Here is a 70,990-nt window from a genome sequence, read left to right on the forward strand (position 1 = left end):
GAGCAAGGTGCCTGTAAAAGGGCTTTACAAATCTTAAGGATTTGAAGTTAGGGCCAACAGACTTGGAGAGAATAAACTGTTTCCCTAGCCCCAACTCTTACTGCTTACTTAAAGGAAATGAAAAACTTATCGGGAGGATCTCACAGCCCGGGAGTTACAAAACCTAGAAAACCACCTGGAAGAAATACAAATGAGAGCACGTGACACATAAAGCAAATTCCCCACATTTGCCAGTGAAAGGGAACAGGACACAGGCAGGGGAGTAGCTACTAACCTGCTGGACTGTTAACGTCTTTAGGACGTAACTAAGAAAGACCTCCCTTGCTTCAATTTATCTCCTGCTCCCATCTTGAGTCATAATGAGAAATGGGCCCCAGCTGGTCCGCTGAGCCTCTGCTTGATCACCTCCTAATTAATAATGATTTAGTTTCTCAGAATCCGGACAGTTAGGAGATACTATTAGGAGGACTATTAGGAATGTGTTAGATACAGTTAGGAGGACTATTAGGAATGTGGGAGGAAATGATTATAATCGGGCGAGAGGGATGAAAATACCGAGCTAGAGCCTGATTCTGGCCCCAAAACAAGCAGAGCCAGCCGGGCTGTGGGTTTGGGGCAGGTCGGTGCTTGTAATGCAGATGCACGAACGGAAAGGGATTGTCCCTCGGATACGAAGCCATCCTGCTGCCCTTTGTGGARCAGAGAGCCGCCGGTCCCCATGTCCCCTGCTGGCCGGGCTGCCCCGGGACATGCGTGATCGCCGCGGGGGCTCTCCGAGTTCGCCAAAACCGGCCCGTTGCAAAGACGGAATAAAAAGCGGGCTCCCTACAAACCACAGCCCTTGCGTTTGGCCGTCCCAGAGGCTGCAGGATCCCTCACGGGGCTGGTGGGGATCAGCCGCGGCAGAGGGATTAGAATTTTACAAACGGAGTAACACTGCCYCTGCCAGCTAATCCTTCCTCGGAGAGCTCTGTGTGTGTGTTTGCAAAGGCAGCAGAGCTGCTCATAGTTTGCAATTTTCATACATAGATCAGTTTCAAGTATATATCAGCTTCTGTCGGAGAGTCAGATCTGTTTTGTGCTGAGCATGAAGCTGATTTAATCCCCCCACCATTTTTCCCTGTCTTTGTTCACATTTTCCTTTTCTCATCCTATTTGTTCTCCATTCCCTTTGTTTTATGCTTTAACCACCAAACCTCTTTTCCACTTACACCCTTCCAGTGAGAATAATTTGCCCYCTCTTCCCAGCCATACCTCTGATCAGGTGACCAAACATACAATTTTTAATGTCGTTGTGAGAGAAATAAAACTTGTGTAAGTGTATAAAACCTTACCATCTAAAGTCAGAATTTATTTAGGAAAAGAAATCCAGTTATTTTCCCCCAGATAAATTATACACATTAGAAACATATTACAAAGGTAAATCCAGAAGTCATACAGACACTGAGAATGCTATGGGAAATGTGATGTGGACATTTGGGAAGCTCCCGATGTGATCATGTCTAGAACATCTGCCTGTGGCACCACCAGCCTTCAGATTGGATATACTTCCCATGAATCTCTAGAGCTGATATGCTTTTTAAAAATACCTGTTGGGAATGACTCACAGAGCAGATGCAAGTATCCACTCGTGTTTCCTTTGGAACTGTTTTCAGCTGAAACAGCAACACAGGTCAGATCTAGTCTAATCCTGATCATCCCAACAGGGCCAAACAGCCGGAACAATTTGGTTTTTGATGCTAGGTTGTGTCCCCCTCTCCGTTCTGTGGCTACCCCCTTCTTCTTCAGTTATTAGCTTATTATGTGCTTAATAGTGTGRAGCTTTAGTCAGGTAAGTAAGAATAAGTTGGCCTGTTAAGTATGTACAGAAAATCCCGCTATGAAAAGCAGTCCTGGCCCTTTGGTCTAAGCACAGTGAGACAGGACTGTGGCTGGAAGATGTTTCATCCAGGAAGTTCCCAGAACAAGGATTTATTCTCGGTAGGGTACCTTCAGAGGGCTGAAGCTCAAGTTTGCTCTGGAGTGATGTAAACACACTGGTTTACACAGATGGAGGCTGGGGAAACAGTCATGCTGTAAATCCAGCTCTGGAGCTCACACCACTGGGTCAGAAATAGTGGGGTTTTCCTACCACAGAACAATGCTAAACTCATTTCGATCAGCAGGATGATGTTGTAGTGATAGAGATTGTCTCAAATTTTGCATAGGTTAGGTGCTCTCCTGTCTGCTGTAGCTGGCTGTAATGTGGGTCACYGGTGCTTTGGTAAATATTGTGAAGTGTCACTGTGTGTAGCTGTGTCATTCTGCTCATGTTGGTGGTGCTCAGYGAGGCTGAAGGGTGCTGGCTCAGTATTAGTGAGGAGGGAGACATGGCCTGAGCCCCACTGCCCCTCGGAGGTTTTCCTGGGAACCACCATCCTCTGATGAGGATGTGTGTGCTTGAGGAAGGCAACGAGAAATCCTTACCTTGTGTTCTGTTGAGTTTGTCTGAGCYTTTGTCTAAAGCAGGCACTTTTAATTTCATAGTTTTATTTTTGTTCAAATTGAACATTCCCCAGGTTAGGGGGATGAAAAGTTAGTTAGTATGAAAACACTCCTGCCCTGCAGCCCTTAGAGCTTGCCCAGCCTGCTTTTCTCTGGACAGCCTAACCCCTGTAGCATGGCCATAACCTGCAGTCTGGACCCAAGATGACAGACTGTAGAAGGAAGGGAATCAAGAAAGAAAAACAAAAATCAGACCCTCATTCATATTAAAATACAGTTTTCCTTTCTCTTGACTCTTTAGGGGAGCAGGTAGAGAGAAGCTTCTCCCTCCCCCTGGCAGCCCAGTCTCTCAATGCCCTGAGAATTGGCTGGCCCTTTGTTAGTGCAGGGGCAGACTGGCACAGGGCATCYGTGGCACAAAGCCAAGTGGCTCCCTGGAAAGGCAAGAAAGCTGGGTGTCAAAAAGCAAGTGGCAGGCAGGCTAGTGAGAAAACACAAATTTCTAGGCTTTGATGTGTCTGTTCTTTCTTTACCAATCCTCCACCCATGCCTCCCATGCCCATGATGCCAGAGTGCTGTAGCTGTAAGCACTCACCTCAGGAAGCATTCCATACCAGTGCCATCAGCTGGAATATGGATCAGTCTCCCCAGGGGAGGACTTGCAGCCAGCTTGGAGCTACGCTTAAGTGAAGTCCTGGGGATCATGAAGAGATGGGTACATCGAGCAAAAACCTTCCAAGCATCCTCCCTGCTCAAATCCTCCCCTCCCTGCTATCCCTGGTGTGGTTGTTCCCACAGGCTCAGTTAGGAGTCCTCTTACTAAAAGCAGACAGTACAGACACAGCTGTGTTCAAATGCTTTCTGCTGTTTCCACCTTAACAGGGGGAATAACAAATCYGGTGTTTTCTCACTGTACCAAGGCCCTTTGCATGGCATGAGCCACTTCCCCCACTCTCCTCCAAAGGCTGCTCTACACTCTGCTGCAAGAAYTTTGTCTTTTATTCACCGAACACACATCATTTTTGAATTTTGAAATTACACAGAAGCTTTTTTTACCCCTCCCCTGAGACTTCTTTGTCTTCCTCATTCTCATACAGATAGCTTCCTACAAAATCCTGTGATGCCAGTGCCTTCAGTTCAAGCAGGATGCTGAAATGGTAGTTAAATCTCATGCTCTCTCGAGTTCATGTATTGTGGCCCCTGCTTTCTTCCACATCTCTCATCTGAGGATGATCCCATGTATGTCCCCTTTGTAAATGAATATCAGAACAGAACTAATAAGGATTATGTGCCAAGTGGGTGACTGTAATCAGACTCGGGAAGGCCATAAGTGGGCACATAATCTGGAAGTGCTGCTAACACATCCCACTACCAAATTCTTCCAAGTTAGCACATACTTTCCAGGCAGGTCACTTTGCCAAATCTGTCCTATYTGGATATTTGCAAACCCCAGAAAATCCCCAGAGGAGCAGATCACCTGTGATGCATGTGTCTAATTAAAGGGAWAGCTAGGATTAGGAAAAATGGTGCTCAGTTTTCAAATCTGCCAGGGGCTGAGACAGGGATCCCCCCCTTGCCTGGCCCTTTCCCCCACCTATACACCCTCCCCTTTTCTCCAAGACTAGCACTTGCATATGCATTCATGAGCGATTAGCAAGTGTTAGAGCCTGAGGATCCCTGGCTGGCACCCGCTCTACATCTGAATGGTAGAGCCGGGTAAGCCCAGGGCTGYGGAATGGGATGTGCAAGTGGATGTTGTCTGGGCCTACGGAAGAAAAGGATTTACCTGCTTTTGTCTGACAATATGATGGCCGACTTGGCTGAGATGGAAAGAGACAAAGAAGAGACCAACAGTGAGGGGCTAGAGCTTTTTTAAGTGGGTGTCATTTGTCTAGGAATTAAATCTATTGAAGGGTGGAAAGTGGGCAGAGGAACATAGTTGCCATCAGTTATTGCTGTAAAGGTTAAAATTATCTGTACTTCATCTTCTTTGAATTCCATGGAGCTCCAATTAGGCTGTGTGAAATCACATTTGTTGGCAGCAACAAACTACCAAAAAGACCATAGTATGGACTGCAATTCTTCCCAGGTGCAAGGTCAGAAGCCACAGAATCATACAGTGAAAGAGCTCCAGAGCCCCAGACTACTGTGACAAAATAAAAATGTTTTTCCAGCACAGCTTAGTCATGATGGAGCCATGACTGTCTSTGTTGAGAAAAACATTTTGCTAAAAGTTCCTTGTCTAACCCCAGTTGTGCCTTTCAYGCAAAATCTGGGGCTAAGACAGGCCTGAAAACATCTTCTCTTAACCCCACCCACTACTATACTGCTTTACTGTAGTTGTAAACAGCCTAATAACAAAGTGCCTACAGATGCCAAGCCACCTTGCAGAGTATTTCATGGCTTTGGTGCAGAGGTGCAGGGGTCACGTTGTGATCCAGCAGGGCCCTCTGACACAGCAGCATCTCAGATGTCTCTCTTCACTCAYTGCACCCATTGAACTTCACCAGCTCTCCAGCAGAAATGGTCAAGTCAGGTGTAATTCATCTCTCCTCAGCCAATGCAGTTCACAGACAGTGTGTTGATGGAAACCACYGAAGATTTCAGTTTCTGTCAGTATCCACCTGCACTGTGAACCGATGTGCTGGCRCTGTTTTTCTGTGATTTGACTCCCACAGAATATTCAACACTTGTGCTCTSCATGTGTGCTTCATGCACTGACCTTCCCGTGGCTTGAGAGGGTGCTTAGAGCACCTGAAGCTGTCCTCCAGGCACAGAATGATGCAGCCATGGAAGTGCCAAGGGCTGCTGGCAGYCTGCTTAACAGCAATCAGCTTTGGCACCAGGAAACAGGAGGAAAAGCAAATTCTCAGAGTCAGGCAGTTCTATGTAACATCCTCTTCMTAGCTTTAAAACTTCCCTGATAGTGAAACACATGAATATGTAGTTTCAATCTTCTGAAGTCAAGGCCTGAAGAGAGTGAGTTAGTCCAGTGGGCCAGGCGCTAATTCCTGTTCCCTCTGTGTAACCAGGAGCAGGGAGGGATTCTTGTCCCATGACAAAGACACACATTAACTTGGGTAGCCCYGAAGTTTGAGTTGTTTTTTGTGCTTGTAACGGTGCACCTGTGTGCATGCTCTGACCCTTCATTTACATGTGGCAATACTTGCTTACCAGGACAAAGAAATWAAGTTAGACACACTGAGAAAAAGCTGAGCCACAATAAGTAGAGCGGAGGTAAGAGAAAAAGAGAACAGAAACCCATTTTATTAGATCCAGGTTCCTAGATTGCCTTCATGGTTATGGTGTCTGAGCATTTTCCGGTGGAGTATTCAGTGGCCTGACTCAGATCTGCCACGTGTGGTTCTTTGTCTCTTTCTCATCCTCTCTGCAGGGAGACAGCTGCACATGTTGTGGAAGATTTAACTCTGGCTTAGCAGGCTTGGGTTTGGGGCTTGTTCATAACATGCTCACAGCTGTATTTGACATGTGTGTTGGAGACGTGCACCTTTTACTTGAAAGCCAAGCAGTGAGACTGGGGCATGCTGTAGCACGAGCTTATTACAACCCCTGAGACCACTCAGCTTCCTGCTTAGTCTAGATTTTCACAGGGTTAGAGAGCTTCCTGCTACCAGTACAGTGGGACTGCTGAGACTGTRGATGTCAGCTGCCAACCTCAGGATCATCAAGGAACCTCTGTGTACTGGTCTGAGGTCAGTGTGGGTACATCAAGGTGTTGAGCTGGGCAGTTTGGTAAGCAGGGCCCAGCCTCAGCCAGGAAACACAGTTCAGACACAAAAAAAAGCAAGTCAACAGGGGTAGGTGAAGCACTTCCCAGTCCTGCCTTTGTGCTGTCAGAAGTATATTGATTTGGGAGGTTGCCTACACTGTTTGCCAGCTGATGTTGGGAGGGGAGGAGAGTTTCACTTTATATGAGTTGTCAGAAGAAGGATAACTGGCCAGCTGGTCTGACCCAGGGTTTTGGGATGTAGAGCACTTAGGAAGCAGTAAATGTCCAAACTAACTGAGGCATGTCCAAACTAACTGAGTGATGCCCACCGTTACAATGTGATGGGTCCATCCCAAACCCATTTTCACCAGCAGACAGCTCCAGGCAACTTTCCATGTCAGARAAAGACCTTACCTTACCACAGGGACCTCTGTTCTAGGATACATCTTCAAGCCAGCACCTAACTCTGTGGTTTGGGTATGAATAAAGATGGARTTTGGACAGTTTGAAGCTGAGAAGCAACAAATACCAGCTGAGATGCTGGTTAAACACTCTGAAGGGATCTGAAAGAGTGATGTTTACACTGCAGGAAAATGACATTGAGTAGTTCTGTGGTAAAATGATCTACTCATGGCCTGGTCTGGCGTGAACTAAATTATCAAATTATCAGGTATGGGAAAGAACTGAAAGTAACACATCAACTTTTCAGTATAACTGACAAAGAAAARTACAGCCTTAATTAATTACTTCCCACAGACAGGTCACTCCCTACCTCCCCACCCTCAGCAGCGCWGTGGGTAACTGCAATCACTTGTGTTTGTTGTTTCCTCCAAATGTCAGGAAAGTGAGGCGCTAGGTGTGTGGCGGCCCGGCAGTCCTGCTGGGCCTGGAGCAAGCATCAGGCCATTGACATGTCAATCATACGTCAAAGACAACTTGTATTCTTATAAGGACTGAGCAGAAGTGAAGATCTGTATCCTATGGAAGTGGGGATTTGTGCTGCTATCACCTCCTGCCCAGACTGCTGTCAGTATTTAGGGAAGGAGAATAGAGGGGTTGTGACAGTGCTGCTTTCTGTACCCCAGCCCCAGCTCTGGGCATTGCAGAGCCAGCAGGAGGCTGTTTGGGTTTGTCACAGAAGTGCTATGACAGAGTATCCCACAGACCATTTCTGGGACAGACAGGTCCTGCCAGGAGGGCAGTGTGGAAGCTGGCCAGTCCGTATCCCAAAATACAGCCTCAGGGAGCTATGGAGCTTCTCTGGTGTGCTCCTGCCTTGTGCTGCTGCCCAGGGAGAAGGGCATCCTGGCATTACYCTCAAATCCCTCCAAACCTCGGACGGAACGCCATTTCAGGCACGGGATGAGTCACTTCATTCGGGTCACAGGAAGGGCGGTGACCCGAGTCAGCCACTCCTCAGGAGGTTCTGCCTTGTGCCACCAGCTCCATCCCACACTGGAAAAGGAGAAAAAGGGGTAGCCCTGTCTGCGTCCCAGCACYGCGGTGGGAAGCCCACCCAGCTTCGGTGACCGTGACCCTGGTGTGAGAGAGAGCCAGTCCTAGAACACCGTGTGCGGGAAATCTGTGAAAAGTCAGTGCTCATAAAGGAGACAGAGGAGTCCTGCAACTTTATKCGAGTAAAGGGAGACAGTCCACTGGGGCACACACCCGCGGGGTTTTCTCTCCCGAGGTTTCAGAGGGTGCAGCCTTTTATCCTGAACTCCCAGCTGCAGGTTGCCCTCTTCCTTTCCCCACTGGAGCTACTAGGAAGGTACAGCCTTCCCGAACCACGTACCACATATTCCCTCTTGAAACTGTCATTTTCTCCCTGAAGTTCAGAAWCTCAGGCTTGTGCGGACCCATTAGTTTCAGGAGTCARACTGTCTGGGCTCTATAACAAACCTGCGGCTTGCAGTGGGCAGAGACATTAAGACCCATTTCAAAGATGTTAACACCCATACCCTGGCCCATGAAATTATTTGAAAAGACATTAGCACACATCTTTCCTATCAACAGCAACAGGTGGAGAAGGACACATCAAGGACTCCTTTTACAGMGGGGTCGCTTCTGGGAAACCAGAACCTCCTCCGGCCCGGCTTTCTGGGATAGGCGGCGGGAAGCCGARCGAGAGGGGCCGGGGATCGTCTCCGCAGCGCAGCTCTGCTGTGCTTCACCGTGCGGCGGCCACCGAGCGGCAGCAGACAGCCGCGCCGGGAGCGGCGGGAGGCTCTTGCTTCCCGGCCCCCGCATCCCGGCTCCCGCCCCTCCGGCCCCCGCATCCCGGCTCCCGCATCCTGGCTCCCACACCCCGGTTCCTGCTTCCCGGCTCCCACATCCCGGCTCCCGCATCCCGGCTCCCATCCCTCCGGCTCCCACATCCCAGCCCCCGCATCCCGGCTCCCTCCCTCCGGCGCCACCGGCCAGCGCAGCAAGAGCGGTGCCCGCCCGCCGCGCCGCCCCCGCGGGCTCCGAGAGGCTTCGGCGCCATCATCATCGTCACTGAGGACGTGTCACACGACATGCAGGGGAGCGCGATGAATCCCGCCAAGATGTGCAGTGCTGTCAGCGCCTAAATCCAGGAATTTGTGTTTAGACAGTTTTGCATCCGAAATAAAAGCTCTAAAAAACAGCTTGTCCCCAAGCACGTTTTTGTGCCTTTCTGCCCTTGCCCTGCTTGATTTCCCTTTTTCAGGCTCGCATGGTTTCCTGTTGCTGGCGGGAAACCCCAGACACAGCCTCTATAAATCGGCGCTTGAATTGGCATCGATGTAACCGGCTGCAAGCTGCCCCAGCTTAATTGCTGCAAAAATGCACATCTTCGCCTGTTTGCACAGAGGGAGGGACTAGCATCCTTTCCAGCGTGACATGCCAGACTGTAACTGTCTTTGTGCAAAAGAAAGACTGAATGTGACATTAGAAATCTTGTAGAGGTGTTGTCTTGACTGTTCTGTTCTCGCTGGCGGCTGAAACTCACTACCCTTGGGTTTGTTTCAGTGTGACACAGTTACCAGCTCCTGACTTTGCCGCAGGCTGTTCAAATTCTCCGTGGGTGCATTTTTTTGCTACCTGTGCTGCAGGCAAGTGACTCATGCGCTGGAGCTTCCACTGGACAGATACGCATACAATAAAGGTCTCAATTAGGAGAAATTTCCTGTACAAATAAGCACTTGAGCTAAAATAGTTTCTGAAGTTGTTAATCTGAAGGGTGTAAACCCTTGAGGGGTATGCGGCCTGAGGTCCTGGAGCACTCATTAGCTTGAGAATCAAGCAAGTTAAATGAAGGGAGGCTGAACTTCCCAGGCTTTAGGATGATGTTGCTAACAGTTCCCAGCAGGGCTGGAGCATATGCCAGAATCCAGCCTGGCAAAGATTAAGAGCTTCAGTCACACTAGGAGAAGGATTTCTTTTCCTTCCACCAGCTGTCACGATCTTCTGGTCTGTCTCCCCCGTGCATGGACCGAGTCAACTTTGTGCTGTGGACTAACCAGCATTCTCTTCCCCTCGCACAGTCTGGATGGAAGTGTGGCTGTCTCTGGCCCACCACTGATCTCCCCTCACGATTTTCCACTTATTTTTGTTCTCTCTCTTACTTGCTTTCACTCCTCTCCTGCATTTCCCCCCGTTCATTTTCTCCTCCAGATGGCCTGTCATTTTAAATTCTCATCTCCCTGTATTTTTTTCCTTYGTGACTTTATCTCCTTGTTATATTCCCTTGATTCAGTGTGATGTGCAGCAGTCTGTGTCCAGTAACCAAAGCCAGCTTCATTTGAACACAAACACACCTGCTGAGAGAGCTGGCTTTGAAGCACTAGTTACTTGCAGCTACAACTGAAGTTGTTATCAGCTGTAAGGGTGCAGACACCTCTCTTTTTTTTTTTTTTTTTCGTTTTTCATGGAGAAGGAGAATTCTCATGGCTTTATGGTCCTCCTTCACTGTTGTCCATTTATATTGTGGGGATAGTTAGGCGCTCTCAACATGCATGGTGCTGGCACCACTAAGGACATCAGTGCTGAGAACTTTCCACCAGCCATGCCATGCTGCTGTGACATTCTCTCTGGCATGGTGACAATCTGTCCAATTAAACCAGRGAATGGTATCAACTTGGAAGCTTTATGTGCTTTCCAACTCTGCCTCCTAGATAACAGTCAGAATTCCTTAGGCTTCTCTGTCTGCTGAGAGGAGCCAAATTAACACTAGGTATTTTTTTAATCTGCAACTTTAATCTGTTTCTATGCTCTCATGTGTGTTGATGCTCTTTTTTTTGTGTCAAAATATGCTGTGCCTCAGAAGAAAGCCTCACAGGTATTCCTTTTCTGCCTAATGGTAAGGATGACAGAATCCCAGGACGGTTCTGTGGCTGTTGCATAGTGAGATTTAGGAGTTCATGGCCAGGAGGGCTTTCCCACACTGTAATGTTGAAAGTCCATGCTATTTTCAGTGTGCTGTGGATTCTAAGCAGCTCAGCAGTCCATTCAGCTGTGACAGTGCTCACCTCTTATTCCAAACTCAGTCACTCCCCTCGGTGCACTGTCCTGCCCCAGTGGCAGTAACAGATAGCAGGAGAAGAAAAGTTGTGAGATGTACTTGCCACACCATCAGGGTCTGATGCTGCATTTATGATAAGCCTCAGCCTTCTGATGCAGCKGTCAAAAGATAAATTCCACCCATGTGTGCTTAGTCCTAGCTTTTGTTCTCCTCAGATAAAGACAATCTGTATCTGCAGCCCTTTGAGTTGGTTTCTATCCTGGAGGCACAGCACTGCATGTAGGAATGACAGCGGAGCTGGCCAGGACAGTTTGGCTTTCCCAGGGAAAAGTTGCTTGGACAGGACCAAAAGGTTTCTGTGGAAAGGAGATTAGCTGGGTAGCCTCTCCTGGATGAGGTCTGGGGTTCATAGCTCCTTTTAAATCCACTGTGGCATCCCTGCTGGCATCTGTGCCACAGGCTATCAGCTGTTTTATAGGGCAACACAGGATGTGGGGTAGAAGCCAGTGAGAGTGGGAGGGAAGGGAAGGAGGGACCCTGTTTGTGCTGTGAGTCAGAATAAAACCATCTCATTAGAGTGAGGCTTTTCAGGAAACAGAACTGTAATTTATGGCCAGCTGTCTTCAAGCTAGGCTGAAGTCAGTCAGGGAAAGTATTTCTGGGAAAACAGAATTTCCCAGGTTCATGATACCTTGTTTCATATTACATTTTGGTTAGCTCGMATGCCCTGCTATTTTTTGCCAAAATCCATCTGTTACTTTGTAGAGCTGCTCTCCAAACTATTTTACTACCTTCTGCAGAACTGGATTAGAATTAAACWTTATAAAAACCTATGGAGGAGATCATTCATCCTGTCCTTGCCGATACAAGGACAAGGTGGTGGCAAAGGTGGCAGCTGGCAGCAGAACAGCRATAACAAATGGTCAGGGATAGTCCTGCTGCAGTCTTAGGAATAATTTGTCCCATWGTAAGTGGAACTACCCTGCTTCAAAACATCTGCAAAGGTATGATGCAAGCCTAATGACTTGGACTGCTGTTTTGGGATTTGGACTTGAGCCCATTGCACAGCTCACCCTGTTCCTTCTGCTTTAGGTATTGCTACAGAATTTCAGTACAGACACMGACTATTGCTTGAAGTCAAAATGAAGCTGTCCTGGCTCATGTTGCATCTTTCTAAGGCTAAGGACCAGAACAAACTGGGGCCCAGGGAAAAGATAATAACGTTTTCTTGTTCCTTGTCTCACAGTAGATTTCAATTGAATTGGGATTTCTTCCCTCTTGCCCCAGGGTTTTGATCAAACCCTTTGCCTTGCCAGTCCCTGCACAGCCACCATGCCCTTAGAGAAGATCTTTATCCCCATCTTTCACTCAATACCTGCTGCTGCAGCTTGGATTTTCATTCTGGAGATGCACAGATTCAAGAGAAGACATGGATACGGGGTGACTTGGGGACAGAGATCAGAGACAAATTCAGYTGCCCGTATACATYGCCYSTGCGATGCTCATGCTYGTGCATCTGTGTCTGAAAAGAAGCYTGCACTCATTAGGGTCAAACCACAGGGCAGGCAGGGCTTCCCCCAGAGCTGCTGTGGGAACAGCTCCCTTGATGAGCTGGAGTAACCAAGGGGAAGCATCATTATTTAGGGCAGTCTCTTGGTGGTGAGAAGTGTCTGGATAGYGCAGGAATGATGCAGAAAAGAGATGTCCTAAAAAGTGAGGGCAAATGCTTTACACTATTGTACTATTCAGGCAGACTTCCCCATCTTTCTCTTTTCAAACACCAGCTCTTTCACTGTTTTCCCTACTCATCAAAACTCTTTGAAAATCATTAGGGAAGCATATGCTTCATAAAATGAGGAAACCAGCTTAAAAACAGGGATCAGTAATTTTTTTTCTGGGATATTAATTTGTCTTTTGTTTTCTGAGCTCTGAACTGTCCTTCCTGTTCTTTGTGCCACGGGCCTGAACAAATATGTAATGTCAGATGAGTGGCTGTGACGCAGGTCTGAAGCTAGAGGGGCTGAGATGTAGGAAAAACCTTCAGAATTTGACAGCAAAGGTCAACAGCGTCCAACAGGCTACAGAGAGATGTGCTGGGGAGTGCTGTATTTTTTTTAATACACTGATTTTTTGTGACAATTGTCTTCTATAAAGCTCCTGGCCGGTGTGGATTCTCCTGTCCTACTCAACTCTGTGAGGTACTAAAGCCTCCTTAACAGGATTTGTAATAGATGTGGGGTCAGAAAGGCCCAGCTCCTGGGGGACCAACATCTAATATGTGCATAGGAAATATTCCTTGACACTCTGTGAGCTTTTAAAAGAGGAAAATAAATTATGAAAATGCAGATGTGTTTTGATTTCTGTTTCATTGAGTAATAAAGAGCAGCATATTGAATGAGATAAATTGAACTAAAACATTATGACTCATATGTCCCATGACTGAGCTGTCAGAACAAGATATCTTGTATTTCTGCTTGAGTTACCTACATGCTGATAATGTCACATCATGTTTTTCATTGCCATATCCAAGCTTTCACTGAAATAAAAAATATGACCAGAGTGCTCRAGAGGCAAAATGTCTGTGGGCACATTGACCACTCATTGGTTTTCATCTCTTCTTTTTTGGCTGTCTGCCAATCTAGTTACCTAACCTGCTTTATTTATAGCCCCATCACACCCCTCTAATTAATAATGYTGATTATTTGCCCAGCAGACTCCTGAGCATTGCCAGACCTAAGCGCTCTTGGTCCCTGGTAGGTGCCCTCGCTTTGTTTTAGCTCAGGTGTGGGCCCACAGCAGCGTTCTGAAGGGCTCTGCTGACTCCTCCCAGCCATGATTTTGTGCCAGTGCGTTTTTGTGCCATGCCCTGCGCTGGGGCTGGTGCTCCAGGTGGTGCTGAGCATGGCTCCTGCTGTGCATTGCAATGATCCATTCCTGGCACAGAGCAGGTGTGTGGGAGGTTTCCCAGGAAGGGCCTGGCTCTTTCTAAGGGCACTCACCATCCTCTGACATCACCTTAAGTAAAGACATCTCACTCTGTGGTGCAAGGGCTAAAATGTAATCTCAGCAGTCCAACATGTAATTTTCATCCAGTCCTAGGACACTGCAGCAGAAGGAGCAGTTCCACCCTCGAGTGTTTGGGAACTGGCAGCATTGCAGCCTTTTGTTGGCAGCTCTCTCGGAGCACCTTAACCTGTGCCTTCACAATACGATGTGAAGCTGCCACAGCACAACAAATGCMTCCCTTTCCCTAAGATGTGGGAAATCCAGGTCAGCATGCCATGCTGCTGTTGCAGTACACAGGAGATGATGAGATCTGCAAGACTGAAAGAGAACCTGACCCAGGAAATGCTATGTCCTTGGGTCTCAGTCTGTGTTAGTTTTACATATCTGTGTAAATTAATTCACTAGTGTTGTTTGCATGACAGAGAGCATACGAGTGAGAATCAATCAGGTACATTTATCAATCTAAGAAATTATTGCTGTTGTATGTTATATGGTCACCAAACAAGGTGAAATTTATCCAACAGCAGTTTGATGTGAATAAGCAGACACTTCTTTATTMAGGCACTGGGARCATGGGGTGGAGCTCCTCCAAAAATCATTCTGCTTAACAAACCAAGCCCATCCATTTTATATACCTTTTCTGCTGAATTGTTGCATAAGTTATTTTACATACCATGCATACTATGGCCATTCTTTCCATCCAGTTCCACCTGCTCCTTCCATCCAATTATAGGTTACTGTTCACAACGTGTGGCTTCATTTTTATGTTGTACAATAGTCAAGTTAATGGTTGAAATTTTCCAAGGAATGGACTCACCCACTGCTCTCAGTACTGGTAAACAAGATGTAATCTGTTATACATTTGGCAAATTGGCAAACTCCTTGATTAATCCTAACATCAAATTYTCCTCTGGAGTTTTTCTCCGGAGGTGGATTAACTGCTCTGTTTCTGTTTGACTTTCAATTCTTATTTTCCCTTCCTTCTTGACCTGAGTGAGTGCACTTCTTTCCGAATGACTGAGTTGGCAAATCAAATTTCCTTGGTCTCTTTCCAATTCGAAACAACATCCCTGCTTTGAAGTTTGGTATTCTTTACAAACCAATTCTTGTTTTGTACTTTGTAACACTGTGTCATATCTTGAGCTCCTTTGTTCCTGATTTTCAATTGGCTGGAAACAAAGATCACTTCACTCAACAAATGACGATACTGACTGCCATCCTTCAAGATAATAAGGTGTGCCACTGTGCCATTTACCTATGTGTTTAAAAAACAATTCATTTCTCTCCCTTTTTTTTTCCCAGCTCACTTATAATTTGCCAGGATTAAAGTTTGGAATCTGAGTAAAATCACACTCCCATTTCAATGTATCTCCGTATCTTATTGATACTTCTTGTTGTTCAGTTTTCACCTTGCTCCATGCTCCCAGTAACATTAGCTTCCAAATTTTTGTCAAATTGCTAATTAAAACTCCCCAYRGAACTGGATTTTCTGCAGAGATTGGTGTGGCAAAATACTATAAAAGTTACATTCTGCCAAAATTTTGCACTAACTTTAAAACCACATTCCTTTTCCCAAAAGTTAAAAACATAGTTTCGATTATTATAATTATAAATATACAATTATTTATCATCTTCATCTAAATCCGATAAATACTATCCCCACAGAAAATCATATTTTATACCTAAAACAGTAATATATATATATATATATATATATATATATATATTACATACCCTGGTGCTAGTCAGTCTTGTCTCTGCTGTGTTTAAGCTGGTTTTACCTCTGTGTGATGAACACAGGGTTTGATTCCTTCCACCCTGAGTGTAGTGTAGGTTACCAGGAGAACTTGATATGGCCCCTTCCATTTCTCCTGGACTGGTCTAAAATTCCAGGTTCTGTTGCTCACCATATCTCCTGGTCAGAGAGGATTGAGGTAAGTCTGGTCCTAATGATCTGTTGATAACTATGTACTTCTTAAAACTTAAAGGAGTTCATTTCAGTGATAYAAAATATTAATTTCTGCAAAATCTTTGTGACTTCTCTTTTCTTGCCTTGTTGATGTGACATGGGGAAAGTTTCTGGCCATCCAAAAAAGTTGCCTACCAATACCAAAATGTACCGGTTCCCATTCTGCCAGGGTAATCCTGCAAATAATTCTGCAATTCTGCCAATAATCTCCTGGTAAATTCCTGTGTTTTATTAGCTCTGGAGGTGGCCTTCTTCCTTCCTTSAGAACATTTTACAGAACATATCACATAGTTTTCAAAAACAGATCTATTAATTTCTGTCATCTCTATGCTTACTATATTCCTTTAGAAACTAGTTAACATATTCTCTATTTCCTAATGTGTTTGCTGATGTTTTAGTTCTATTATCTTAGCTATCTCGCACATTAATTGTGGAGGTACAATTACCTGCCCACATAAGTTTACCAATCACTCGCTGGGATTTTCTGCAGCTTTTAATAATGGGGCTAACTGTCTGTCATGATTACTATAATTTGGTTTTTATTCCCAGATATTAAACCTTTTTGCTAGGTATTAGTGCAAGGATACCTTTTCAGCAACCTCTTTAGCTGTTTTGTCAGTGGATTGATTATGTGTATTAACTGGGGAATCTCCAAACTGATGGGCCTCACGGGGGCATCACGGCCACTTCTTTCGGCTTTTGCACACTGGTAGTTTATTAATTTCTTTGTTCTTAATAGGAGACCCTTTTGCTGGTAACAGTTTGGTTTTCTTCCAGATGTTTACATGGAACCATATTTTAAATCAGTCTGTATTTTTTTTTACCCATTTTCCTTCAGTGATTTCTAGCACTCAGTGTAAGGTCATTAATTCTGCTTTTTGTGCTGGTGTGTTCAAAGGTAAAGCCTGGGCTTTTACCTGAGTTGAAGTCCCCACTGCATAAGCAGCTGCCTTTTTTTTGTTTTGCACCAACTGGAGTGCAGATCCAGTTGGGTCCAGGATGGGATTGCTCCTGGGATCTGATCTGCCAGAACACACTTGTTCAGTGGTTACTACTGTTAGGAAAATTAATTCAAGATGCCAGATATTTATGTCCAAAAAGGAGACAGAGGAGTCCTGTAACTTTATTCAAATAAAGGGAGAGACCATGGGGCATTTCTCATGGGTGTCTTAGACTGCTGGAGGACTCAGCCTCCTTTTACCCTAATTTCCTGGATGCATTTSCCTCTCTCTTTCCCCATTGACTGAGGTACTTGAAAGGTAAAGACTCCCCAAATTGCCTAATACAGACCCCTTTCTAACCAGCACCCCCCCTTCCCCCGCCATCTCCCTGTGTCTCTGCTCTTTTTCTCAAAGTCCAGAAATTTAGCATGGCCTTGGGTGAACAACAGTGTGTCAATTAGTGGAATTCCTCTGAAATTTATTGTTCCTCCCATTGCTCCTTTCACCCATCAGTGTCTGGCTTTATCTACAAGCAGTCCCAAAAAGTTTGTTTGTGAAGACACATCCCTCTCATTCCTTTCACCAGGCAGTCGTGATACAGAGGTCTCTGGGCTTCTTCTGAAGCCTGGAGAAACATGACTGCATTTAAAGGAGTGGTTACCTTAACTTCAATATTGTCTTTCTCCAACACAGCAAAATGTTATTTCAGCATCCTGCTGGCAATATCCAGTGTCCTCCTTTTTGTTCCAAACCAGCTGTGCCCATGTGGAGTCCATAGCAGCTTTAGTGCTTCTCTGCAGCTACCACCACTCTCAGGTATCCAGCTCCTCCTTGACTGACATTGTCCAATTGTTTGAGTCTCTTCCATGACCCCAGACACTGCACCAGTGTCCCTAGTGCCAGGTTCATTCTTTCATGCACAAACAACTCACATGGTTTGGGTTAAGTGTGAGAGTCCCAGTGCAGGGGTTGGCATTAAGGTTCTTGCAGGGCTGCAAAGGCCCTCTGACTCTCAGGAGTCCACACTGAGTGTTTTTGGAGGAGTACCATGCAAGGGTTTTGCCAGTGTCCCATCACTGGCAGTCCATGACCAAAACCATCTGGCTGTACCTAAGAAGGCTTGTAGTCCTTGGCTCTGGGGTGTGGCAAATGGCTCCTTTGCATTTGCTTCCCAAGCTTATTTTTTCCTGTGAGATCTCAAAACTAAAATATATTACTGCTTCTTTGTCTATTTGTGCCATTTTCTTTACACCCTGTATCCAAATAGTCCCAAGAAATTTAATAGCCTTAYAGTAGCATCAAGGCACTTGCTTTCAGTCTTGGGTGCCAGTAAAATATCATCCACACATTTTAGTGAAGTTCTGTCCTGATTTTTGTTTTCCATCTTTCCAATTTCTTTGGGTTTTTTTGTTTCTTTTAATTTTTTTTTTTTATTGTTTGAGTAATAACATGTCAGCTGCATCTTCCAACTGGTGTTCGGACTCACCCACTCAAAAGCAAACATTTTCTAATTATCTGAGTCAAGAGGTTTTACAGAAAAAGGCATGCTCAAGATCAAGCACTGTAAACCATTTATATCCCACTTTCAGTGCTGTCAAGTGTGTACGGTTTAGCTACTACTAGATAAATATCAGGTATCATTTATTAATAGCCCTTAAACCTTCTGCAAGTCTATAACTGGTAATATTGGTGTGYTATTTTCTAATTCACACTCTCTGAATAACCCATATTCTAATTTTTTTTCTATAAGCTTCTCCAACTTTCTCTTTGCCTCCCACTTCATAGGATRTAATTTTTGCCTTACTAGTTTGGCTTCAGGTTTGAAAGTAATCCTTACCGGTTTGGCTACCTCTGATCATCCAGGCATCTCAGTTTCCTGTACCAACAGGGTTAATTCTGTACCTCCTCTGGGATTTCTTCCAACTCTTTTTTATTCCTGTAATATAAAAGCCCTTGCCTCAACAGCTTTTGATTCTGATATTTGAATTTGCATTTCTTCATCATGGAAAGTTATTTAAGCATCCAATTTGCCCAATAATTCTCTTCCCAACAAGGGGATTGTTCATTCCGGCATATATGAATTGGTGTGTCCCCCAATGTTTTCTTAACCTAAATAATAATGTTTTTTTTTTTTATTTAAAAAAAAAACAAACTGTTTTCTTTCCTCCTCGTTGTACCACAGCACTTACAGGTTCCAACCTAAGTTTTTCTCTACRCATATTCAGTACCAAATACGTTGCTCCTATACCAGCTGAAATTTACTTTTTCATTCCCAAAAATAATGCAACCAATCATTACAAGGYGAACTGTCAAAATATACTTCAGCCACCAGTTATTAAAATATTTAATATTTTTTCACTTAAATAATTCACCTGCTGCTTTGTCCAGTGCTTCAATAAGCACCCCAGTGTCAAGGTTTTAAAAAACTGATCATCATCAGTCAGATCACCAATGCTCTTGCCCTTAAACATACCCTTAACACCCACACCAAGTTTCTTAGCCATGCTGTATTCAAAATGGGAAACAATACACAGTGASAGATATTTGTTATGATCCAGCTGTTAAGGTTCTTAGAAATACCACTGCCCGAATTAAGGTGCAAATGAGACCATATTCCAGTCAATAGTGTGGGTTTTATTTCATAGCAAATATGAGAGAGAGAGAGAGGAAAAGAGAGAAATGGAGAAGGAAGATAGGTGGGGGGGGGGGGGCAGAAAGAGATTGACAGAGACAGAATAAGGGAAATTTTACCATCTATGGATCCTAATGATGTTCCATTGATCTTCTCATTGGTCTTCTTGGTGGTGATGATCCCCCCTGAAAGCATGGAATGCCATGGGTTAACACACACTCAGGCCAGGTGGCAATGTCCAGCCATGTCCAGGCATGTCCAGCCATGTCCGGGCATGTCCCCGCGGCTGAGTGGCACAGTTCCTTGTGACAGACTTTGGATCTGTTGCRTCACATTTAGTCCTGTGGTGCAAGGCCTCTGGGGAGCGCTTTGGGGGTCTTTGATGGATTATGGCACCCCCTCAGCTGCCTCTCACGTGAATGTCCCATGRATGTGTCYTGTGGGYTTGAKCCAGTCTGTGTAAGAGAGGAGAGGGGTGTTCGGTGCCTCTGACYAGAGGTCTCACCAGAAACCTCATCTCCCTGCTCCCCATTTTGGGGAGGGGAGCCGTGTAAAYCTGGCTTCTGTGGGCTGTGGTGTCCCCCACCCCAAAATCTCTGCAGCTTTTGGCTCTTTGTGATGCATTTCTTCCCCTCAGTCTTGTTTATTTCTCCCTGGGCTGAGATCATTGAGCAATASRTTTCCCTTTATCTAATCTCAGCAATTTGACTTTCAGCCCAAAGTCCCAGTCGGGTATCTTCAGAGAGGCTYCTTTATACAGTTTTTGTTACAATGAGCAAAACTTTACATCAATGTTTGAGGCATGAATTGTTTCAGTCTCTGACAAGACTGAGCAGTAGGCAGACGGATATTAACCAAGACACAGATACAGCTGTTCAACCATACACAGACATCAACGCAAACTTACAGGCATGTGAGCTTCAATTTAACAGTTCCCGAGGGTCCAACCCAGCAATAGCTTTAGTTCATTACAGACCAATGCCCAGGCTTTCCACTTGGGTACCGTTCTCAGTCCAACCCTACGACAGAGAGACAGGGGAGGAATCTCACCCCCTCGCTTTCCAGAACAACAGAAGAAGTGTCTTTTCTTACCCATCACCACCAAGAGCCTTTTGGATTGGCAGCTACTATCTGTCCTACACATTTCTGCAGGAAATGCCTATAACAACACTCAAAAGAAAGGGAATGGGAGTTTTTTTTACAAAACTCAAAAAAAAAGGATTTTGCCCCTCTGCACTCTTATCTATACACTCACCAGCATCATAGAATATTCTGAGTTGGAGGGTGATGCCTTAAAGACCCTCGAAATGAAACAACACACTTTTGAGATATATTAGTGTAGGAGATAATAGAAAAGCTGGTCTTTACTGGAGGCCTCTGGAAGCAGATATGGAAAAAACACCCACAAAAGCCCACCCCCCACAGGGTGAATACAGCTTTATAAGTCTGGCAAATTAGTATATTTGACAAGAATTCCCAATTAGAAGCACAGCTGATGAGGTAATTCCCTCTTCTGGTTCAACCCTTTTCTGGACCTCCCCCTTGGTACTAGCTGTACTTTGTTTATGAAAATGTGTCTTGGAGGGGTTTTTTTTGGCCTTGGTAGCCAGGGAGAACCAAGATAGCCTAGGGGGCTCCTGGAATGTGTTTGGTCTTTCTGGCTGGGGAAAAGTGTGGGGAAAAGTACTAGGGAGGCTGCAAATATGTGTGCAAAGAATACAGGGAATACATAACTGAAAAAAAAAGTAAAAATCATTCCTGCAACAAGGGGATTCACAGGGATCAAATCAAAGTCCAGTTCCAAGATGTGTGCATCTCAGGGGCCTGGCCARGATCACTCGTGTGGAAGAGAGATGGTGCAGGGTACGTACTGGCTCTAAGTAAGAAAGGCCTGACAATACATTAAGAACAGCTGACTGACTTTAAGAACAGCTATTTTAATAAAACAGAGTAGCARGAGGAGTAGGGGCAGCGAGCAAATCTAACACCACTTCAGATGCTGGCCGCCCTGTGTTCAGGCAGCACTGCTCAGRACCACAGGGAAAGCCCCGCTGGCTTTGGCAGGGAAGGTGAGTAAGCTTTACTGACACTGTGACTGAAGTCCCTCATGAGTGGTATTTGTGAGCGCTTCATTTTTGACAAAGCTGTGACAGCATGGAAAGATCCAGYGATGCACAAGGCAGAACCAGCCATGCTTTCCACAGAGCTGAGCTTCAGATGCTTCAGGAGAGGTCTGTATGCCCCACAGAACACCTGCGACCCTGGGAAGAGTGTCCTACACAGAARAAGAAATCACATTTTTCTGCCAAGGAGACATTATCATCCCTTTGAAACTTAGAAGCAAGCTTCAAAGAGATTGTTCAATTACGGTGTTTTTTTTTGGCTGGAAGCAGGGATCAGTCCCCGCAGCTCTGATAAGAGGTGAGGAGAGAGGAGACAGCACTGCTAGGGGCAGGCATGTGTAGATACGTCATTAAGAGGCTGCAACTGTGGTCAGACAAAGGTTTCCTGTTTTTCCTGTTTGCTCTTTCATCGCCCTGTGCCAGCGGAGCCTGGGGGTGTGCTTTGCCTGTGGCCGTGTGTGGAGCCCCGAGGGACAGAAAGGAGGACAGCACCACGAGGGAAAGGAGCAGCCATGTACAGGAGAGACCTGAGCGGGTAAAAGAACTTGCTGACCTAAAACAAGCACCCCAGCTTCAGCTTTGTGTTGCTGCTGCTGYTTCAGCCCGAGGGGACCCCTCGCTTTGCTGCCCGGGGGAGTTTTTCCGTCTGTGCAGAGTCTGTGCCATGCGTGGGCAAGGGCGAGGGCAGCGCTGGTGGCTGGTACCTGAGCGGGACCTGTGTCCCCAGTGTGCATGGGGGGCTGCACTGAACTCTGAACTTCTTGGGAGAGTTCCCACCGGCTCAAAAGCTGTCCCGGGAGCCATAAACCACCGGGAAACAAAAGGCATTGGCAAAAGCGAAGGAAAGATGGGGATGTGCTGGGCAAGGGCTAAGGCAGGAGTTGGCTCGCCCCAAAGCTGCGCTGCAAGAGAAGCTGAAAACGCCTCTTCCTTGCTGGCAGTTTCGAGGTCTTGAGACATCTGTTTTCACCCAAAATAAAGTGTCTCGGACCATTTTCTGTTTGATGGGGGAGAAGGGGAAGTTTCAATGCAAAATGTGGTAAAGATGTGCCTCAGTTGTGCAAAACATTAGTAAGGGACAAAAAATGTGGATTAAAGAAGTTTCGGTGTATCTCTGCTCATGTATTTTTATCATTATTACTATTATTATCTTGCAATGAACAGAGTTTTAAATAGTTTCTAATAAAAATTGTTAGAGGAAGGAAGGAAAAATTAAATATCTATAATGATGCAGTTTATAACACAATTTTAATAGAAGATATATTAGTTTTAGGACCAGTTTTTGTAAAATTAGCACATTTTAAAATAATCTCACTGCATTCCTGTTCAAGTTACGGATGATGGGACAATACAATACGGGATATATATATATAACACATTTTAAAATGTATTTCGTAATCAGTCAATACATTTTCAAGGTTTAATGCACATTTACATAGCAGCTGCATATTAATAAAAACGAAAAGAAAGCCTAGGAGACAGTTATGTTGGCTGTCATTCCTCTGCCATTTTCTCCCCTAATTCCTCTAAACATTTTGGGGTACAATCCGCCTTTCAAATTATTAGTCACACTTTACAGTGCGTTTCTCTGCAGCTCTTAAATTCTGAAAGGATTATAATTTCACCTCTATGAGACTGATGATCCAAATTTAGAAAGAAAAATAATGTTTTTTTCTTTATATATTTTATTACTTATTAACTATGAATTTTGTCTCATATTTGTATCAATAGCTGCTACGTGCTTGATTTTCTCTTTATGTATACGTATACCATGCATAACAATGCTGAACAGCAAGGACTGCTGGTGATAACTATAAAAACTTAAAAAAAACCTTGAAGTGTTTGCATGTCTTTGATCTATTTATCTGTAAATTCACAATTTATTTTAAATATTCCCTTATCTGGCTTGGGGAGAAAAATGAACACTACCTTTCTGTGTGTATTCTATAGTGTGTGAATGTTTTGTCACAGTTTTAAAATTTCTTCTCTGTTCTTCTGGTAGAGCTGTTTAACTTTTCATCAATTACTATTTTAAAATACCAAGTTATAGCTGTAGCAAATATTTACAAGAATGCAGACTTTTGGTCATATTTTATTAAGTTGATTACACCATAAATTTCAYGCAACTTAGACACTATAGACATCCCTAAGGTGTCTATATCTTGAATATTAATGTATTTCAAGATTGTTCTAAAGAAAGGGCTCTGTGTCCCTGAAAATATGCACAGGGCCCCCATTGCAATAGCTTGTCCAAAGTGCAATGTTTTATGGTCAAAACAGAGGTGAGAGGGTGCTTAAGACCCATTTAAGTAAGACTTGGAAGTTTTAACTTGTTTGTGTGTTATAATCAGATGGCAATATCTACATATACCTTTGAACAAATTAGATCTCTGTAATCTGCTATGACGTTGCTTTCCAAAACCTTCAAGGTATCTTCTGTAAAAATTAAATTAACTGATTTGGCTTGAATATTGGGAGTTTAATGAATTTTCTTTGGTGAACTTCAACCAAGTCACACATATTTTATATATATTGTGAACCTATGACATAATTATATTATCTATATATGTTCTCTAAAAATTGAATTTTAAGGAAATTTCAGCTAATAGACATTGACTTACAAAATACATAATATAAATAGAAAAAAAAGCATCTCTTTTAACACCTCAAACGAGAAAGCATAAAATTGAGTCTGTCCCTCTTAGTATTTTTTTAACTAAAGGTATTACATATAATAAAAAAATTATTCCTGTACCAGAACTAAACATTTAGTGACATTCACATTTGTTATTACATTTACATAAATTTAATAGGAAATCTGATAAAGAAATTTTATCATTCCACAAGATACCACGTGCATGGTTTCTTTGTTTTATATAAACTGAGTTTACATGGAGAAGATGAAGAGACATACACTCTGTGGTTTATAAGCTGATTTTTTTTACGTATGTATTTTAATGTGTAGGAGGCTGGGATGAGGAAGAAGACAGGATAAGAAGACAAAGCCTTCCGACTGACTCAGATAAATTAGATGCTTTTTTACATAGGTGATAAGTCCTGCAGATAGAGAATATGTGACAGTAACTTCTTCTGTGAGATTTCATTTGTCCCTAGTTCAGACCTGGGGGGTTTTGTGACTTGTTCGATTGTAATTTTGGTTTGTTTGTTTGTTTGTTTGTGGTTTTTAAATTTTTTTTGTGGTTTTTTTTATTTTTTTTTGTTTTGCTTTTCTTTGTTTTTGCTCTTGTTTTTATTACTAATGAGTACTAATCTATAAAACAATTTACAGGCTTATTGCATCTCTGTTCAGATTCTGATCAGTTGTCCACTAGATTCACTCTGAATTATTCTAATGTGGAAAAAGATGTATCTGAAATGCATTCTCGTATAAATAGATAAGGCAATTGTACAAAGGCCACGAAGTGCCTCTGGACACTTCATTGTTTATTTATTAGGGATAATTACTGAGTATAAAGGATATGTTCATGACCAGCACTGGCAGGATTTGTACAGGTCCTTAACTGACAATATTTAGAGGTCATTTCTGAACTGAGAAAATATCCATCCTGGGAGTTGTATAGTTTTATATAATAGTTTTATTATTCTCTCATGCAGGATTGTGCTAACTGTGCTAATCCTTATGAAAATGCAAACAGCAAGAGAATCCAATAAAGCAGAAATACTCAGCTTCACAGTTCATCAGGGCATTTACTTTCTTTTTTTTTTTTCCTAGTTTTTACAACAGCCCCCTACATTGAAAAGGGCTACATAGGAGCCTTGCAAAAATGTCTGACACATGAAAAAGTACAGAGAGCTTTTAGAAGTACTCCCACTGATGAGGAAGAGGGTAGGCATAGGGAGGGGGGAGGTGGTGGAAGTTCCTCATGCAGCTGTAGACCAGGGGAGGTTTAGTAGTTCAGGGTTTGGTTCCTTTAGTTCCTTGACCCAGCCTGGTGCCTGCCTCTTTGCTTTCCTTGTGTTGCTCTCTCGTGCTTTGCCCTTCTCAGTTCTCTGATTTCCTCCACCCTCCCCCTTTTTAATGTACTGGAGTACTACTGAAAATAAAGTGATGAAGTTTCTCTTCTGTTTCAGCTGGTTTATAGATGAGGACACATTAAAAGAACAGTTTGATCCCTATGAGTTTCCACGGGAGACATACCTGCTGTGCGAGCTGTGGTGGGGTGAGAATGGCAGGAGCTGGACACACTGGGTCAGAAATGATCATGATGACGATCGTCATGCAGAAGAGTACTTYCTGAATGAAATCTTTGAGCTGAGAAGTAACAGGAGCTGTCACATCTCCTGGTACCTGTCCTGGAGCCCCTGTGCACGCTGCTGCGATGAAATACTGAGATTCCTGCGGCGTTGCCCCAACGTGCACATGGACATACGCGTAGCACGGCTCTACTACACAAACATTGAAGCAAATCGCAGAGGCCTGAGGGCACTTGACAGCTTGACAGACAGATTAAGGATCAGAGTCATGGAAATGGCAGGCAAGGTTCCTCATGCTTTGTGGGACTGGGGAGGGGTGAGCTGGTGAATTTTGTGCACGGGTGAATCGGGTATGGGCTTGCTTCTGTGGTACCCCGKGTCCCACCCCAGCTCCTCTGGGGGCACACCCGTCACCACCCAGTGACTGAGTGTCACATCCAAAAAGAGATGTTTAAACAGTGCAGGAGAAGAGGGACAGGACCATTAGCAAYCAGATCTGTGTGAAAATTCTCCTTTGGAGATACCATCCTTGTGGCGCTCCTGAAGGAATGGGAGATATGGTGCTTCTCCCTTGTCCTAAGGGATTAATCACAGTTGCTGGGATAAGGCTGGCTGAAGAGCTCCTCTGCAATTAAGGGAGGGGAAAAAGTTGCCTAGAGTGAATAGTATTAACTCCAAATATGGAGTGGGCAGCATCCATCAGCTGTCCATGGCGAAGCTCTGTCCATGTCTCTGTGACATGGACACAAGGAAGAGCTTAAAAAGTCTTGTTCCCTGAGCTTCTCTGGTATCTGAATAAACTCGGGTTAATTATCTTGCTTCTATTTCTCCAGACTATAGTTACTGTTGGTATAACTTTGTACAAAGAGATGATGATGATGATGATGATGATTATGATGATGACGACGACTGGACCTGGAACTTTGCACCAGGGATCAGTAGGAATCGTAGGAGGCTCAACTATGTCCTTCAGGTCAGTACACTCGAGAGATAGAGGGAATCATACGAAATGATTTGCAGTCTAGGGCAACTGAGCTGTAAAGAGCAGGAAAGAAGCTCTTGTTCACATCTAGCTCTTGTTCACACCTAGATGGACTTCAAAGAGTACTGCAGCAGGCTTTTGGAAAAACATAGTAAAATCATGGGAACTATYCTGTCCCATTGGGAGAAAAGCACGGTGGGTATTTTTCCATCATATTATGAAGGAAAAGCTAAGAGTGCAGTTTTTCTCATTTGGGCTGCAGAGTGGGAAATTCCTTGGTTTTTGCCTGGAACTCCAGTCTCATTCCAAAAGCCCTCTATCAGATTTCTTTTTAAGCTGGATGTGAGCATGGGTTTCAGCTCACCAGATGGTGCTACTCAGCCCCCTTCTGTCACTGTCTGACACCCCCCAGTCACTGGGCCCCTGCATAATTCATTGAAGTCCCTTCCAGATTCCATTCAGTAACTTCCTTGACTGGTTGGAAGAGTACAGTTTCTGTGAGATGAGAAAAGCTGTTCAAAACAGAATGTCTGTACCCTGGGAAAATCCAGCCTTTGTTTTTTGTTTGGTGCCAGAAACCTTCTGAAAGTCAGAAGGAGGCAGAAGACAGGGTGTGTTCAACAGCAATGCTGGAATTTTGTGTCCCTGGAGACAAGAGACCCCGCTTGAAGGAGCAGGTCCACAGTCCTGCAAGGACTATTTAAAAAAAAAAATCTAGCAAAAGTAGTTTAAGTTCTGCAACACTTTGATTTCAATGTACTAGAATTTTCTGACAAATGCTGTTTTTAGTGAATGAGGGCRAAAAAAATCTGTGGCTAGGTGGGTCACTGATTATTTGGGAAATCCATTTTATACGGCATATGTAGAAAATAAATAAAACATCCTGGGCTATTATAATGAACAAACTACTTCTGCTATATCCTTTTCAAATCATATCAGGTTCAAAGTGCAATCAGAGGATCTAAATGTCACACTTCTATTTCCATTTCAGCGCCGTTATTAATAGAATCAAAGGATCCCMGACTATCTCARGYTTTGAAARGGACCCRAAAGGATCATCMAGTCCAACTTCTTTCTCCTCTCAGGACTACCTAAAACTAAACAACATGACAAAAGCATCGTCCAGGTGCTGCTTACCTCTGACAGGCCTGATGGCGTGACTGCTTTCATGGGGAGCCTGTTCCTCTGACTGCACATCTTCTCAGTGAAGAACCTTTTCCTGATGYCCAAGCCGAACATCCACTAATGCAGCTTCATTCCATTTACACCAGTCCTATCACTGGTCATCGGTTTCAGGATTACTTCAATTTCAGGATTACCCTGTCCCAAATGGAGAATCCAGCGCTTGTTCTTGTAATATTTTATAGGTTAGTGACTGCACAGCTCTTTAGTATCCAGATCTCTCTGCAGGGCCTCTTTACCCTCAAGGGAATCCACAGATCCTCCTAAGTTTAGTATCATTGGCAAAATGAGTTAATTTTGATTCCTTCRTTTGACTCCTCCATGCAGATAATTTACAAGAACATTGAAGGTCACTGGCTGTAAAATTGAGCCCTGAGGAGCCCCAGTGGTGGCCGGTCACCAGCCTGATGTATGTATCCTCTCTCTGGGGAAAGAGAGGGTATTTACCTTGCTGTATGTAGAAACTGGACAAGACCAGATCTTTTTGCTCTACCTCTGTTTTCCTTTCTTTCCTTCCTCCTTTCTTCTTCTGCTTAAAAGATTAATTTACTGCTACTGCAGGTTGTTCAAAGATTGCTGTTGCCAATGCTGTTCAGAAAGGTTTAATCTTCAAGCTGTTCAGAAATGTTTAAATTGTTGCTGCTGCAGGCTGCTGAACCTGTCCTGCAGCTTAAATTGCTGTGGCCTATATAAAYAAAACTTTCTAATTGATCACTTGGTATTGTTGTGCCTTAATTTAGCCCAAGGCTATGCCAAATGTTGGCTACCTCAGAGTAGGTGGTCCAGGATCACATTCTTGGGACCGAGTAATTGTCTCTCAGAATAACTTTCTTCCTAACTTCACCAGGCATTGAAGTGAGACTGGCAGGTCTGTAATTACCATGGTCTTCCCTCTGACCCTTCTTGAAAATTGGAACAACATTGCCATCTTCCACTTGACCTGGAACCATTCCAGTCTCCCAAGACCATCGAAAAATAACAGAAGGTCATGCGATGCTATCAGTCAGCTGTCAGCATCTTGGGATGAATCCCATCAGGCCCCACAGATTCATGTGCATCCATCTGGAGCAGCCACCCTTGAACCACTTCAAGGTTGTATCTGGGTTTATCATTCCCTCAGTCATGATCTTCCAACACAGGGCTCCTGGGGTCCCAGGGCCCATCATCTGGCAAGAGATGGTCAAGGTGCCAAAAAGAACCTCTCTGGACACTTGCTGTCCTCTAAGCTAATTTWGTTTCTTAACTCAAGATGCGAAAGTATCAAAAGTGAAAGTAAAACCACAGAAAATTCCCTATCAGGGCAGAAAGCATGGTCCAGACACTGTATCTAGCTGTGACAGAGGGGCTGGTTTTTGCAGAGGGCAGACAATCCTGGCCACTATCTGTGGTTTGCCRTGATCCTGTCCCACTAACTCAGTACCCACAATGCCTGTGTGTGGGAACCCTGCATCTTACCTTTAGTGTCCATATATGGCTCTGTTTCTACCCTTGTCCTGCTGTCTGCATCCACAATTTGCTGGAGCAGAAGATCCCAGGAGTTACATACTATTATTATAGCATGTATATAATAACTATAATACAATACAATATATATAAAAATATAATATATAATATACAATATATAATATACAATATACAATATATATAATATATAATATATAATATATAATATATAATATATAATATATAATATATAATACATAATACATAATACATAATAACTATAAGTAGTTATTATATATAATATAATAACTATTACATAGTTCTTATAGTTAACCACGTGAATAAGTACTCGTCCCTGTTTTACACTGATCAGCAAATCAGGGTGTCAGTTCTCGCTACACTGATATCTCATCATCAATCACTGAAACACCAGTCTGCATTTGAAAGATTCTGATAACCTACAGGATGTTCCAGCGTCTCAGTGGAAGCTATAACCCATTACTGACAGCAGGACTTGGTTTTAAAAAGCAGCTCTGAAAATCCACAGGTGCTCCGTTCAACAGGAGCAAATCCTCCATCCAGCAAGGGGTGTGACTGTGGAATGAGAATCACAGTATCCATGGTCATTGCATTTCAGCATCTCCACTCAGATAGCTAAAAGATGTAAGAAAGTATTTTTATTTGCAAGCCCATCCTGAAACTGGGCCCACTAGATGAATCCACTGAAAATCCCTTGTGCTTTTTAAGGAGGGAGAGGAAACTGATCCCACAGGTTGTTCTGGGAGGATGGGAAAGAGAAACACAGACAATGTGAAACTGTTGAGCRAAATTTTTAATGTGCACCAAGTGTTCCCCACTCAGTCTCCAAAGTATCTCTTTGCTGGCACAGGCTGCCAGACAAGCGATATCACAGTACAACCTTCCCAGCAGCTTTGGGGGTTGTTCTGGAGATTGCTGATCCCCTGTCTGTGCCAAGGCTCATTTTGCTTTGCTCTTGTTYGCACTGTCTGTTGGCCTTGTCTTACCACACTCAGCCCCTGTTTGCATTGTAGCAGGCTTTTGACCAAAGCAAGTCTGTGACATTCCCAGGAGGGACCCCAAACTGTTTTCACTGAATGCCAGAATGATTTTTGCTTTTTTTTTCAGTTATATATTCCCTGTATTCTTTACACATATATTTGCAGCCTCCCTAGTACTTCTCCCTACAGTTTTCCCCAGCCAGAAAGACCAAACACATTCCAGGAGTCCCCAGCCTATCTTGGTTCTCCCTGGYTACCAAGGCCAAAAAAACCCCTCCAAGACACATTTTCAAAAAAAGAGTACAGCTAGTACCAAGGGGGAGGTCCAGAAAAGGGTTGAACTAGAAGGGGGAATTAGCTCATCACCTGCGCTTCTAATCGGGAATTCTTGTCAAATGTGCTAATCTGCCAAACTCCTATTCACCCTGTGGGGGTGGGCTTTTGTGGGTGTTTTTTCCATATCTGCTCCTGGAGACCYCCAATAAAGACCAGTTTTTCTATTATCTCATATACTAATATGTCTCMAAAATGTGTTGTTTCATTTCCAGGGCCTCTACAGCATCGTCACAATAAAAACCAAAGACAATCACTGTGGTCTGTGCCTCTCAGTGCCCTGAAGACTTAAAAAAAAAATAAATTGGTTGTCTTGGCCACCATCACTTGTGTTTTCCACTGACACACTGCCCACAGAGGGCCCAGGAATTATGGAGTGCTATGAGGAAAATTACCTCCCTCCTTGATGGTACCCAAAGGTTGTAATGCCTGGTTCTGRGGAATGCTTTGTGCTTTTGATGGAGGTTTTACCCCGCATGGGAGCTATGGGTTCCAGGTGAATTCTGGGGAGAGTTTAACCATATATGTTTGTCATTGAACAATCCCTGAGTGCCTGGAAAAGAAAGTCTCAGAGATGAAAGTTCCTAGAGCTGCTCTGAACACTCTCCTTGGTACAACCTGTAGAAAAACATTGCTCTTCCTCAAGTGAAGTCCACCTGGTTATGCGAGACCACTCACATTTAAAACTCTGCCAGTTTTGTGACGATTGACTCAGGCTCTGAAGCTGAGCATGGACAATAATCCCTACTGGATTTGGGATACTTACTGCTCTGCTCAGTGCTTTGACACAAAGCATGTGCGTTGAAACAAAAACATAGAAATTAGGCAAAATCTGAAAGGAAAATATATAGAACTTGCATGACTCAAAGTAGAGTGAGAAGACTGTAGAAGGATTGCTTAGAGTAGAAAAACATATTCGAAAATACGAGTATGTTCACTTGCAGCTTTTTTTTCCCACACTGATTCTTCATGAAGTATCTTTGATGATCTGGGAAATTCCTTGATTTCTCTGAGCTCACCAGTTAATGTGAAAGAATTACATTATGAGGATATGAGGAAGTTTTGTTACTGAAGTAAGCACGCACATAAGTCCTTGCCACCTGCCAATTATTTTTCCCTTTGCCTAGGTGAGAGCTCTTCCCACACACCGTCATGGCTGGCTGCCATTCCACTTAATTGTTCAGTCAGCCTCATAAAGCTCACCCAGCAGTGGCAGGGTGCCACCAGTTAAATTAATCTCTTACCTTTTGGTTGCCACGTATGGAGGCTGAACAKGGGTCTCAATAAAGTGCGGTGATGCTACGGAGCCTGCAGAGGAAATGAAAGCAAAGGTACTAGGAGAGATAAAAGAGGCATGGGTGGGTGTGCTTATCAGAGTTTCAAAGTAATACACTGCCAAGGAGATGTATTTGTGTATCTACAAGCTTGTTTTTGTATGTGTTATTGCACTATTGTGCATACACATATATGTAAATATCTGTAAATATCTTMATGAGTGTGAATTCATACGTATGGGTTCATACACAAACGTATTTTAGCCTTTTTGTAAATGTCACAGAATAAATCTCAAAAGACTCTATGTGGTTTTTCTTTCCATAAAAGATAAAGATACTTACTGAGAAAACTCCATTAAATCCAAGTAAACATACAGTGGAATTTCCTTTTACTGTCAAATGTGTCAGCAGCAGAACACTTGAACTAACACAGGATTTACCACTTGAAATTAAGTCCAGGAGGCAGCCTGTAAGTGGAGGTTGAGACTTAAGCCTCTGTGGCATAAGCCCCAGTCTTTTGTCATATTTAAATTTAACCTTCCTCTTTGCTTCCAGACTTTCACTTGRTGATTCTCACCTCTTCCCAATACATCATTCAGCCGAAGAACAAAAAGCTCAATACCTGTAAAATCCTCAGAGATTTGTAAATTGGGATCTCAGCTGATTTAAACCTTGTTCCCTTTTTGTCTTCTTTGATGTCTGATTTAACTTTCCTTCTGTGCTCCCCTTTCTTCCCTTAGCTGTCCATTGTGGAGATACAGCTAGAATGCAGAAAGCTCAGCTCGTGTCAGAGGTGGACACAGTAACATTGCCTGGCCACAAATTGTGGCCTATCACAAAATAACTAACATAAGAGAATGGCCTGTTTGCTATGTACCTGTGCTGGACAGTGCCAGCTCTTAGTTTTGCAATACTATTAAAAAACATAGGTATGGTTGTTATAGTGATCACTGTTTATATAAGGATCTGTTTTTAGTTACTGCTGGAAAAGTATAAATACTCAGCTTTGTATCAATAAAATGGGCTCTTTGCATCCAGGCAATCCGCCCTGTCTCTTCCATCACCGACCATCACCTGACAGTCCATCTTCCCTAATTTCTTCCATATATTTCCATTTCTAGGACTCTGTCTCAGTCCAGATTTGTTAYCAGATGCACATCTTGGGTTTTGGGAGTCAGATAAGCTAAAAGACCTTTGAGGAAAGGGAGTGGTACATCAGCAGACAGCACCTCTGTCATAGTCATGCTGCAGAACTCTTGTGCTGCAATCTCTTTCCCGGGAGATGTCGCAGGGAYCTGTCTCTCTGCTGCTCTGTCCACTTCTGTCACTTAGAGAAGTGCAGAATCTTGGAGGCCCTTTGTGAAGCATCCTGGACGCCCTTTCCTCTTCTGAAGAAACTGTGAAGCTTCTAGATTCTTTTTTGCTGGTGAATCTGGCGATATGTAGACAGCATGGCTCTGCAGCCACCAAAGTGAACATKGCCATGAAGGTCTAAGGAGCCTGGTGTTTAAAGGAGACATGAGTGAGTGTATGTCTGCCATTCTGTGGACACTTTGCTGTGTAGGCTGCTCCAAAATGCATTCARGTTCATGAGGTATACGTATGAGGGTGATGGTTATTAAAAAAAAAAAAGCATTTGCAGGAGTGGTTGAGATATATTCAGACATTACTGATAGCTCAGCATCATGAACCACCTTCACATTTATCTCTAAYGTTACCTTAAGCAGCTTCTGTAAGGGGGCACAACTGATGGCATGAGAAGTAGAATAAGTTTTTGTCACAGTTGTTTGAGCAAAATGAGACCCCACCTACACAGATGACCCTTGCCACAGGCACGTAGCAATTTAAAGGGATACCGGGTTATTGCTGGTTGCTCATAAAAACCAAGAAACAGGTTTCCCACCTAGTTATATGATCCTTCTGGAAGTCATCATCCTCTTGACTCACTGAAGTATGGTACCCATAAAATGAATACGCAAATGCTTCTAGAAATATCAAAATTCACTTGTGTCACAGCCTTGTCTTTCTGATTTTATCAGGGTTAAAGCAACTACTATATTTGGAAAGGATTCCTCTCTGATTAGTCTGATAGGAGTAACAGAGTATTTCCAATTTTCTCTTTTTTTTYCYWCCTTTGGCTTTACACCATCTCATAAAGCACAGTCAGCTTCCTGAAAATKTTGTATTGCTAATTCCCTGCTCCTGCTTGACTCATTCTTCTCTCTCCAYTTTCTGTGGAGCGTTGCTGGTTTTCTACCAGGAACTACTGCTGTTAATCAAGCCATTCCTTGCAGATCAGACTAATCACCTCTAAGCCTAATTCACACCTGCTTGTTTGTAGATACCTACTGCAAGGAGAGGGCAGTGAAGAGAGCACTACAGCATCAAAGCATTCCTGGTCTCATTGAGGATCATGTCCACAAACTCAAAACCACATTAGTCATCACTTTTTTGTTTCAAGAATCTCTTGAGCATTTGAGTTGATCTCCTTCACTTTCCTGTGTGGTGAAGTACTGCAACCACTAGAGAACAATTCTGTGCTGAGAAGTGAGGAGTGACCTTGCAGCAGAAGAGCCTCAAGGGCTGACTGTGTTGGCGCTGCCTGATGACCTACCTCAACTGATCTTTCCCTTGACAGAGTCCTGCCAGTGCCTGAATCCCTGCTTCCTCTGAACTCCACTRTTAGTGTACCCCTCTGTTTTTTCCTGCCCCAGTAGGAAATGGAATGCTTGTTGGCAATAGAATACTGAGAGCTTGCTGCAGAGGATACAGCTCAATCACTSTCTTAGCTTTACAATCCCACACCAGGCTTGGCACCAAGGAAGGCAATGGCTTTGTCCAGGGATCCATTTCTACAGTTTGCATCAAGCCACAAAATAGTTGTCAYAAAACCAGAAAAAGCTGTAAGTCACAGAGATTGATTCTACCTAAGCYATATGAAGAATTCTTTTGTAATTCCTTCCCTCTGCAAACCAGTTTTGGGGATGTCAGTCAGAGGAAAGCTTCTCATTAGAAACTAGCATTGTTTCAGTAATGWTTTTGGACTGAATGGGAAATACTCTTTTGCTGCATCTTGTGTGAGTTACAGAACCAATCACAGGAAGGTGACGTTCAGTTCATAACGCTGAGCAGATTTCTCAGGGCACTGGAAAATGTCTGTTCTATTTACATCAGTGAACTGATACAATGAGCAATAGTTTCTGCAGMTACTCCTCCACAAGTGGCCCAGGTCTTGCTCTCAGGGTGTCTACCTGTGTGCAGAGCTCTTCTCAGCTGTGGTATTTCAAAAATATTTGGGTGTTGCCTCACAGCAAGGTGTTGGCTGCCAGAGCTCTCCTGGATTCTGGGCAGCTTGCTGGGAGTTGGCCTGAGAGTGGCTGCCCAGGCACTGCTCACAGCTCAGAGGTCACACACGTGAAGTGTCTTCCTTGATTCGTGAGGACCCAGGCTCAAGGGGGTGTGTGATGTCCTTGGAACTCCGCAGGAGTTGTGCCACCAAGGGMAATGGCAGTGACCACCACCACCTGCTGGAGTTGCACAGACTCACAGGCTTCTGCACATGATGTCTTCTGTTCCCTCTCCCCGGTGGGTTCTGTTCAGCTTCCTCCTGGCATCTGGGTGTCAGAAAAGTGACATGCCAGGCCACAGCTGTGTGACTTGGTGCCATTTGTGCAGATGCTTTTCTCTCTCGTTGCACTGGGGTGACTAGAGAACATTTGCTTTTCTGCTCTGGAGCTARAAGTAACAAAGAAATGTAATTTCTGTCTGCACTGCAAAAGAAGTGGCTTACCTGTTAATTCCAAAATCACCCCCAAMTGCAGTTCTTTGGTGCCAGGAACTTGCTTTCACCTCCAGTCGGTGGGGTGGTGTAGGTAGGCATGAGGAAAGTGACCATGAGGAAATGCTCAGCTGAGCAGCATCGGTAAGGCCCAAAGATCAGCATTCTCACTCAGGAATTGAAACCGAAACAGATGTAGGACTAATAAAGGCGCACCAGTCTCCCAGGAAGCAACACAAAAATCCAGAAATACCCATGGCTGCTGTCAGTGGCAGAGGTAAGTACATTTACATGAAAGGCTGGCATGATTTTCCATATTCAAGTGCAGATATTTACTATAGTTGTATCTAAAGAGCCCRAGCATAGACACAAATGTGTTTTGTTGGCACATGAGGATACACAAGAGACAGTTGTGGATTTGTGTTTTATGTCTTTGAATTCATTACCATATCTAGAGCCTTAGGTCCAGCTTCAAAATACTAATATAATTTTGWTAACCTTGGTATGGCAGGAAGAATCTAAAATCCAAAAGAAATTTTACTGTGGAAAGARATCTCAAAGGCATTTAAGGATGGAGCAATTTAGTCAGCTTAYCTATTCATCTATTTTATTTTCATTGTGATAAATAACTAGAATATTTTTCTTAAGGATCAGGGCAATAAGGCTGTGCAAGAAGTTGATCATGTCTGTTTATATGGAAAACTATTTTATTCCTGCTAAAATATAGATTCACTCTTTATAATTCATAATTTCTCATCTTATAGAGCTAAGCTGCTGAAAAATGCCTTTAGCATCTTAATTCTAAGTAAATTAGAGAAAAACGTCATTATATTATCTATAACATATAAAAATGAAAAATACGATTCATTATTTTTATTTTATAGATACTTAAACTTTTTTTTTTAAATTAAACAAAAAATTATTTTATCAAATAAATAACAGTTCCTAGGTACTTAAATTTTCTRTTGCTGGATTTTTACAAAACAAAATCAAAACAAAAGATTTGATTACCAGCTAACGTTTTTCCTCTAGACCCTCAGCTGGGAACGGATGAATGAGTCTTAGGGTCAAAGTTGCTTGCCACCATGAGAGACAAAATGTATATAATCAGGCAGGTCTGCCTTGGTGCCCTGTATGTATTTGTTAGTCAGAAATCACCCTGTGTTGGTATGTTTTCCTTTGCACTGTTTTTTTTTTTTAGTTTTTGAAAAAGTTACAGATTAAACGAAGAAGGGAAGTTGGTTGTGAAAATGTTTTTGTCTAGATTGCCAGAATTATATGTACCAACAGGAAAATGGCTCAACTTTTGCCTGTCTTGTAGAAGTGGTTTGGAAGATTTAAAGGGAAAAGAGATTTGATTCTGCTGTGTGATTAGTCAGGGAAAAACAGGTGCAGTAMTGCTGAAACCAGTGCATTTAAACTTGGATGTTTATACAATCAACCACAATGTGCTAAACTGAGCAAGGGTTCACATACAACATKATTTAAACAACCATCAAGTTCAACTTCCAGGTAGGAATTCACACCTCCTGCATCCCAGAATGCCTATCCTCCTGTGCAGTGATTACTTATTAATTTAGAGAWAAGAGATCTGGCAGGGAGTGTATAGAGTGAAAGGGGTCTGGACAGAAAGCGTAGAGGAAAGCGTAGTGTTTTCCAACCTGATATCCTCAGTGACTCACAATTTTTTTTCTGCATAGATCCCTCATCCAGAGAGAACAACCAAGGGTAAGAGATGTAGCTCTATCACTGACTGCTGCCTGAGCTCCATGGCAATTTCCAGAGACAGCCTTGTGCCTCTTTTTATTCTTACTATCCCTTTCCTCAATCTTCCTTTCCCATTGTCTTACTGCTTTTACTGGTGCTGATCTCTGAGGGGTGAGTGGGTTGCTGACCCACCCTACAGTTCTCAAGGAGGTGCTGGGGGTGTTCTGAAGCCTTGATGAAATTCCAGATTTAGATGGCTGAATTGCAACATTCTTCAAGCTGCTCATTCCTGATGGGAAAAGCTGGGAGTGGGAGGCCTGGCTGATAATGAGAGCAGGCAACGCACAATGGGGACAAACATCATTGAAGAGTTGGGATCACAGTGCTGCTGGTACTCTTCTTCAGGTGGAAGATGGAGCCAAGAGACTTCCAAAGATATTACTCACCTAGCCACCATCATCAACGGAGYGTGTACCTGCTGTATGAAATCAGGTGGAGAAGACGTTCCATCTGGAGGAACTGGTGCTCAAGCAATCCTCATCAGCATGCTGAAGTCAACTTCCTGGAAAATTGKTTCAATAACAGGCCACAAGTTCCTTGCTCCATCACCTGGTTCCTTTCAGCTAGTCCCTGTGGAAATTGYTCCAAAAGGATTGTGGAGTTCCTGAGGTCACACCCTAATGTGACCTTGAGAATATACGCAGCCAGGCTGTTCAGGCACCACGATAACCGTAACCGAGAAGGTCTCCGCAACCTGATGAGGAATGAGGTCACTGTACTTATCATGGGTCTTGAAGGTAACCCAGYTTCTTTTTGTCCAAGTGTGGAATGATGGTTCTGGGATCATGYGCACTCTCAGTTTGTAATAGAGGGGATGATTGGCTTTGGGGAGGACTAGTGAGTGCAAAAAGGTCACTCTTCTGCTTTATCTCTTCCCTGATCCCACACAGCAGCAGGGCCAGAGTGGTCATTTCCTCTTGCCAAATCTGAGCATAGAGAGTAAGAGGCTTCTCTAGCCATCCACACCTCCTTTAGATGCAGTGAAAAACCCTGGGCATAAGACAACCTGTCCCTCCCAGAACACACAAGCATATCAGCTTGTCAGCTGCAYCCTAATTGGTTTCCCTTGGTAGCTGGAGAAGAGAAGGAAGCTTGTCTGAAGGAGACTTTCAGGTCATGGAATGGAYGTGTGCCTTTTTCTGTGTATGTCTTGCTTGCCTGGTGATGTTCGGCTGTAAAAATAGTCCAGACAAGCAGCTCACAAAAAGGAGTGTATATTTGAAGAGAGGAACCTCACCACTGGAGAGCGCAGCTGCARAACTCACCAGGTCAAATGGAATCTTAAAGGACATGGCTTATCTTGGGGATACTGTCTCTGGGATTATACCASCAGAGCATTGACAGAGGCTCTGCCCACCCTATCAACACTAAGATCAATATGAAACTGCTAAATGTTAGAGTGTGCACTCCAGGTTTTCCCTGATCATTGGGATAAGTCAGACAGAGWCACGATTGAAGCAACTTGTCTTACCAAAGTTGTATTCTCAAGCACAAGGCTGCCAAAAGGAGAGCCTGACCAGCTCTGACTGCATGTCCCACTTCCCATTTCAGTTCTGCAACTTGTGGATTCCTTCTCTCTTGGTAAATGTGCTCTGGCTTTATGCCTTGGTGTGCTATTTGTGGTAAGAGTTGCCCAAGCCACCACAGTGATCAATTTCTCTCTCTGGAAATATTTTTTTAGACATATTGCTATCTGCAGAGTTTTGTTTCCCCTTTCCACTAACTTATTCGTGTAGCTATTTATGTATCCCTTGTATGAAAATCTTTGTCTTTGTTCTTATTGAGAAATGAGTGACTCACTGACACATTAATGAAGAAAGAACTGAGCATCCTTTCATCAAGAGTGACTGGGTATCTCTCTTCCTAGATTACAGTTACTGCTGGAGAAATTTTGTTGCATACGAACATGGAGAAGATGATTATCGGCCCCAGAACTTCGCTGAATACATCTGTCTGAATTTCACAGAACTCATTCATATCTTTTTGGTTAGTAGACAGCTGAAGAAAATACCAAGTGTGAAAATTCATGCAAAAAAATCCTAGGAAAAGGAGGTTTGGATGACCCTGGCAACGGTGTTAGCAGAAACGATAGTAGGAAAAAAAAGCATAAGCAGAGGGCCAAGCAGGACTGTGCTGCTACGTTGTGCCTTTGAGGCCAGGAGTAGAGAAAAGATTTAGCAGCACTCTCAGATTTTCACTAAGGAAAGGGCATTATTTCAACCCTTTGCATGAATCAGCTACCTGTTCATTAGCTTGCRGCTTACCAGAACAATTTGACTCCAAAAGCTCCTTCAGCTAGGTAATCAAGATTCAAGTATTCTCTTATTGACTCTCAGGACAGGGCCATGGATTTTAGTTTAGTCTTGAGCAAGTTCAAAAGCACAGATGGGTGGATTTACTTTCAGGATCAYAGTTTACACTTAAGAGTGTCATACCACCAAGACCTGCTTTCTATATTTCTTGCAATCCATGCAACTGCAGAAGTTATTTGTTCAGCCTGATRTCCTACTTTACGAGAAAGAGAAGAAAGAGAAGGTGGTCTACTGCACCAGGAGAGAAGACCAGGTCTGGAATTAACTGCAGGGCTCGGCCACCCTTTGTGGGACAAGCCAGCTCTTGTTTGAGCTGGTCCCTCCGTGCAGAAGGGATGGCAGGAGGTGGAGGAAGGGGTGCACACAACTGTAAGACAGGTGGGAAMTCGGAGTCACAGGCACAAAACAAATCTGTTTGGAGGATGCTAAAATGCCTTGTTTTATTTCTGACTGAGGAAAAGGTACACACAGCACTTCATTTCRGTTCCATCCACCCCAAACACTACTTAGGACTTTTAGTACCTCAAGGCATGACCTTTCAATTTCTTGTCTGAATAAGACATTCAGGTGACAGGATACKCAGTCAGTGGCAATATCCAGTCAATCAGCTGATCTAACAAAGCACTGAATGCAATGTAATGGTTTAGGAGACATTTTCCCCTTGGCTCTCAGCCTTTCTGAGTCTCCTAATGCCTGAGATGATTAAATAATTTAGCAGCTTACGCACAATCAAATGTGTGGTGCAATGCTTGCCGGGCTGTGTGCTAAATGCTGGTGAGCACTGACAAACTGCTGCTGACTCAGCACCGCTCCCTGCGCGGCAGGACAAGGGGAATCTGCCCTTCAAGTCCTGCTTTTAAAGAGCCAGCTAACAAATCACCCATCCCAACCAGGCAGCCTTTCCTAGACCTATAGGGAAGGTGGCTCAGCGGGATCTCGCTGCAGTTTTCCACTACATAAAGGCAGTAAAGACAGCCAAACTCTCCTCGACAATGCACAGGGGGAAAATGAGGTAACACACACAAGCCGCCATGAGGGAAATTCCAACAGGATTGCCCCAAAAGTCTCCCCTGACCATGGTRCTGTACTGGAACCCAGAGAGCTGTCACCTCCACCCTTCAGAGACACCRAGAAATTTCCTCTGAGCTGCCAGACCCAGCTTTGGAGTTAGCCATGCTGCAAACCTCATGTTGGACTAGAGACCTCTGGGGGGCCTTCTAGCCCCCCAAAAATCTGCCTTTCCACAGGATCCAATTCCCCTTGCATTCAGCTATGCATGCTGMCACCTTTTAAATGCTTCTGTTTCTAAATGGTCTGTATTTCTAGGAGTGGTGTACATGGCACAGTAAATTACGACGTGCTTCCCTGTTGTCTGGAAAAAAATGTCTCCTGAAGGAGATTATCTAACACATTGAAGGAGGATCAGAGTGATCTSTTGGACTAGAAGCTTTATTTTCAAATTCTCTATCATGATGAAGAGATGGTTTAAACTTTTAGTATCTAACTTTTAACTTTTAATTTTTTTTTTATTTCTTCCTGCCAGGGACTTCCTCCATTTCTGTCAAACTGAATGCTAGCAAGCACTACCACCACGCTTTCAAGCTCACTTTGTGCATCAATACAYGACCAGAAAAGCCAGTCCCTGGCAGTCTTTTCTGCTGCAACCTTGATGAGTTTCTTGCTGTCACCAGAGAAGACTCTTGTCACTGGCTGGGCATTGCTAAGTATTGGGCAGAGCAGAAGGAGCCCATGAGGAGCCATCAAGAGAGCGTGATCCACTCACCCAGGACWCAGCGCTCTGTTCTTTACAAAGTTTCCTGAGAGTCTGGTGGGGATGGAGACCGTGYCCCATTATCAGCCCTTCCATGTCTGCTGATTCTGCAATCAGATTCTGTGAGAGCCCTCTTGAGAGGCCAGCACGTAACATTTTTCACGCTCTGATCTATTCCAAAGAAGTAATCAGCCATGCACTATTGCTTTCAGAATTTCTTATGAACATCACTYTTATGTCTACATGTGTATGTTTCAGAAAATATTTCATGCTATTACAGTATTCATGCAATGCTGTGATAATACTTCATTTTTAGATTTTATTTATGAGTGTAAATTTATTTTATGACGGTAAAATCAATGTAATTGATGTCAACTCTGTGGAGATTTTGCTTTTCTTGTTCAGTTCCTGGGTACACAGGAGATTGTAATTCCATGCCCTGGAGACATAGCTGTTCATTGCAAACTTGGGGAGCAAAATAAAAAGTCTCTGCTTTTCCAGCTGGAAACACAGAGTGGAATGGTGAGGCAGGAGATATGGAAAGTTCTGAGCTATCTCTACTGGCAGAAAGCAAAAAGAAGATACAGGTGTGTTGGGTCTGGCATCAGTTCTCAATACGAACTGCAGGTAATGTAGAACATCTGAATGAATCATGTAGGGAGCTCCATGTGCCATGTTTCCAGCCTCTTCTAGCAGGGGGCCCGCTGTGTAATCCCTCTGGGGAATGTGCTGATGCTGGGATCTGCACCATGCACAAAAGAATTTGAAGCATGAGGCAGGGGCTGGTGGGAACCATGCCTATCTCTTCTACTTTATTTATGCTTAGAGCATCCTTTGGCCGTGCCAAAAACTCCAGATGTTTACCAGACCATCAGGACAGCCAGAAAAGCTGCAGGCTGAGGAAGCAGCTCCAGTCCCTGCAATATGAGAGTGTGTCTAAGGCTGAGCACAGCTGGCTGGAGGCTGTCTCCTAYGCCAATCAAATAAAATAACTCCAAGCGATGTATAGCACAGCTGAAGTTYTYTTCCCCCTGTCCAGGGCCTCACACKGGATGTCACATGCCCTCTTTCTGGACATTATAGTGTTCACTCTTTGTTTCCTTAGGGAGAAATCAAATCGCTTGATCAATGTGTAGTTGAGTGCAGCAAGATCCACARCCATTCATGCCCAGGGCTCAACCCTTTCCCACTGAAGACAGGAGAACAAGCTTTCTCTGGTCTGTTTGGAAGCTTGCCAGTTCCAAGTTAGCCCAGTGAAGTTTTTCACRCCAGTTTTATCTACCAGAGTGCATTTGCTGTATCCCTGCTGTGCCCCTACTGGCATGTGAGGGCCCCGAGGTAGGTTTACCACACTGGTAGCCTTTAAAGGTAACCACTGAAGGCAGCTGGTCTGCTCTCACTTTCTTCTGGCCCTCTGGACTGGTGAAAACATTGCGCCAGCTTGTAGAGTGGGGTAGTTCTTATCTGTGAATTAATGATAAAGTTATAGTGCAGAAACACCACCACCCTCCCTGTGCTGGGACTCGGGATGYGATAGCAGCAGCAGCAGCAATGGGGTTTCAGCTGTACCTCATGTGGGTCTGGAAGCCTGACGGGAAACCTGCCTAAGACAGACATGCTTGAGAGATTTAAAAGCCAAAGGCAGCTTTCAAAATACTTGCCATCCTTTGGTGCCTCCCCATCTGCTGTGAGCTCTGCTCTTGCAGCAATGCACTTTCTCCTTCCCTGGCAGAGGCTCTGCTCATCATCATCGCTGGCACTGTCTGAACGAGMGGTGTCTTCTCTGCCAAATCCCTTCATGCTGCTTCTGTGAACCAAATCTGACTTCCATCACTGTGAATATTCAATTCATATGTGATGAAATAATGACATTTCTGCTCATAGGAATGTTACAGGGTCAGCACCAGGGAGAGTAGAAAAAACTACTCAAAGACAATGCTGGGCACAAACACATCTAGGCTGAAATCCCCTGAAGGGACAAGTAACAAGGGATCAGACTTCGTGACCATGAAACCCCTTTGTGTCTTGATTTCCAAGTACCAGCATGGGTAGAGGAAGAGAAAGCAAGCGGGGAGAGACGTGCTTGTGTTTGCAAGGATCTAGAGTGTGTCTTTGCATTGTTTAATGRTAATCTGTTTCTTATTATTGCACAGTCCAAGGACACCGTGTACTGACCTGGAGTAATGCCATTTGCAGCTGTGGGAATGATGTCAGTGTCCTGCTCTTCCGTGGGCAYGTTCTGGGGGTGTTGAGAGAGGCTTTGAGAGCTGTTGGCGGTGAGGAGCAGCGTCCCTTCAGGTCACCGCCTTCCCGCAGGTGCCACCCGTGCGCCAGGAGATGGCAGCCATGCCCACTTTTCCACAGCAGTCGCCACCCCGCCGCCTTTGTCCTGCTTCMTCCTCCATCCTCCACAGCTCCTTGGACGTCCCTGTGCCTCGTTCATTGCTACAAACCCATTTCTGCGTTGATCAAGTGAGACTGGGGTTTTCAGCCAGCACCAAGCCCCTGCTCTGGCTGCTCCCCACAGTCTGGGGAGGAAATGTCCTCCCTGAAATCACAAGCCCCCATTTCCCACAGCTCAGGCAATCGGGGCCAGAGGTTTATTTGCCACAGTGCCCCCGAGATCCCAGCTTTTGCCCAGGTGTGTATAAAGGAAGGAGACACCTAGAACAGCACACCCACAATCTCCATAAGGCTGTAAAGACAAGCGGTCCTCAAGAACATACAAGGAGTAATGAAATGTTCACTAGGTGCAAAATATACAGAGCAAGTAAAATAGGTTAAAAAAGTAATGTTGCTGCATAAYAATTGCCCTGCAGGGAGTAATTCTTGGCAGAGACATCTAAAGCATTTGAGGTTGAATTGATTTAGAAAGCCAAATTAAAGAAGATCTTATAACAAACTGTATGAATTGGGATTTGTGAACAGAAAAAGGGTGGTTAAAACAATCTCTGTAGCAAAAGAGCTAAACTCCTATAGCTGAATCACATGGATTAACTCAAGAGTCCACTCTGAGCTTAATCTGATTTATGTTCAGAAGAATTTAAACATGGGATGTATTCTTAATGTAGTTCGTGCTTCTTTGTATTTACCCATTGYGTTTATTCTCCTCCTGTACAATGCCACCTGTTGTCGGGTTTCAACAAGTATCTTCAACCCAGTGCCAGTCAGAATTCAAGGAAAAGACAGTATTTCAACTCTTTTTTAAGAAAATGCTACTTTTCTAGCAATTTCACTGAGAAGGACAATGCTGTTGTACAGATCAATATCAAAAGCTGAAGAACAAAGATTTTTTAATACATCTTTGCTTCTTTCCTTGCTTTGTGAAGCATGTTGGGTGAGCTCTTCTGTGTCCAGTGTGGTCAATTATGAGTCATGAATGGGGACAGCAGGCTGGCCAGCAATGAAAGAAGCATCTCAAATAACTTCAGAGATTTTTGGYAGTATTTCCAAAGTACCTGAACAATTTATTTGCCTTGATCTGCGGGGTGACACTGYCAATAACTTCAAAGCTACAAGTATAAAGAGAGTTTAAAAAGATAGTCCCAGGTTGTCTCTCCAGAAATCAGAAAGATGACACATCAATCCTCTGGGTCAAATTTACCTCCTTCACCCACGTGATACAAAAAAAAAAAAAAAAAAAAAAAAAAAAAAAAAAAAAAAGACAAAACCAGATGCTAATTTGTAAGACCTTTATTTATATAAATAATATGCACCATATGAAACAAATATACAACACCATGCTTGCAGGTTAATGCTTTGCAAAGGACTTTCATTGCCATTCCTGGTCTAAATTCCTCAATCTGAGAGTGCCTTGGGAGCCTGAAGTTGTAGGAAGCTTGTGATGCACCTGGTTGTGACCTCTGGGAGCAGGAGGAGGCCCTGTAGGAGCAGGGCTCTCTGCTGTCCTCCTGCAGCCTTGAGGAGCCTCCAGCCTCACCCAGAAACAGGAACAGGACAGAGCAGAGAACTTGCAGCCCTCATGAAGGAAATKACACAGCACACCCGGAGTGTGGGACACCCTTAGCCTTGTCAAAGCCTCAAGAGGGTGGATTGGAGAGGGCAATACAGCTGTAATTTAGGTGGTGGGAAGGGGTGGTGAGCAGGCATGTACTGTGAACCCTTTTCTGCAGCTTGGACAGATTGTGTCCACCAGATCAGGTGCTAATGGGGACCCCCGTGGAAACACAGTGTTTGCCAGGCAGGAGGAGGGTTTGATTTCTGTCCCTACAGAAGATATCTATCCACAGCCTACAGAGCTTTCCCTATAACAGGATTTTTTCCTGGCCACCTCTCAGTACAATCACCAACTAGCCATTGCTGGCCATGTTACGGGCAGTAAAAGGCCTGGACAAACAGAAGACTGTGGGACTGTAAAGGTGTCTCTGGCAGAGGCAGTCGCCTGGGGAGGGAGCATGTTGCATTCTGGTCTAGGGGGAAATGCTCAGTGGACGGAGAGTACTCCACACAGTGAGAGCTGTGGTGCTCTAGGCTATACCACTTCAGTGGTGATGGTTTTCAACTTCCTACCCACAACCAGAAGGACAAATAAACCATTTCAYGGGGGAGGACACAGAGCAGCTGAGTGTGGTGCAGCTCAGAGAGCCAAGACATGTGCTTCTCAAAGCCCTCATGAAATGTGCAGGTCAGTGCAGTGCAGTGAGAACATGATCACACAAACAGCTCTGCAGGCTGTGTGCTCCCACCCGGGCAAGGCTAAACCCAGAGCTCCATTTAGTGGATCACTTGAATTAGCTCTGCAGGGACTGAGGGAGGGCAAATCACTCTCTGGCAATGCCACTGGAGTCCTGGCTATGGATAAGACGTGAGCCTGGGAAAGGTGTCTTCAGAAGATCAGCCTAATTCTCCTTGGAAAAAAGAAAAAGTAAGGATAGTCTTATCTCTAGACACAGGGCTGGATGGAAGAGTGATGTAAGGAGGGAAAAAGATAAAGATCTGTTGTAAGGGAGAGAGTTGGAAGTCAAAGAACAAGTGTTTGAGAAGTCTTCTCATTGCTGATAATTTTCACTTCAAAGTCCCAGAATTTTAAAGGCATCCCGTAAATCATCTACTTCATACAGTGGCTGTAGGGACAAAACATAAATGGTGTGTCAGTTGTCAAGGCAGAAATCTATAAATAYGAGGGAGGAATGGCAGGAGGTGGGATGAAAGGTGAAGGAGAAGTGAGTGAGGAGAGAGAGATGAAGAAAGTTGGAGGAAGAGGCATAAGGGATGTGGAAGGTGAGGACACATGAGTGAATGAAATGGCAGATGGCAGGGATGAGCAGCAAGAGAAGAATTGTAGTGAAGAAGACAGGAATAAACTGAAGGAAAAGGCACCAGAACAAGAAGGAGAATTGGCCCTCACCAGGAGGATTCGTCGGAGTTTCCTGGTGAGATGGACAGAGTTTTCATGCAGCCCTTCCCAGCCTCTGAATGCCTTTTCCTTGTTCTCCACAAACGTGTTCCAGCAGTAGAAGAAATCTGTGCAAGGTACAGAGGAGTTACAGGGYGCTCAAGAGGACACTGACCTCTCCTAGACCACTAAACCATCATACCCTGCATCATCTTCTCTGGCTCCTTGTCCTACYTTCTCCCCCACTCCTGGGTCTTTTCTAGCTCTCCATCATCTCTTCCTTGCTGCCACATCTCACCTTTGAAGGTCATGATGGCGATCTGTGCCCCCGCCTTGTGCAGGCGCCTCAGCCCCTCGGGCTCCGCTTTGCGCTCCTCGCAGAAGTACAGGCGGGCCATGAAGATGCGGAGRCTCAGGTTGGGGTAGGAGCGCAGGAAGCTGGCGATGTGCTGGGCGCAGTCGTAGCAGGGGCTCCAGGAGGTGAACCAGGTGATCCGGTAGCAGCGGCCCGGGTCCAGGTCCCAGGCGGCGATGTAGCGCAGGAACAGCATCTCCACGTGGCAGCCCATCTTCGGGGAACGGGGACACAGAGGCACCGGCCGTCAGGTGGCGGGGACGGGCACGGTGTGACACGGGCACGGAGGGACGTGTGGCGTGGATGGGGTGTGAGGGGAGGAAAAGCAAGGTGTGGGGCGTGTTCTTGGGTCAGCKCACACGCGGGGAAGGCACGGTGGGRCGTAAGGGCTGGAAAAGCACAGCGGGGCACCGGTGTGGAGGGRTGTACGAAAGGATGGCCGGGAGCTAAGCTGGAAGGTGAAGACTGATAAAGCAGCAGGGAGTGTRGATGTCTTGCTGCTAACACACCCGGGGGCGGCACAAAGCGCAGCGTTACCCGGAGGCTGCACCCCTCAAACACCGTACCCCGGTGTGTCGCACGGCTGCCACAGCCCTCTGGTCCTGCTGGCCAGTGCTCCCCCTACCTGGTTGCGCAGGTATCCGAAGTCCAGGGAGCACGACGTGGCGCTATCCCGGCGCTTCACCACGAAGCAGAGGTAGGTTTCACGCCGGCCCTTGGCCTTGAGCAGGTTCCTGAAGTTGTACAGGAAGAGTCTCCTGTGCATCAGGATGCTGCAGGAGAAGACAAGAGAAAATTTAAATCAGCCCCACTCTAAAACCAGCAGTTTACCGTGTCTTTGCTGGGGGCTCAGTGCCGAAAATATCCTCTTCATGTCCAAGAGTGTCAGTAATTTGCATTAAATGTTCTAGGGAAGGGATGCAGACGTGACTCTGGGGATGAAGCAGGTGACCTTGTGAGTGGAAATGATATGTGAATTCGTGGTGATTAGTCAAACAGCAACTACAGCTGGGTAGAGTGTGAAAATATCTGAAAATATCCCAATGAGGGAGAAGGATGAAGGTGTCCGAGAAGACCTATGAAGATGAGAGAGTCTGGAGTTCAGTCATCAAGAGGTGTTACTTTCGCYATATGAAATCCTGAAAATCCACTGGGGCAAGGGATGGATTAAATTAGAACCTCTTCAGAGAAGATTGGACTGAATGTCTTCCAAGCACTGCCTAAAGAAGAGCAGAGCTGAGAGYGTGCAGGACKGGGGAAAGACACCATCCACTAGCTGATGGAATATGTAATGGGCTKACCCCTCTCCAGACACAAGTACCAGACAGACACCAAGAGTGGCGTGGGGCTGCTCCCGTGGCCAGGGATCCTCCTGGGGAGAGGCAGCAGGAGCACAGGCAGGGTAAGGTAGCCATGAGCTGTATCTAACAGCCAAGTGGAGGGACACAGGCAGCTGGGTTCATTGAGGTGTGATACTCATCTCCCCCGCAGCAATGCAAAACAGAAGTGAACAGGTTAAAAATAATCACGTCCTTTGTCATCTTTTCCCACTGTTAGGCTGATGTTCAGGGCTAGGTTTGAGAGATACCAAGCTGGGTTTTCTGGGAGGTTTCCRGTGAAGTGTAGAAAAGGGGAATTTGCATTTGCTAGGCATTTAAAATGTTTAAATCTGAGAGTCTAAGCACATGTATACACCCTTCACATGATTGCCAATGTCACAATAAACTTTGAGCATTGTAGAGCACTCAATGTCCAGCTAACAAGAGCCCTCTGTGCTCCTCCAGGAGCTTCTGTCCCTTGTGCACCCTCACACGTGGCCACTCTGTCACAGGTACTCATTCACACAGCCATGCTTGTCCTCCTGCCTTTTGTTACCTGGTGATTGCTCTTCGAGGTTTTGTAGCACTCCCTACTGCTCCTCACATGAATCAGACCCGCTCTTSCCTCAGGCACCCTGATTGTCCCACAGACAGAAAAAGGGCCCTTTCCTGCCCTGTCTCCTTCAGCCTGCAGTGCACAAATAGCTGTGCTGCTCACGCAGAAAGAGGAAGCGTGCACGTACTCGGTTGTGCCGCACTTTACGCAGGCAGGCTCTTGCAGAAGCACATCCGTGCGGGAATGTCTCCTGTCAGGGCAAAGCTCACAGAGGAAACAAGGCTCTGCAGAGCCCTGCACAYACTCAAGAGGGTAAAGCATCCCCATGAAGCATTTCCTCCAGCCCAACAATGGTCTGAGGCAGTACTTGGAGGTCTGTCCCATAGGCACTGTGGCTGTCCTGCTCTGTTGGGCTGCAGGTTGTGTCAGGAGCAGGGCACAAGCTGAAACCACTGCATTTTGTCACCCCTTTCTCTGGCTGTTCTGCTGCGTGTGTGTTTCCCATACCCACTGCGTGTTCTTCATCATCTTTCTCACACTTAAAGCTGACTCACTTCCTGCCCCCTAGATTCACCCTATTCCCCTGCCTCTGTGCAAACACACACGAATGAACACCTGTGCATATTCCTAACACACACATGGATTGGTCTCCTCACAAAATTACCAACCAGTGGATCACTGCAGCTTTCCACCTCCTAGATGTGTCATTGGGGATGTGAAGAGACTGTCCCCCATATGGGGAATGGATATTATGAAATGCTGGAAAGGGGACACCTCTTGTGATGACAGATCCTTGGGTTTTCCGGAAAGGATAGCCCAGAAAATTGCACAGGAAATGAGCAGGTATGACAGGCCAGAGGCTTACAAAGGTCTTACCTGGGGTCAAAATGCCACAGCTGTGGAAAACAGGGCAGAGGCACTGTGCACAATGCAATTGCTTGCTGAAGAAACAGATAAGGCAGGTGAAAAACAACTACAATTCTGCCCATATCCATGTCCATGCCCATGTCCAYGTTTCATTAAAATCCACATGGAAAAATGCTTTTCATCATATCAAAAACTTAAGGGAAAATCTGCTTTCCCTTTTATCTTTCTTTCTCTTTTTTTTTTTTTTTTTTTTTTTTTTTTTTTTTTTTTTTTTTTGTGAAGTTTTGGGAAAACCCCTTTGCTTTCAAAATGTTTCTGATTCTTCTTTTAATTGTCCCTTTTCTCACCTCTTCCCGTTTTACTCTGTTCAATGTTTTTGCCGCTGCAGAGTAGTATGTGGATGCAAATAAGCGTGAAAAACAAAAAACAACCCCAAACCACAGGAAAATTAAGTTACAATCACTTAGATTATTTTTCAGTTTCAGAACAAATTGAAGAAAATTTGAATCACAGAAGACATGTTTTCAGCTAGAAACGTTCATTAACAACAGTTACTTTTCTCCCCCTTCCTCTGGAGTTCATTGTCCCAGAGATTTTTTCCAGGGAGGATTTCAGAATATGGCTGGTGCAAAARGAATAATGAATGAACAGATGTTGTGGGGAGCGATGGAGCAGATGTCTAGCTAGGAATAAACTGCTGGATACACAYGCAACTCCTATGGCTATAGCATAGCTCAAGGAAAAGCAGCAAGGACACGGGAGCTGTGATTATACCTGGGCATGAAGAAGCAGGCTGAACAGAGATCTCCTCAAATAAAGATTAATGAAATCAGAGTGAAGCCCCCTGAGCGTGTGCATAGTATGCARTTGTGGAGAGTGATTGGTTGTAATAAGCTCACAGAATTAATTGCAGTGCAAGTAGAGGATTGAGGTGCTTAAGCAGCAGATAGCCTCTGACTTCATCCTTCTGTTATCATCCTTTGTTTCTAGAAAAGAAAAACAAYGAAAGGAACAGAGAATAGCCACAAGAAAGAAATGACAGAAAGGGAAAAGAATACAGGTGGCAGACAGTCAAAGAGAAAGAACAACAGAGACGCAGAGATGCAAGTTGCGGGAGCAGGACAAGGCAGGGAGTTAGATCAGTGAGTCAGATGGGGAAAGGGAAAGGAATGGTCAGTGCCAGAGGGAGACCAAGTTAATTCTAACTGAAAGAACCTCATCTCTTATATGAGCAAGAAGCTAGAGGCACTCAATTTACCTGTCCATGACTGCCAGGCTCTCTCAGGTGATGGGATTACAGGGAGGTTATCTCGCAGGCTCTGTCTGTGCAGCCCTCTGACCTGATGTACAGAAATGTGGACTGGCCCCTGTGTCCCCTGCCCACACACTCCTATTTACTCCCTGCTGGCATTCAACGGGGTGTGGTTGAGGGAGGAGTTAGAAGGGTCTCTGGAGGTGCAAGAGTTGAAAAGTGTTGAGATGCAAAGGGGCATCAGTTCTGAAAGATGCTCAGCACCCATTGGTCACCACCCCCTGCTGCACTCCCTACTGGGCTCCCCCTGCCTGCAAAATGATTCTGAAATAAWCTCAACAGCATAACAAGGCAGGAAACATTGTCTGGTGGTTAGAGGGGGTCTGAGAGCTTGTGTGCCACTAGTGTGAATGTGGGCAAAACCACACCATCCCTGCGGGCTTCGCACCATGCAGCTGTGCAGGGAAGGTGGTGACCCTGCCCTGCTCCACCGCAGGGCCRGCTCTGTGCAGCTCCCTGGAGCCGCCCCGCTGGAAGGAGCTCAGGGAACACCAAACTGCTGGCAAGCTTTCCCTGCTCTCTGTGACCCCCTGAAAGGCCTGGCAGCTGCATGGAGCTGCACTGAAGCTGAAGAGGAGAGTGAGGGGTACCCAGCTCCCAGTGGGGAGGGTTTAGTGGGGAGTGTCTGGCCCCACTTTGGCACCTCAACCATTGCCCGGGTGTCTGAGCCCTGCCAACACACCAGGAGCRGTGGCAGACCTGCATTGCAAAGCTRTACAYGAAGRACCAGTGGGGASCCACTCTGRGGAGCCCGATCCTGCAGTTCCAGGTGGTATTGGCACCAGCACTGAGATCTGCTGGTGGCAGGGTGACTGTCAGGACCCCCTCAGTGAGGTCTGTGCTGTCACAGCCAGGCTGGCACTGGGGATGCCAATGCTTCTCTCTGCTCCTGCCCTGGCACCCGTCCCCTCCTCAGCACTGACAGACACCTGAGGGATGGGACAGTCCTTGGGCTGGGCAGGGTGCYGAGGGGACAGCCAGGGGATGCTCAGCTCTGTTTCTGCCTCGAGCAGGGCATAGCTGAGAACACAGGGCTTTTGTTTACCTCACGCTAGGGTAGTTCTTCGTTTTTTCTCTGCTTGATTTACTTTCCTTATTAATTTTACTGGTTTTCAGCATGCTAAGGCTTTGTGAAACCAGTATATGCAAAACATGAAAAGGAGAGATGAGTTGCCAGAACAGAGCAGGCTCTCTGGCCCAGCACTTRGGGAGGACTTGTTCTTGGGATTTGAGAGCATGGCACACTTCAGGARAAGGAGAAGCACTCCTGGAAGTCCCAGGCATGGGCTATCCTAGTCCTTGGGGAAGTGCCTGGGTAGGACATGTGCTCAGTGAATACACATTGTGGCAGCTACGTTGGTCTCAAGAGCTGTGGCATTTATCCTCCTTGAGGATCTGCCTCCTAGTTTTGCCAAAGCTAGAAGAGACTGAAATCCTTGAGAATCCTTATCCTACACATCAGAGAGGATGCTCCTGCTAATGCCACAGCTGTCCCCTTTCAGCCTTTGCTCTTTGTGAAAATCTCCTAGGTCAGACCAACACATCGCACTTTAATACTAGTTTTTTTAAAATTTTAATAATTCAAAGAGGACATTTATTACACAAAACATCAAAAAAAAGAGAAAAGCAAAAAAACCCCAAAACATCTGGGCAATCTGCTCCTTCGAGATTGCAACTGTTTGTATTTCATCTGCTAAATCATGGTAACTTCAGTTTTATTCTTGTGCTGGCTCTCAATTTTCATAGCAAAAAGATTGCAGAAATTTTTTTTTACACTTTCTACTCTAGAAGGAGTCAAGAAATATCTTCATGGCTAGCCTGGTCTTCCCCATAAATTAAATTGGTGCAAAATTATTTTCTCAAAGGTTTAACATGTCAAGTCTCATGAAATGTCAAACAGGATCCTTTCTCCGGTCTTGCCTGTAACTGGAATTCATTCTTCCATGTTTAAAACATGCTCTTTCCCTTAAATGTGAAGAGTTTTTTGGTCTCCACACAGATAAAAGAGAAGGAGCAAACAGATGAACTATAATTAATGGCAGGGCTCTCAAGTCTAAAGCACACTGTAGGCTTTCTAATATCCTTCATTTAGATTGGTAACTTCCCTCACATCTGAGGTGCAAGTGCACAAAGTCAATGGTAGTGATTCCCTGCCTCCAGCTGTAATCCCCAGAAACATGCTGGTGTGGATGTGTTTTAGTGTCTTGTAGCAAGTCCATGGGGACATTTTGAGAGGACCTTCAGTTCCTATGCAGTTCTGCCTAGAGCAGGAGCTGCACTCTCTTGCCACAACAAGATTTTACTCATAAGCAGATGTCACCTCGGCTCTGGTTAAAAAAAACAAAAAAAAAAACCAAAAAAAACCCAAGGAGTTTGGAAAACCATGAGAAAGCTGCTGTTCCCTAATCTAGTTGCTTGTCCAGCTTCCTCCATTGTTGTAAATTGCCAAGTCTTTTACAAATGTTAAACATATGGTGSTAGGTAATACACAAGGAGAGATGCTGACCACTTCAGTTTTCTTGCGTTTCTGCTCAATGCAAACCTATTTGGAGAGGTACCTGAAGATGGGWAAGGAAAATACTGAAGATGACTCCATCACTGTTTCTGAACAAAGCCTGGGTCAGTTAAAGGCTGGTGGGGAAGGCTGGAAACAGTCCCTGTGCTGCTGTATTTGAAGCGTTATCTAGCAGGAGGCACTGATCCAGATTACTGGGATCATGGAAGAATGTCCTGGTATCCCTTCAGGTTTCTTGTGCTCAGGGCTTTATTTTCTGTCAGAAAGAACAGAGAAATAGCAGCTGGTTGAAGAGAAGTGGTCGAGTGTAAGGTGGGGGAGAGGAGGAATGCCACTACTACTTTTACAAAATATTCAGAAAGCAAACTACCAAGAAATTAGACAGCAAAAATGGAGTGAATAATTAAAATGATCTAGCCCCAAAGCAGAGGAGAGGTTGCTTGTTTAGTCAACAGGAAGTCATGTGCTGGTRCGTACCATTATAAATATATATTTATTTTTTCCATTCACCCTTTGCTCAGAAATTGCCTTTTGAAAGTAGCACCGCTGCTTTACGCTGAGCACAAGAGATGCAGACACCTGCTTCCCCGGCCTCAAGAGAAAACCTCAAACAGAAAAACTTTCTCTGGCTCACAAGTGCTGATGCACCACAGACACAGGCTTGCACGGGGACCCTGAGCAGGGGAATGGGTGGTGGAGCTCCTTGCAGTGGCACTGGCAGATAAATAAGCTGATATGCTGATTTATTATAAWCACATAGAATATGCTCATTTAATATGAACATGTGCTAAGTGTAAGATTACATTAAAGTGCCTTTTTATTACACGCATATTGCACTCCACAAAGATTCATCAACCATTTTGAACCACAGACCCAACACGAAGGCAGTGCACCTGCTCAGACACCTCTGCCAGGCACACCACTCCCATTACTCCAGTCCTGGGTGCAAAAAACACCCCCACACTGGATGTAGAGCAGCTTGCTGCCTAGGACATGGGACAGAGACATTTGTCCCCAGAGCTACCAACTCATCTTGTGATGCAGCTGTGGATGCTGTGCCTGGGGAGGAGGTTTCAGCARTTGCACAACAAAGTGATTTCATGTTGTGGAAAATACAACACAACATACGTAAAAGATGTGAGGATATGTGTGAGGTTTCCCTGGGATGGACATCACCAGAGAAGGATGATGTGGTGCTGGGGTTTGCAAATGCAAAGCTAAAACACTGTGGGGTGCGTGTCAAGGAGGTTGCATTGAAATGAAACAAAAGCAGGGATTACAGGTTATGAGAGGGAAGAGGGAAGGAAAGAAGGCAGGAGTTCAGGATGTGTGGAAGCACCTCTGGGAGGATGTGTTTACGAAACTTGCACTGCTGCATGCTGCAGGATGGTCAGTGATGCCACTGATGCAGAATTGAGGGCATCTGGCTGCTRGGTGTGCACTAAGGTTATATATTATCGTGTGTTTTACTAGTAATTCAGCTTTCCAGGCTTGCACTGCAAAATCTTTACCTGGAGACTTGACACACATTTTATTTTTGYTCCACTGTTGAGCTTGTTTTGGTGCTGAGGGATGAGGCAAATTAGGGTGACACTTTTGAATTGAGTGTACATTTTTCAACCACAGCCCCGTGAGTGCTTCTCATTCCTGCCCTGAAGCTCTCTGCCAGCCCAGCCCGGGGGTCCTTATAGAAACTAATAAACCTTAAGCCTGCCCCTGTGATCCCACAATTATTTTCTGTCACTGCCTGTTTTAGTGCCCTCCACTATGTCTCTAGKCCAACAGCACTTGCAGCCCTTGCTACCAGACACTGACACCTGCTGAGATCACCCGCAGGAAAGCAGGAAAGGGGCTGGATTGGGTCGAGGAGTTGAGACCTATCATGAACGCAGGTAAGAAATGTGACCAAAATCCACATACTTATGCTAAACGTGCTCTAGTGCATCCTCTGRCTTGAGGCCGTGACAGGGTTGGGAGCTTATCTCATTAATGCCCAGAAAAACAGGCTGCAATCAACACAGGGCGTGTCCCTGCCATGGTAAAGTACCCACCAGAGCTGCCTGCACCTTGCTGCTTCCCACAGCAGTGCCTGCAGCTTCAGCCTCCAGCTTGCCCTGCCCATCTCCCTGGGCTCCTGGCCCGGCACTGCACAGACCTGGAGAACGCCCTCTGTGTGCTCAGGGAGCTGCAGGCTCTCCTCCAGTGCTGCTTTGCTCTCCTACAGCCTCAGCTGCCCGTCTGGGCACCCCACAGTCTGCTCCAGAGCGCATCTTCCCCTCCTTCATGGAAGCCACTGTCTCCRTATCTCTGCGATCACCCGCTAGCCRCAGGGACAAACTGGGTTTTGCACTGCAGTTTTTCACAATGAGACTCACCTTCTAGCTGTGGTTATGGTTTTGCAAACCAGTGCTGCCTGTGATCAGCTCGAGTTTGTGCAGTGCTGCAGCTCGTGCTGCTCAGTGCAAAAAGAGCTTGCACCTGGGGCCTGCGTGGTAAATCCTGATTTTAACTTCCCTGTTGTCTTTGGAGAAGTACTTTGTTGGAGAGACCGAGACAGAAATCTTAGACGTTCAGGAGAAAAATGGCATGTTGCATGTTCCTTGGCTGTCAGTTTTGTGCTGAGTACTTTACAGTTGTAAAACAATTCCTTGGCTGGAAGTCCTCGTGAGCATCTCTTGGTCTTGCATTCATATACACAGCCAGTTAATTTCCTTTTGCCCAGTCTGTGCTCAACATGGGGACACCAGGTCCTCTCTTCCGTCATTTCTGTGCAGGTACAGGTAAGGCACAGACAAATCTACTTAAAGCTGGTTAGCTTGGTCCCATTACARTTTGGAAAACTGGGAACAAGGCCAGAAAAGCTTTTAGATTGGAGAGGCAAAAATCTACCTTGAAGCAGTGCCCCTGGGGACTCTCAGGGAACAGAAATMGCAAAGAGGTTTGCAGAGACTGCGGAGAGTTCAGATGCCTTTCCTAAGGTAAACCAAAGGGAGATTGCAAAGAYACCAGCTGATGGACAGTGGAGCCAAGAGAGAGGATGTGTGGGGACAGTGCTGGGCTCAAGCAGAGCTGATGAGATGGTCACTGGTCACCGTAGCACGGAGAGTCTCAGGAGCAGCCACACTCACACTGCACCAGGCRGAAGAGAAACCCTTCTGAAGGTGCCAAGAAGGCAGCAAAGGGCAAGACCCACCAGGCCCCTGATGAGCTGTGGCTGTGAAACAAATCCTAAGGAAGGCCAAGAAACTGGCAGCCAGCATGGACAAGAAATAGCTACAAAATAYGAAAACTGAGAGCGCAAAAGAGGCAAAGATCCAGCTCAGGGCAAAACAGTGAAACCCAAGGCTACCAAACACGAGGCTGAGAAATTGAAAGTGACCTCAGGGTGAGAAATAGATGCTGTGTGAGCATAGAAAAAGTGGCCTGCTGCAGGGACACAGGCTGCAAATCCTTTAATTGATACACTGATTTTTTTTTGTCATGTTTTGCATTTTTTAACACAATTTTCCCAAAGGAAGAGAATGATTTTAATAATTTTAATGTCTTGTTTTGCAATAAAACCTCACGCTTTGTATTAATTAAAATTTCTCCTTGTTATTTCCTTCAGTTTCTGCAGCATAGTTGTAGGGGAGACAGAGTTTGCTCGGAGATGCACAGCCAAAAGAACAGAGGCAGCAGACAAAAGCTGCAATGAAGAAATCTCTGATCTGACAKCAGCAAACTCTTTTCCATCTTAAACATGGTGCAGCACTGGAACAGGTTGTGGATTCTCCATTGCCTGCTGACTTTTTCAAAATTCACCTCTGAGGAATCTGATTGGCTTTGAAGGTAGCTCTGCGCGCCAACTTTCAATATAATTTTCTTTATGATCCTAACTGGGAACATATATGATGTCCATATGCACATTTATTTTAAAAAATGCACCGCTTCATGTACATTTATTCTTACATTTAAGCAGGTGAGATCTGACATGACTTATTAGTTAGCACACTGGATTGCACATGCTTCTCTATTACACCTTTTTGCTAATTKGTGACGCTCTGTATTTGTAGGGAATTTGAAATCTTGGTAAAAAGCCCCAAACAGCATTCTGATAATTAATTCATTAAATTAATTTAATGTCTTTCACCAATTCACTTTAAAAAGATGTATTTCAGCATAGTAGCAACAAGCACATGCTCTTCGCATTTTAACTGAGATAATTCATATTATTGAAAATATTTGTATTTGAAAAAATAATTTACACTAATAGCAAAAGTAGACAGTCAAATACCTTTGTGATGTTTCATATATACTTTTAAATAACTTGTTTTTAATGGACTAAAATCCAGCTCTCTATTTTGTGGGAGTTTATTCTAACCTGCTTCATTACAGGGGCTAAGGATGTCATGGAAAAAAAGAGAAAGAAGCAATATGCTAAAGATCAGAGGGCAGGGAGTGAAGAGCAGGGATGAAGAGATTCAGAACTGGAATTCAGGTTTCCCCCAATCAAGGCACTGTTCACAACTGGACAAATGTACACTGTCAAACAATGTCAGACTATGTGATGCCAGGAGTCAATACTGTAAGACCGTGTACCTTTAATATCTCTGGAAAAAACCCCACCCAAACAATTTCTTTAAAAAAAATTAAGATGAAATTCCTTTTGGTTTCAACCCAGCTCTTCTTTGCCTCATAGAGGTGCTCTTTTTGGATGGGCTGAAAGCACCAGTCCCTTCTGTGTAGACAATGGCACATGGCAGCCAGCAGTATTTCCCTGAGGGATCCCTCCAAGCTGAGATGCCCGATGTCACCACACTTTTGCTCATGCTGTGGTTTCTTGTGAACAAGATTCAGACAAGAAGTTTCAGGAGCTTCTAGGTGACATGGCAGCTGCTTCCAACAGCTTCCCCATGCTTTTCAGCTCCATACACCCAACAGTGAGGCACTGCTTCAAACTGGGGAGCAGACATTGGAGCACTGGACTGAAACAGCAGCCTTCAAACTGGTCACACTGGTTGGTACTGGGGAGCTGTGACAGCAAAAGAAACAGGAACAGCATTGTGTGGGAGTAACTTCTGGGCATCTAACTCCTGCTCCAGGTCAGGAGAGTTTATGAGAATCAGCCACAAATGCCAAATCATGCTTGTCAAAACAGGGCTCTGACAGCTTTCTTTGTGGCTAGCCCAACTGCATGAGCAGCACACCTAGCTGCAGCTGTACTTAGAAACACTTCCCTGGCTTGCAAGAGAAGGCACTGTCCAAATACCACGGCAATTTGGGTTGGAATGGCAAAGGAGAGAAATGTGTGTGTGGGATAAGTGCTATTGAAGCCTGTGCAGACTCTTGTACTGCAAGGCAAAGGAAGAATAAGCTGAATCACATAAAGTTGATGGCATATATTGTGCTTGGCTCACACAGCCAGGGCAAAGTGCCAAAGGACGGACACTGCAAAGGCCAAGAGCTCATGAGACAGAGCAGGTCTGGCCTGTGCAGGTGGGAACAATATCTGCAGTCACTGGGGCTGAGGCTGCATCCATCAGAGCAGTGCGAGATCAGGACACCGCAGCTTCAGCCAGGAAGGGGCACTGACTCCAGAGGAGAGCGTTGTGCAATAACCTGCATTGTGTGGATTAATCCTGAAGATCTATGGGGCACTCTCAGAGGCAGCCTAATGGGTAATTTGGCCCACAGCCACTTTTGTTCTAGAAATACCATCTAAACACAGACTTGACTGCTTGAAGACATTGCTCAGAGTCTCCCACGTCTTAGGGCTCCATTTTTTCAAGCAAAATGTGATGTACAGTCAGTACCTGATAAAACTATGCAAAAGTCAGAAAATCAATGAAAAAGAAATKTTCCTAATCCTTTTGACCTAGATGTGTAATTTTTAACATAGTCTTTCAGTTATTCCCATTATAGAGTTAAATGGTTGTATTGAAAAAAAATTTCTCTGCTTTTGTGATATTTATTACAGCTTTTCTCCTATTTCAGTCATCTTACCGTTTTACTTGGAGATGCTAATTCTCCATCAGAAACTCATGGCACATGTACAGTGAAAAGATGTGTCCTCAGCACAAATTTCATGGGCTGGGAGGAGTTATCCCTGTGTTCAACAGCTACCAATTGTCAGGAAAATCTAGCACAGCTATCCATGATTGAAAAAAAAAAAAAAAAAAAGTTTTGGAGAAAATGTTTTCTCTAGAAAAAAATGAGTTCCCAGAAAGATCTGTGATTCATGAGTGAAGGGAGGGTGACAGCAGAGGACTAGGCTAGCAGGGAGTAAAAAGGTCTAAATGATAGAGTTGAGCTGGAATCAAGTCTCCCCATAAATCTGGAGGAAATACAACAGGAGACAAATAAACCCAAACACATGAGAGTTGCCAAGAATAACAGGAAATAAATTTTCTTTTAATATGGATTATATAGACTCTAGCATTAAAACAGTGTTCTCCTGGAGAGGAGCACCTCTTCCTGTCCCTGCTGAAAGCAAGCAACAGAAAGGCTTCTAACCACTTCCCAATCTGTATGAAAGTTAAATTTCTATATGCTGTACAGTAGCTATGTTACCCAGTTATGCATCTATAGCGACATATATTCAACTCTAAATACAGAGTGGAGACTTGACCTAGTCCAGTTTCCAAGATCTCCCTCTCACACCTCATCTCCATCCTACCATCCTCCATACAGGCAATTCTCACAGGTATCCCAGCATGGAAGCCAGTGGCTTGAATGTCTTTGAGATGAAGCTCAGTGATCTCCTCTCTACACAAATGTAGACCCTCTCAGTATAAAGAAATCCCTCTTTCATTCCTACTCTCATGAGCCTGGAGTACTTGAGAGGACCATCGTCCTCGGTGTAGGGGTGCAATCCTTCTATGTGTAKGACAAAATTCTAGTCACCACACAACTTGGAATTCTTTCTCCTGTATACTGGATTAATAGAGAGAGATTTAGCCCATCTAGGGCTAATTTTGACTTCATATGGAATCTGTCTGCACAGGGTGTCTTCCTCTACACAGAGGATGTAACCAGCTTCTTGCTGCACACCTCAGAAATGCAGGTCCTGGTGAGACAATCCTACATGAATCGTTTTGCGCTGTTTCTGTGCAGCAAACTGTCCCCAGTGCCGTCTGAAGGTGGCTCTGTGCAGCATGGCAGGGCTGAATGGTCTCTGTTCAGCAGAAGAGTTTATTATGTGATTTGCCTAATCTAGCAAACTGCCTTTCAGATAGTTGGKAACACAGAGATCCAGAGACAGGGTCTTGCTGATCCTCTGCTGCAGAGCCCCGGTGCCCCACAGAATCATGCCACTAAGAGTCACATGGATTGATTAACACAATTCAGACTGCTCTTCCTCACTTACCCTACCCAGTCTCACCATGAATGCTGCCATATACCTGGAAATGCTCTCCATATATCTAGAAAACAAAGTTCCCGAGCAGACATCCAGTGCTACCAGAGTGAATTCTTCTGCTCAGGCTGGCCTGCCTAAGTGCWTATACCTGCAGATATGTTTACCTTCCCCATCAGCACCTGGCTCTGTGCAGGTCAGCAGAGCCAGAGAAGCTGCAGGAAAATCCCAGGTCCCAGATAACCAGAGATCCCAGATAATGATTCTGCTCCCATATCTGATTCCAATTTGTGGCTCCTTTCTGCTTTGTGCAGGAGCTTCCAGGTCAGGAGGTAGGAACTYAACTGCAGATATTGACAGCAGGCACAGCAGSTGGAGAGTGTGGAGGTAGCCAGACMCCAGGACAAGATAATTCATTGCAAGTTCTCAGTAATGTCAGGCCACACAGGTTCTTCATGGGCTTTCTTGGGCTTAGGAGTGGAGGCAGCTGTAATTACTGCTCCCTGGACTTGCCTGGAATGGGCATCAAGAGATGTCTTCAGTGGGAAGGGAGGGGCAAGAATAGGGGAGAGGAGAGGAAGGAGTAGAAGAGGCAGCACTCTGTTCCAACATAATCTKTTTGAGTAAAATATAATGCCATACTAAATCCAGAATCCTTCCCTTTGGTAGCAGTTGTGTGTGAGGGAGGCGATGGGCTTGAGACAAAGAACTTCCCAGAGGTAGTTATAAATGATCTGTTACCATCCAGGGACATTGAGGTTTGCCTTGGGTTCAGGACAGCTCATCTCCCAGTTCTATCATTTCCCTGAGGCCAGCAGACACAAGGARGAGGCTGTGCTATCACACAACAAACTCAGTGGCTCAGGAGAATCGGAGAGGCTCAGGCTGACCAGCCACATCCGAGCTCATACTGATGCCAGGCAAGCAATCTAGGGCAGGAGTCCTAGGGCATAAAGATGAGATGAGATGCAGCTTAGGGCATCTGAACCATTGGAGAGAACCACGCCCTGTCCCCATTTCTGTTTCTCTCCAGGGGCAAAGCAAGAGAAGGTGCAGCACATTTATAAAGACCTCTGGGAAATGAGCAGTTCACAGCCTGCCAGGCAGAGTGTGAGAGAAAAGAGGGGAGAATCCCATATCCTCAGCAGCAGATCACAAATGTGACAACAGCTACCATGACAGACCAGCAGAGAGGGCACTCTGTGTACTGCAGCACCTGAGGAAGAGGATGTAGTGGAAGGCATAGAAGCAAAGAAATGGTGGGGAAATCACAAACAAGAAGGACTTGTCTTGGGCTGTAGGCAGTGGATGMTGACTTCTCTCCCTTCCTTTTCCTCTCCTCCTGTGGTAGCTCACAGAGCATCAGGCCTTCCCTGCTGCTCCAGGAGCTGTCGGCAAGGGAGAGGCAGGGGCTGCCCGGATCGGCGGAGACGTCGAGGAGGAAGGCCAGCCAGCTGGCGACAGATCTCATCTGAAGACACAGCAGACACACACAGGTTGACAGATAATCATAGCTTCCTTCAAATTCTTCACTAGCAGAATAGTTACAGGTATATCCTTCACTGCATCTACAGAAACTGTTGAAACTGCTGAATCCTCTTATACATGAAGCAAGCAAAGCAAGTCCTTAGGCTTTTATGAATTTCCTTCAGGCTTTATGCGTGTACAATACATATTAAAACCACTTGTATTTTGCTGCAACAAACATTGCATTAAAAAWCTAGACTGGATCCTGCTTCTGTTGATGAACAGAAACAGGTATTTACTCCTTAACCTCAAAGGAGTACAACTTTGAGTAAGGGTGTATCTGGGACTACTAGACCGTGATCAAGATCGAGGAACACAGTGCTCTCATACTTCTTAGTAGTAMAATATCTACTTCCCAGTCTTTTAATCATGTGTGTTAGATCCAAGACTGCATTGCACTACAAGTCTTTCAAAGTCCAGGGAAACTACTATGTGTGGATTAGGGTCTAAGCCAACTAGCTAGCTTGGAGACTTTATCAGATGGCTGCAGCTATCCTTCTATCCACTCACCTTGCATGACCTCATTCTCCTTGCAGATGGTGCGAGTGCACACCTCCTTGTTTATTATGTACATGCGACGTACACTGCAGGATCACCAGGGTCAGCAGACAAAAGCACAGGGACACAAAGAAACAAAAAAGGGGTACAGGGAATAAACATGTTCACTAATGACCAGGCAATTCCTGAATTTTTATGATTACTTAGCCTAGAATAAGGCTGCTCAATAGAAAAGTAATCTTTGTAAAGGCTTTATTAAATCTTAGAATCATAGAAAGGTTTYGGTTGGAATCGTCACCAGAAAAGATCATCTAGGTCCACACTCACTGCCATGGGCAGGGATGCCACCCACTGGATCAGGYTGCTCAAGACCCCACATCAAACCTTGCCTTGAACACTTCCAAAAATCAGGCATCCACAACTCCCCTGAGCAACCTGTGCCAGTGCCTCACCACCCTCAGAGYAAAGAATTTCTTCTTGACATCTAATCTAAATCTCTCCTCTTTCAGTTTAAAACCATTCCCCCTTGTCTTATCACTATTTGCCCATGTAAAAAGTTAGTCTCCCTCATTTTCATAAGCCCTCCTAAGCTACTGGAGGTGTAATGAGTTCTYCCTGGAGTCTTCTCTTCTCCAAGCTAAACAAACCCAGCTGTCTCAGCCTGCCTTTGCAGGAGAGGTGCTCCATACCTCTGATCATTTTCATGGCCCTGTAAATGACTAAACACCTTAAATATGGATTACAATATAGGGCACATTTAGCTCCTTAGTGCTGCACAGACTATAGTCATTGTGTTGTTTTAAATGATCACCCTAAAAGGACACTCCAGGATTCATCTCACCAACTGATTCCCACAGAACCCCAGTCTTCCCTTCTAGACTTCTAGACTCCCTCTAACCTTCAAAGGGAACAGYTGCTGAACTGGAGATACCATTTCTGGGCAGTTTTTAGGGCTTTTCTTAGGGACTGCTGGTTTCTTACCTTGTAACACAGAGGTAGCTGATACACTGCTTTACTGGCTTGTGAACAGAGTACAGGCGAGTGCAAGGGAACTTTTCTTCACGACAATCTGGGAACACACACACAAACCAAGATGCAATRCAGCATCATGGCCAGGTGCACTCATTCTGGCACATACATGATTTAATCACTAGGTACAGTCCTCCAGGCTTCTAGCGAAGGACCCCAGCCTCTATTGTCTACTTTCATCTGAGAGTGGTTAGTGGATTGGTTTAGAGGAGAGGAAAAAAATGAAGACATTTCTGATCCCTTTGCTTCATAAGACAAAAGGAAGGGAAAGTTGAGTGAAATGCAAACCAAACCCACTGGACATCTAGAATACAGGAGACACATGTTGTACAGGGGACAGACACATATAAACAAAGTGTAAATTTTAGTTGCATGTTTAAGAAGTGTTTCAAATAGATGTGCAATGATCGCATTTCAGRACACAAGTCTATTTCCTTTCTTTTCTGGACAATCAACCCTGTAGCTACTACAAATGGCTTTTCTTGCACTTCATTCTGAAATGTCAGGTCGTGGACACTGACACAATACTGACCCCTTGTATCTGGTCTGCTGATCTGCCAGCTCTTCCCATCCCAGGCAAGCCACMTTGGAGAAGGCTTCAGCTTCCACTACCATTATCCACTACTTCTAACTCAAGKAACAATTGAAAGCAATTTTCCAGGAGACAAAGTTCTGTGCCCTGCCAGAATYTGCCTGGAGAGGTAAAAGGGTGGGTGAAAGTGGGTCTGGGAGGGGGTACAGGCAGCAAACTTATGACACACCTGATGATGCCGCTGTTGTCTCGCTGTCAGACAGAACTGGAAGACAGAAGTTAGCAAAGTTAGTTAGTTACCATGATTCCTTCCTAGACATCAGCTTAATCAAAACAAATACCTAGAAAGCTCTTTCAAGAGCTCTCCATTGTAACTTCTGATATGGAAAAGATTTCACCGGCATGAAACCATAAGGTACAAATCCAATAGGAGTGTAGTGCCAGCTACAGCAGCAGTCAACAATGCTAGAAATTTGCCTAAGCTTTCCCATAAAACATTACCACTACTGTTCAAAATTATACTGTAAGGACATTTTGACTTAAAATTCAAAAGATCAGGTAAAAGTCTTTAGCTGCTGTAATTACCATTTGTCTAGGCAAGAGGCGAAAGAGCCTGCGACTGCCTCTTCCTAAGGAACAGTGACACCTTTAAGAAACAGGATCCCAAGACRCCTGGTTCTTTAATGTCCATGACAAGGGATCAAAAAGAGGTTGGCTTGTTACTCCCGCTGATAAAGTAACCCATCTGTACAACAGCAAACCAGTACATTTTATAATTTAACCAGTAACCAACTGGAAAGGAATTCAGAGAACTAACTGCCGGGTGCAAGTTCTTATCAAAGTGACAGAGGACTTTTACTTCTGGTCAGCCAGAAGAACAGACTAAACACGTGTGTAAAAGAGAATGAATCTTTTGGGTGTGGGGTTGTGCTTAGGGGCAGTCAGGGAAGGCAGGATTCCAGCTGTGCTAGGGACTGTGTGAGGAGAGGGAAGGAGGGTCCACAACATGTGGCTRCCAACTGAGAATAGACTCACCAGGAGGAACAAGCGCAGGTGGTGTGAGAGTTGCACCTGGGAAAAGAGAARATGTGCTGAAAGATCTTAATTTGAGCTTCCAGTCTCTTTCCTCCTGCCACTGTTCTGCCARTGACTCACTAGTCCTGACCAGTAGCCATCCCACATCTGGTTCATAGATAATGCTGATCATGGYGTTGTTATTATCTGACTTGTCAGATATCTGCAGGTTTTCCTTGGAAATATGCTCGGTATCCTAGAGCTGATAGGATGCTGCAGAGCAAAGATGGGTTCTAATAGCACATCCTTTGTGAAGAGTGTTGCCTGATCTCTCAATAACAAGCATTTTGAAGCCCAAGTTTGCTATAAAGGCTTCACTTTTAGTGTTTAAATTTTAGATGCAGGTCCGTCACCACCATTTTGGACTAGACACTAAGTCCAATCCACCCTSCTACACACTGTCAGGCCTCACACACTGAACACAGTTGCTTTCACCTCCCATCCCAACCAGGAAGATCATACATCTTGTATACACAATATTGTGCTTCTGCTTTTGTCTTCCAGTGTTTTCTCAAGGCAGTCTGACCCACAATAAATGCTGCAGCCAGCTGATGAGCAGAGTCAGGGCAGGGACAAACTAGAGAGCTGATGTTCTAGAGAATACGACACCACTCTCAGATGAGCTCCCCCAGCCACAGCACACACTCCCCAGAAACAGCCAGGCATAGCTGCCTCTCTTTGAACCACAGCGTCGACCACATGTGTTCTCCYTCTCCGTGCCCTGCCTGGTGTTCCCCATCTCAGAGGGAAGGGTTTAGAGAGTGCTCCAGCAGAGAGAGAAACCATCCCTAAAAGGCCAGTGGTGCCAGACTTGAAACCAGAGTTGGGTTGGAAAAAGTGGGGAGGCTGCTTCTTGAGGCTCTTTTCCTCCATTGCCAACTGTTGCAAATGCCTACACTCCATCAGCTCTGTCCTTCTCCTGAGGCCATCTCTACTCTCTAAGGAGACACACTGTGTGCTGTAAGTGCTCATCTTCCAAGTCCTCCATTTACCCTGCCTTTCATAGACATTTTGCTGCCCCCCTGTGACACAGCCACAGTCACAGTGTGAGGACAGTACTGAAAGAACAGAACTTCCACTTCCCCACCCCAGCAATGCTCAAAGTTTGCTTTACTACTTCCTGCGGTTTTTTTGCCACCTCAGTCTCCTGACCACTGACGCATGTCTGCTATCTGTCAGCAGACACACACACACACACACACACACAACCTGTGTCCCAGGGCTACCCAGTTTGAACCTGTCCAATTTCTCAACATCATCATTTAGTCACTTTGCTCCTGTCACCTTCTCTGGAAGCTTTGAACTTCATGGCTTCCTGCAGTGAAAACATCTTCAGGGAACCCTGGTACACCAGGTGCGATTGGCATTTCCTTGGAAAACAGATCATTAAGTTACCCTAAATTCATCTCACTCCACGGAGCACAGAAAGGACTCCCAGACTGCCATGAGTGCTGGAAGAACGCTGCTACACATCAAGTGGGGAGTTTCTGGGCATAATGGGTAATTTCTGGGTCTGTGTAGGCAGAAGTAGTGAAATGCGAAAAAGAAGCATGAAGATRCCAAGAGATGGGAGCTTACCAGAGCTGCTGTCAGGGGTAACTCCACCTGGAAAAGAGAATGTCCTTGAAAATGCTTACCTTTACTTTATGGTCCCTTACACAGCTAGCCAGACCCAGCCTGAATTACCTCTGCTGCCATCACAGGCTCAGGAGACAGTGGGATCCAATCCAGTAAATACATAATCAAACACAGTACCCCTAATCCACTCCCTTTTCCAGTGACTGGCCTAGGACTGGATTTCTTAGTGCACATGTTGCATCAACCCTCACTGAATTCTGGATGCATATTCTGACTTCTCAGATATGGCCACTGCTGTCATCTTGATGGGAAAGAAAGACTTCTGAAACGAAGKTGCTGAGGGATCTTGCAGCAGTAGGACAGACAGCTGAGGCACCCATTGCAGAGAAAGAGGGAGGCAACTCCAAAATCTAGCCTTGACTGCAGAAATGCATCAGTGGATGAATTTCTTTGAAAAGCAACTGATGGCAAAGGTGGGTACTGATGGAGGGGTAAAACATGAAGGAGAGGATGAGTAGAGGACGTGTTTTGGACTGGCTTCTGAACAATTTTCTGGGAAACTGCAGATGTTACACATATGACAGGATCATAGCTGAGAGATGTCTGAAGGTTTAGCGAYAGGCTTCAGTTTGAAGAAAATGCAAGCCCTTGTGGTCCTTTTGGGTGCTGAAGCATGATGCAAATATACACTCATCGTATCTTACCATTTTACAGAAATGGATAAAGCATAAATGGGCATAAATCAACTCACCCCCAACAACACAGCCAGTAAGACCAGCCAAAATCCTCTCTTAGTGGCCTCACTGATAAAGCACCATGCTACTTGTGTTTCATCTTTCTTARGACTTTTCTGAGCAGTGGTAGAGTTCCCCAAGCATCTCATGGTTGAAGACTTACCAGCTTTTGTGRATCTCCCACAACCCTTTACTGTGAACATAACCTCAGCTAAGTGTTCAGAACCCCTACACTATAGAATTATTTTTAAAGAGCTTATAACCCTTAGAAGGTTGTCTTGGAGACCTTGCTTAATCTTCACTGAAAGGTAAGGTCACCATGTCAGGGGCAAGGAAACAAAGAACAGTATTTTCTACTAAACAGGCTGTAACTTCACAGTACAACTGGGTCACATGAGCAATCTTCAGCACATTAACATGCCTGTAATGCTTACCAGTTGCACTTTYCACTTCTTGTCCATTGACCACCCATGGAAACCATTCTGCATGAGAAGAGAGAGGAGTGAAAAAGACATATTTATAGTTTGCAGGCTTTGTGAAATTTTAATGTTAATCTATCCAGGAGACACCACTGCCCTCTGCGGAAGGGAGAAATGCTCTTCACTCAGCCTCAGCCTCCACTGCTGGCTGGGTTTGCTGTTTAAAGGCTCATGATGCAGCAGATCCTGATCCTACCCCTGCTGCTTCCAGGGTCAATGCTAGGCACAGGGACAAGTTAGTAAATACCTCCAGATCTGCTGGCAGACTTTGCCCTTCAGAAACCTCTTTTGATTCATTTTGGAAAAAAAATAAATCCATGTAGCCTTCCTGCTCTGGAGGCTGGGCAAAATCCCTATCTCTATTTTATAAAAGAAGAAACTGAGTCATGGAAATTATTCACTTGGGGTCATGGATTGAGTAATTGGTACAGTAAAAAGAAGACTGCAGGTTTTGTAGCTCCTTAGGCAAATCATCCAGCCTGGTTATAGAGCACAGAGCAGATAATCTTTCCCCTGTCAGCCCTTGGGTGAACTGGAGAAGGGGAATGATRCAGGCTTGGCAGTGCATACTACGTGGAAGAGAAGAAATTGAAGCTGGGCTAGACTGTTTGTTCAAATATGAAGGGTGACAGAGCTGCTTCCTTACAGCAGCCAGGAATAGGAAAATATTTCCTGCTAGCCATGGACAAGGGAAATGTCTGCATAACTGGGGTGGGGTGAAGGAAGGAGTTGGCAGGAAAAAGCCAGTGGTCTGGGGCACTGCAGAGATGTGTGCATGACCAGCCAAAACTCAGTACACTCTGCTGTATTGTGAACTCAGCCTGTAGCTTTCTGCTCTTAATGGGACTGTGTGGGTAAAAACTATGAGGTCTGGAGCTTTTGTCTTCATTCTTCCACATTCCAAGGGCAGTTGTTTGCAGGCCGCAGAGGGTCTCTTGGGACCCCTACATAATCCTGCTCTACAGCATTACAAAGGGTTGCTGGACCCTGATATTCCGTTCCCCACCCAGCTGCCAGCAAGGGCTCAGCCACTGGCAATTAACCCAGGGAGAGCCAGACTTGTATAATAACTTAAGTACGCAATTCAATACAGCCCAAAACTTTCTCTGCTCTGGCTAATCTCTTCATTGTAACAAGCAGAGAATAAAATGGTGTTGAACACTTTCTCATTTGTTTCTGATGCAAAAGGTAGGAGACAATTTCTGAAACCATGGCAGAAGTCAGCAGTGCTGAATTTGAAGAGACATGTAGGAAAGACGGGGGGCTTCTCCCTCTCTTCTAACATTGAAAAGTCAGCTATTACGAAATTTCTTTTTCCCCTAAGAGTTGAATAGAAAACCAGTCCAATTCTAAAACAACAGGACCTAAGTAAAGTGAAATCTCTGCATACAAGGGATTTTCTTATCCCATCTCAATCACTTACATTCATATTTGCTATGGTACCCACTAAATAAACCTTATAAATAACTGGACCTTCTTATCCAAGTTGCAGTAAATGCGTCCTTGAGGTCTAGTACTGCAACCCAAACCCACCAAATCTGTAGCTTGCCCAAAATCAAAAGAAACTATGAAAGACAACCTGGTGATTCCTGTTATTTTCAAAGTTTAAACAAACAAACAAACAAACAAACAAACAAACAAACAAACAAACAAACCCAAACCGAAGTGCTTAAACAAAATACACACAAGTGTATAATCCTTTCAGGTTTCCTTCATGCATCATAAAAAGCACAGCCTTTTTTTCCCCCTTTCAAATTGTAGCCTGCCTATAAACTCATCTCTTGGATGTCTCAACTCCCTGCTTCAGAGTCATAAACATGACATTGCTTATTGTGCAGCTTTACAGGAAAAAGTGCTATGTGGAGGAGAATCAGGCTTCAGCATGAGACAGGGACCAAGGAGGGTATTGGAATAACCTGATTTGAATGTGACAGGTTGACATCTCTCTCCTACAGTCTTTGCTGGGAAAAGCTTTATCCACTCACTGAAATTAATCTTCTTTTACTATCTGTCCTGAGTCTTCTGACTATAATGTCTGATGCTGCCCTCTTATTTTGCTTTTTCTTGTGGTGCTTTTTAAATAAAACAAACCAAATTTGATCTGAATTTTTGCCAAAGTAGCTCCAAGCAGACAAAGTTGTGGACAAACAAGACAGAATAACAACAACCACCACAACCAAAAGCAAAAAAATGTCTGAACTTTTTTCAGGTGGTGAAAAGAGGTGAGGTTTCTCAAAACAGCTGTACAAATACTACAAAACACTCCCAGCAGCTGAGTGGCTTGGAATGAGGTCATTCTAGCAGGAATTGCTAGTGACAGCAAATGTGTCACAACTGCAACAGAACAGATTTTGCAGAGCACTGGGAAATGCCCTGCAGATCATGCATACACGGGTGGTACAGCAGTAAGCACAAAGCACACCTAACCCTCTTTCTCAACTCCATCTGGATGTTTTGCTTACATAAACATACTTGCAAT

General features: G+C 44.8%; 4 protein-coding genes across 5 annotated transcripts in view; 2 read left to right on the top strand and 2 right to left on the bottom strand.

Moving 5' to 3' along the window:
• Positions 1-21,726: 21,726 nt before the first annotated feature.
• LOC130579203 (C->U-editing enzyme APOBEC-1-like) lies at positions 21,727-27,609 on the top strand. Its single transcript, XM_057375831.1, has 4 exons — positions 21,727-21,906; positions 25,464-25,867; positions 26,420-26,559; positions 27,560-27,609. Exons 1-4 carry the CDS (start codon positions 21,884-21,886, stop codon positions 27,569-27,571), a joined length of 579 nt encoding a protein of 192 aa, XP_057231814.1. The 5' UTR covers positions 21,727-21,883; the 3' UTR covers positions 27,572-27,609.
• Positions 27,610-35,802: 8,193 nt separating this feature from the next.
• On the top strand, positions 35,803-41,792 carry LOC130579198 (C->U-editing enzyme APOBEC-1-like). Its single transcript, XM_057375824.1, has 5 exons — positions 35,803-35,874; positions 37,298-37,325; positions 37,710-38,101; positions 39,232-39,350; positions 41,220-41,792. The coding sequence occupies exons 1-5, from the start codon at positions 35,853-35,855 to the stop codon at positions 41,244-41,246; spliced, it is 588 nt and encodes a 195-aa protein (XP_057231807.1). The 5' UTR covers positions 35,803-35,852; the 3' UTR covers positions 41,247-41,792.
• Positions 41,793-45,148: 3,356 nt separating this feature from the next.
• On the bottom strand, positions 45,149-47,948 carry AICDA (activation induced cytidine deaminase; the record flags this gene model as incomplete). Its single annotated transcript, XM_057375842.1, has 4 exons — positions 45,149-46,531; positions 46,816-46,931; positions 47,102-47,372; positions 47,784-47,948. Coding segments are annotated over 4 exons (606 nt in total), but the record flags the coding sequence as incomplete, so codon positions are not given.
• Positions 47,949-57,984: 10,036 nt separating this feature from the next.
• MFAP5 (microfibril associated protein 5) overlaps positions 57,985-70,990 on the bottom strand; it is an 18,858-nt gene continuing 5,852 nt past the window's right edge. For both annotated transcript variants that reach the window (XM_057375815.1, XM_057375816.1), the window contains exons 4-10: positions 68,467-68,514; positions 67,299-67,325; positions 65,682-65,717; positions 64,876-64,911; positions 64,067-64,154; positions 63,098-63,171; positions 57,985-62,531 (exon numbers count right to left, since the gene is read on the bottom strand). In XM_057375815.1, the coding sequence (XP_057231798.1) occupies positions 62,413-62,531; positions 63,098-63,171; positions 64,067-64,154; positions 64,876-64,911; positions 65,682-65,717; positions 67,299-67,325; positions 68,467-68,514 (428 nt within the window). In that variant the 3' untranslated portion in view covers positions 57,985-62,412. The remainder of the gene's footprint in view (positions 62,532-63,097; positions 63,172-64,066; positions 64,155-64,875; positions 64,912-65,681; positions 65,718-67,298; positions 67,326-68,466; positions 68,515-70,990) is intronic.

Source organism: Malurus melanocephalus, unplaced genomic scaffold (assembly GCF_030028575.1).
Source record: "Malurus melanocephalus ecotype Western Australia unplaced genomic scaffold, MMel_1.1 scaffold_259, whole genome shotgun sequence".
In the NCBI taxonomy this organism is placed as follows: Eukaryota; Metazoa; Chordata; class Aves; order Passeriformes; family Maluridae; genus Malurus; species Malurus melanocephalus.